Here is a 72089-nt window from a genome sequence, read left to right as displayed (position 1 = left end):
CCATAGAGGCATTTAAAGAGAAACTAAATACTCGGGGGCAGCATGGTGGCACAGTGGTTAGCACTACTACCTCACAGTGCTAGGGACCCGGGTTCAATTCCGGCATCGGGTCACTGTCTGTGGTGGAGTTTGCACATTCTCCCCATGTCTGCGTGGGTTTCTTCCGGGTGCTCGGTTTCCTCTCACACTCCAAAGATGTGCAGGTTAGGTTGATTGGCCATGTTAAATTAACCATTAATATATTAACGGGATTAACAGGGTAAATACGCAGTGTTACGGGAATAGGCCCTGGGTGGGATTGTGGTTGGTGCAGCCTCGATGGGCTGAATGGCCTCCTTATGTATGTAGGGATTCGATGATACTATGATTCCATGTGCCTTATGGGGAAAGGAATAGGTGGCCATGTCGATAGGGTGAGGTGAAACAGGTGGGAGAAGGCTCGTATGAACACACTTTTCCGAGACAGCAGGAAGTGTAGACAGAGTCAGTGGATGGGAGGCTGGTTTGTGTGATGGACTGGGCTTCATTCATGACCCTTTGTAGTTCCTTGTGGTCTTGGGCAGAGCAGGAGCCATACCAAGCTGTGATACAACCAGAAAGAATGCTTTCTATGGTGCATCTGTAAAAGTTGGTGAGAGTTGTGAACATGCCAAATTTACTTAGTCTTCTGAGAAAGTAGAGGCGTTGGTGGGCTTTCTTAACTATAGTGTTGGCATGGGGGACCAGGACAGGTTGTTGGTGATCTGGACACCTAAAACCTTGAAGCTCCTGAGGGCAGGATCTTTTGGTTGGGAACATAAGTTCTGAAAATATGAGACCTGCCACTGTGACCATTTCTAGATCCTGTTTCTTGGCCACTGTTGCTGAGGTAGGTTCAGGGCCTGACTGCCTCCATGAGGCTGATCGGCTCATTAAGAGCCTTTTAAAGGTAGGAAATTGTCTGACTGGAATTTGTCTGGGATCAAGGCTGGAATTTAACCAGCACGCCTGCCCCGGAATGGGGGGTGGATGAGGCTCACAGAACGGCATTCTCCGATGGCCTTGGGCAGTATCTTACGAGCCTCAGGCGGGCGAGGTGTTAAAATTCCAGTACAAGTGTAGGGTCAAGCCCAAGATCAGGTGGAACGCATACCCTTGTCTGCTTGGATCTAGAATGTCTCTCTTGTGGGACCATGAATCCGATTCAATCCAAATTTGAATTGTTCTTTTTGGAGCAGGTAACGAGATGAATTAAGGGTTTGCCCTGCCCACTCTGCCCTTGGCTTTGTATATCTAAGAAAGGAATTTTTCAATCAGTCTCCAGTTTCACAATGCGAAGGGCAAGAAGGTCAACTTCCTAGAGGCAGACCCCGCTGCAGCAGGCCCACAGGCCCCGCCTGTCCTCCTGAGTGGGGATGCAGCTGAGGGCTGCCCCCTAGAGATCAGGAGCAGTGGCCTGACTACTTTATCTGAAGAGGTTGCTGAGAGTAGGGGGTGCACACAATGCCAATCAACAGGGCCCAGAGGCTTGGGGGTTCCTGAGCTTCATATTTTAGTAAGTTTGCAGATGGCAAGATTGGTGGCATAGTGGACAGTGAAGAAAGTTATCTCAGATTGCAACAGGATCTTGATCAATTGGGCTGTGAGCTGATGAATGGCAGACGGAGTTTAATTAAGATAAATTAATTAAGATTTAATTAAGCGGTTATTGGATAGGCACATGGAGCACACCAGGATGGTAGGGAGTGGGATAGCTTGATCTTGGTTTCAGATGAAGGTCGGCACAACATCGTGGGCCGAAGGGCCTGTTCTGTGCTGTACTGTTCTATGTTCTATGTTCTAAATGCGAGGTGATGCATTTTGATAGATCGAACCAAGGCAGGACTAACTCAGTTAATGGTCGAATGTTGGGGAGAGTTATAGAACAAAGAGATCTAGGGGTACAGGTTTATTGCTCCTTGAAAGTGGAGTCACAGGTGGACAGAATGGTGAAGAAGGCATTTGACATGCTTGGTTTCATTAGTCAAAACATTGACTACAGGAGTTGGGATGTCTTGTTGAAGTTGTACAAGGCATTGGTAAGGCCACACTTGGAATACTGTGTACAGTTCTGGCCACCCTATTATAGAAAGGATATTATTAAACTAGAAATAGTGCAGAAAATATTTACTAGGATGCTACCGGGACTTGATGGTTTGAGTTATAAAGAGAGGCTGGATAGACTGGGACTTTTTTCTCTGGAGTGTAGGAGGCTGAAGGATGATCTTATAGAGGTCTATAAAATAATGAGGGGCATAGATCAGCTAGATGGTCAACATCTTTTCCCAAAGATAGAGGAATCTGACTAGAGGGCATGGGTTTAAGGTGAGAGGGGAGAGATACAAAACTGTCCAGAGGGACAATTTTTTCATACAGAGGGTGGTGAGTGTCTGGAACAAGCTGCCAGAGGTAGTAGGAGAGGCGGGTACAATTTTGTCATTCAGGAAGCATTCGGTGGAGGGCTGTTGTAGGCTGCAAAGAGACATAGATAGGATGCAAAGCTGGGCTGAAAAATGGCAAATGGAGTTTAACCCTGATAAATGTGAGGTGATTCATTTTGGTAGGACTAATTTAAATGTGGATTACAGGGTCAAAGGTAGGGTTCTGAAGACTGTGGAGGAACAGAGAGATCTTGGGGTCCATATCCACAGATCTCTAAAGGTTGCCACTCAAGTGGATAGAGCTGTGAAGAAGGCCTATAGTGTGTTAGCTTTTATTAACAGGGGGTTGGAGTTTAAGAGCCGTGGGGTTATGCTGCAACTGTACAGGACCTTGGTGAGACCACATTTGGAATATTGTGTGTAGTTCTGGTCACCTCACTATAAGAAGGATGTGGAAGTGCTGGAAAGAGTGCAGAGGAGGTTTACCAGGATGCTGCCTGGTTTGGAGGGTAGGTCTTATGAGGAAAGGTTGAGGGAGCTAGGGCTGTTCTCTCTGGAGTGTAGGAGGCTGAGGGGAGACTTAATAGAGGTTTATAAAATGATGAAGGGGATAGATAGAGTGAACGTACAAAGACTATTTCCTCTGGTGGATGGAGCTATTACAAGGGGGCATAACTATAGGGTTCATGGTGGGAGATACAGGAAGGATATCAGAGGTAGGTTCTTTACGCAGAGAGTGGTTGGGGTGTGGAATGGACTACCTGCAGTGATAGTGGAGTCAGACACTTTAGGAACATTTAAGCGGTTATTGGATAGGCACATGGAGCACACCAGGATGATAGGGAGTGTGATAGCTTGATCTTGGTTTCAGATAAAGCTCGGCACAACATCGTGGGCCGAAGGGCCTGTTCTGTGCTGTACTGTTCTATGTTCTATGTTCTAGGAAGCATTTAGGCAGTTACATGGATAAGATGGGTATAAAGGGATATGGGCCAAACGTGGGCAATTGGGACGAGCCTCGTGGTTAAAAAAAAAGAGCAGCATGGACAAGTTGGGCCGAAGGGCCTGTTTCCATGCCCTATTTTACCATTTTGATTCTAAGTGCTGGGTGGACTTGACACTGGGAGTGTTTCAGATCTGAATTTTAGACCCATTCTCATGGGGCCCCCAAGCGCACTCTGCCTGAAAAAATATCAGCGATTCCAAATCGCGGTGCAGAAGCCTGTGGGCGGGGCTTAACGCACCTGAAATCCTGCAGCTCCGATCGGCACCTCCAACTGCGCATGCACAGAAAATAAAATGATAGAATGCGGCTCCCCCACCACATCGCTCCTGGGCTGGATAATGCCTCCCCTGGTCCCCACAGACATTGCCCCACCCCCACAACAATACTGACCCCCTTATTCCCCCCCACATCCCATCCGCCACCCAGGCTGATTGCGGGCACCTCCCCACACTTCCCGCCCACCGATCTCAGGCGTAGTGGCAGCGGACCGCCCCTTACCTCCCCCCACCGATCTCAAGCAGGGAGCCGTCGGATTCTCAGCACTTATCTCCTCAGTAACTGGGGCGCCCGGATCGGACTTTTGTGGAGCATGTCTGTTTCATGCCGATTCTGGATGGGCGAATGCGATGGTAAAGGGGGAAAGTGCCGGTAAGGTTGGACATGCAGCCCATTAAGTCAATTTAAATGCATGCAAATGCATTTAAATGGCCGTCGCACCCGTTTCGGGCACGGTCCCGATCACAATCATTTTCGGGCTTTGGTAAAGAGGGAACCGGCACGGAGGTGGGCGCGGATCGCGCTACTCACCTCACGCCCGACTTTAACAAATTTTTGCGCCTGAAAACAGGCGCAACGCGATGGTGAAATCGGGCCCAATGACTCTATGATTCTATGAACTGGAAGTCTTGTTGTCCTTCAGACGAGCTTCACACCTGACAGACGAGTTTTAAAATAAAATTGAAACATCAGCCTGAAGGATTCAGTAAGAGGATTTACTGAAAATATCAGAGGGCGAAGATGTATCTTACGGCGTTATACAATGGTGCTTGGGCAGTCAGTAATACACACTGCCTTATTTTGTTTGAAGGGCATTTGAAGACATCTGCCCTCGTCCTGAGAGTGAATGAATAATAAATGGTTGAAGAAAAATTACATGAGACATCTTAAAAAGAAAAATTCATACGCGTTTCTTGGGTTTAGACTTCTGAAGTTGGGCCGTGAAGTGAGATAAAGTGAAGAAATTCACTCGACTTTGCAGAAAGCACTCAGAGCTGCGTGTTGGCCAGATCAGTTCCCAGTTAATTGGCCCCAGTGCAGAGGAGCTGTGTACCCTGGCATTGATCTCTGAAGAATATCTTCCTTTCAGTAATGGATGAGATTCCAGTTCTTTGTCACTCTGTCTTTAAGTCTGTCAGATTTCCAAAATTAGCCTCACAGATCCTGGAAGATTGAACAGTGGACTATCACGAGGAGGTGGACTTGGGTTGGCGGCGGGAGGGAGTGCGATGGGTGGGGGGGGGTGTGGTGGGGGAGCAAGTCTAAAAAGAAACAAGGTGCAGGGATACGGGGAAAAGGCAGGGAAATGCCATTAAGCCACAGTGCTCGTTTGGAGGTCCAGTGCGGACACGATGGGCCAAATGGCCTCCTTCTGCACCGTAACAATTCTGTAATTCTGTGAATTTCCTGATGTGCTCTCCTGGCAATAGGGATAGGGCAAAAATTCAAGCCAGGACTGCACATTGGTTCCCAACACCGTGCATTAATCTAGATTCCTTAATCCCAAGATGCTTCACGGGAGCACAATAAGACAAAATTTGATGCAGAACTGAAAAAGATTGGTGAGGATCAAAAACACAGTGGCCCTGTAGTTAGCACTGCTGCCTCACAGCGCCAGGGACCCGGTTTCGATTCCCGGCTTGGGTGACTGTGCGGAGTCTGCACGTTCTCCTCGTGTCTGCGTGGGTTTCCTCCAGGTGCTCCGGTTTCCTCCCACAGTCTGAAAGACGTGCTGGTTGGGTGCATTGGCCATGCTAAATTCTTCCTCAGTGTATCCAAACAGATGCTGGAGTGTGGCGACGCGAGGATTTTCACATTAACTTCATTGCAGTGTTAATGTAAGCCTGCTTGTGACACTAATAAATAAATAATAAGAATGTGCTAAAGTCTGCACATTCTCCCCCATGTCTGCGTGTGTTTCCTCCAGATGCTCCGGTTTTCTCCCACAGTCCAAAGATGTGCGGGTTAGGTGGATTGGCCATGCTAAATTGCCCCTTAGTGCAGGAGCATGGTAAATGCACGGGGTTATGGGCTTATGGTAAATTAGAAGTAAAGCTAAAGTTTATTTATTAGTCACAAGGAGGCTTACATTAACACGGCAATTGAATTACTGTGAAAATCCCCTAGTCTCCACACTCTGGCGCCTGTTCGGGTACACTGAGGGAGAATTTAGCATGGCCAATGCACCTAACCTGCGCATCTTTGGACTGTGGGAGGAAACCGGAGCACCCGGAGGAAACCCACGAAGACACGGGGAGAACGTGCAGACTCTGCACAGACAGTCACCCAAGCCAGAAATCGAACCCAGGTCCCTGGCACAGTGCCATCGTGGCGCACATGGGGATAGGGTCTGGGTGGGATTGTGATCGGTACAGACTCGATGGGCCAAATGGATTCATTCTGTATTTTAGGATTCTATGAGAAATGTTGCAAACAGCTTCTTAAATGAAGGACAGATAGGTGGAGACACAGCTTTAGGGAGGGAATTGAGGTGGGTTGTGGAGGAGGGGGAATGTTTGAAGGAGATGGTAAAGTGGGGGGAGTGTGGTGATCATGTGGTTGGTACATTTGTTTTGTTTGATGAAGTTGGAGGAAGCACCCGCTGACACACAAACAATGCTGGAAAGGTGAGCCAGGTTCCACTCACATGCTTTAAGTTGCTAGGTGCCCTGAGACCTGTGCACTAGGCCTGCCAGGAGTAAAAATCACGTTCATATTAAAATGGAGGCAAGCAGCCTCTTTTTTCTGACAGACGCACTTTCTGATACCCACAACCACCGCCCCCCCCCCCCCCCCCCCACTCCACCCAATCTCACCGCCTCCCAGCCAACCCACCTCTGTTCAAAAATTGGCCAATTGTAGATTGAAGGTGGCCTTTGACATTTAAAAATTATTACTTCCTGTCTGGCCAAAATCCACCACGTCTTGCGAGTTAATTTAGCCACTGAGCTCCTCCTTGGAGAAGGAGAAGGCTGGGAGGATCTAGAACTAGTGGTCACTGTTCACAAATAAGGGGTTGTCCATTTAAAATGGAGAGGAGGTGAAATTCTTCCTCTGAGGGTCGTGCATCTTTGGAACTCTCTTCCCGAGAAGGTGGCGGAATCTTTGGATATTTTTAAGGCAGAGACGGATAGATTCTTGCTAAGCAAGGAGGTGATATTGGAGGGGAAGGCAGGAATACAGATTTGAGGTGACTATCCGATCGGCCACAATCTTAGTAAATGGAGGAGCATTCTCGAGGGGCTGAAAGGCCTATTCCAGCTCTTTCACACAATCCTACAATGCAGAAAGAGGACATTCGGCCCATCGAGTCTGCACCGAAAACAATCCTACCAGGCCCCATGCCCGTAACCCCACACATTTATCCCACTAGTCCCTCTAACCTATGAATCCCAGGACACTAAGGGACAATTTATCATGGCCAATGCACCTAACCTGCACATCTTTGGAGTGTGGGAGGAAACTGGAGCACCCGGAGGAAGAACATGCAAACTCCACACAGAGAGTGACCCAAGCCGGGTATCGAACCTGGGTCCCTGGCTCTGTGAGGCAACAGTGCGAGCCACTGTGCCACCGTGCTGTCCTTGTTTGTATGTTCATATGTGCAGAGTCAGACCTAGATATTCTCCAGTTCCCTTTGGTGGCTGGCTACAGGGAGCTTTATTGACTGACAGGAACCAGAAATGGCACCTGCCATATATAGTGTCATAGAGTCACAGAGTCATCAAGGTTTACAGCATGGAAACAGGCCCTTCAGCCCAACTTGTCCAGGTTTTACCACTAAGCTAGTCCCAATTGCCTGCATTTGGCCCATATCCCTCTGTACCCATCTTACCCATGTAACTGTCCAAATAATTCTTTGATTCTAGATCTATAAAATAATGAGGAGCATAGATCAGCTAGACAGTCAACTTCTTTTCCCAAAGGTAGGGGAGTCTAAAACTAGAGGGCATAGGTTTAAGGTGAGAGAGGAGAGATACAAAAGGGTCCAGAGGGGTAATTTTTTCACACAGTGGGTGGTGAGTGTCTGGAACGAGCTACCAGAGGTAGTAGTAGAGGCGGGTACAATTTTGTCTTTTAAAAAGCATTTAGACAGTTACATGGGTACGATGGGTTTAGAGGGATATGGGCTAAATGCAGGCAACTGGGACTAGCTTAGTGGTAAAAAAAAAGGGTGGCACAGACAAGTTGGGCCGAAGGGCCTGTTTCCATGCTGGAAACCTCTATGACTCTATCCAGCCCAGATATAGAAGGACACAGGAAGAGGAGATTAGCTGAATGGCTCTTGTTAACATTTGCCTTGAAATCACTCTGAGTTGTGCTTTTTGTTTTAAGTTTTAAATCTGTAACAGTCTGCAAATGATCCCAAAGCAAACGCACTGAAAGTGTGAAGACTCACTAACATTGCCGAAAGCATGCCGTCCCCAGTCGTGAGAGAGCACACTTTGCTGCATATGGGTGTACAGTGTGTGCCAATACATCCGTATTTAACTGGAGATATAGTGAAGGTATACCTCATCAAAGTGACACCATAACCAGGTCAAATGATTAGCGACTAACAGTTAACACGAGAGTGAGTTGTATTTATTGTTCTGATGTAATTCATTATAAAATGAAGTTGTGATACAGATGATTGTGGGGACAGTGTTGGTGGTAGATAAGACTGCAGCCAGCGTTCTTGTTCCATATCTTGGTTGCTTGGCCTATCTTATCTCAAGTAACTCTGATATTACTCAAGTCATTGGGCCCGATTTTACCAAAATTTCGCGCCCGAAAAAAAAAAGTTGGGCGTCGGACCTAAAACGCGGTCCAGACCCGACCCAAGGCCAGCGGGCCGATTTAAATACATTTGCATGCATTTAAATCGGCATAATGAAGCCCGCGCCCAACATACCCAAGGATTCCCACTTTACGAGGCTCCGATCGGATCACCCTGGGACGCAGGCCCGCCAGCAGCTCCCCCCCCCCCCCCACCCCAGGATCGGACCCCCCGGGTCCCCAATCTACCTTGATCACTGGTGTCCATCGAAAGCATCTTGCGATCCTGGATCCTGGATTCTGGCCTTGCTCCGGGGGTCCTGATGGGTAGGATGACATCTTTCTTCACTGGGGGCGGGGGGGGGGGGGGGGGGGGAGGGGTGCTGGTAGTAGGGGGGCATGTGACATCTCTTCCCTAAGGGGGGGTGTAGGGGGGGGGATGTGATATCTCTTCCCTGAGGGGGGGGTAACGGGGGATGTGACGTCTCTTCCCTGAGGGGGGGTGAGGGGGGGATGTGACATCTCGTAACTGAGTGGGGGGTAAGGGGGGATGTGACATCTCTTCCCTGAGGGGGGGGGGCGATGTGACGTCTCTTCCCGGAGGGGGGGAGTAGGGGGGCAATGTGACGTCTCTGCCCCTGGGAGGGGTCGGAGACGTCACATTCCCCGCCACCCCTCCCCCTCAGGGAAGAGATATCAGATTCCCCATCCCCCCCCCCCCCCCCCCCAGGGAACAGACGTCTCACCGCCCCCCCCCCCCCCCCACCCCAACCAGAGAGAGTCAAAGGCAGCACAGATAGCAGTGCTGTCAGCGCTGCCTGTGATTTTCACGCTCGGGCGCGCTGAGTGCTGTCGGCCCTGAACTGAGCATGCGCAGTTCGGTGCTACGACAGATGCAAATGCGCTAGGCCCCGCCCACTGGACCCGCGCCGAAAAAAGGCGTATGGGGGCGCCGGAGCGCGGCTGCCGGGCGCGGGGCTGATTTACGACCGGCACTTAGAGCCGATTTGGTGAAATCGGCCCCATTATGTCTAATTGCTTTATTTAACACTATGTCCAAGACAGGCCACAGAGTCGGTATGTCTCCCATGAGCACACACTGTTTCATCTGCTTTACTGAGTTTCCAGTACACGACTGCTGCTCTCACCATTCCAACATGATATATGTAAAAATAACTCATTGCCAGAACTATTCACCTATTACACACTACACCCCCATCCCCAAGTATAATGTCAACTTCTTTATTAACAATGTTAAACCAATAAGAACAAAAAGAAAGAACAATATAGCCCAGGAACAGGCCATTCGGTCCACCTAGTCCATGCCGATACGTGGTTTCTATCCCTTCTTTCGTCTCCCCTTCATGTGTCTATCAAGATACGCCTTGAACATTGCCAATCCAGCTCCTACTCCTACTTTTGCCCACCCCTCCCCCCCACCCCCATCCCCGATCCCACCAAGTCACTGTTATAAGGGATTCAATCTCTCACAGTGTTCTCTGGGGTGATGGATTGGATACATGCGGGCGCTCCTCAGGCCTGTGGAGGGGGCAAAATGGATTCTGTTCTGTCACCTCTCTATGACTGCTGGTACTTGGAGTGTGATCTTCGGGATGGCTGAAGTGTGACGACCATGGAATATTTTCAGAAAGACCGATCCGAGAGGGAAGACTGAGGGACATCAATGCTTGAACTTCCTTTAACTGGGAGAGAATGGATTAGGAGTCAGTCAGGAAGCACTTGCTCCCTCGTGACAGACTAGAGAATGACCTGAAAAATAAAGGATTTTTTTTTTATTTGTGGAGTGTGGACATCTCTGATCAGGTCAGCATTCATTGCCCAGACCTAATTGCCTTTGAGAAGGTGGGGGTGAACTGCCTCCTTGAAGCACTGCAGACCCTGAGGTGTAGGTGCACCCACAGTGCTGTTAGGGAGGGAGTTCCAGGATTTTAACTGAACAACAGTGAAGGAATGACGGAGCGTGGTGACATAGTGGTTAGCACTGCTGCCTCACAGCACCAGGGACATGGGTTCAATTCCCGCTTGGGTCACTGCCTGTGTGGAGTCTGCACATTCTCCCCGTGTCTGCGTGGGTTTCCTCCGGGTGCTCTGCTCTCCTCCCACAGTCTGAAAGATGTGCTGTTTAGGTGCATTGTCCATGCTAAATTCTCGCTCAGCGTACCCGAACAGGCGACTAGGGGATTTTCACAATAATTTCATTGCAGTGTTAATGTAAGCCTACTTGTGATACCAATAAATAAACTTTAAAACTTTAGTCTGGGTGGTGTGTGGCTTGGAGGGCCAGTTCCAGGTGGTAAATGCCAACAAAGATTTTCACAGCTGTGCTATTCACTGCTTCACTGAGGACGAAAAAGATACTGAAGATCTGCAATTTGAACCAATATGAAGATTTTTTAAAAATCCAGTGCACATGACTGGAAATAAAGGAGGAATGGGCCAGAGAGTCAGTGTGAACACATCACTGCCAACTTCAACAGGCCAGCTGCGACTTTATGCTCAATTGAGCATTGATTGGCAGCGGGGTGGCACGGTGGCACAGTGGTTGGCATTGTTGCCTCACAATGCCAGGGATCCAGATTCAATTCCCGGCTTGGGTCACTAGACAGTGACCCAAGCCGGGAGTCTGGGTGTGGAGTCTGCACGTTCTCCCCGTGTCTACGTGAGCTTCCTCCACAGCTCTGGTTTCCTCTCACAGTCCGAAAGATGTGCGGGTTAGGTGCATTGGCCATGCTAAATTCCCCCTCTCGTGTCCCAGGATGCGTAGGTTAGAGGGATTAGCAGGGTAACTATGTTGGGTTACAGGGATAGGACCTGGGTAGGATTGTTGTCGGTGCAGACTCAATGGGCCGAATGGCCTCTTTCTGCACTGCAGGGATTCCATGATTCTGCCTGCATTTGGAAGGAATTTTCACTTTGGAGAACTGCCAGCCAATCAGATTGCACGAGAGGGGGTACAGAGGAGATTTACTAATATGTTGCCTGCGATGGAGCATTCGAGCTATAAGGAGAGACTGGATAGGTTTGGATTGTTTTCTCTGGAGCAAAGAAGGCTGAGGGGGGACATGATTGAGTTGTCTAAGATTTTGAGGGGTTTGGACAGGGTGGACAGGAGATAACTGTTCCCCTTAGTTGAGAGGTCAATCACGAGGGGGCATAGTTTTAGCGTGAGGGGCAGCAGATTCAGAGGGGATTTGAGAAAAATAATTTTTCACTCAGAGGATGGTGAGAATTTGGAATGCGCTGCCTGGGAAGGTAGTGCAGGCTGCAACCGCACAACCTTTAAAAAGTATTTGGACGAATACTTGAAACATCATAACATTCAAAGGATACGGGACAAGTGCTGGAAAACGGGATTAGTGCGACTTTAGTGGTAGTTATTGTCAGTGCGGATTCGATGGGCTGATGGACCTCTTCTGTGCTGAACGCCTCTATGGGCAGAATTTTCCCATCCCGCTCACCACGGGAATTGTAGCGGGCGGGACTCAGACCGTGCAAAGGTCCATCGGGCGGGATTTTCCGGGACGAGCACGGCTGGAAAATCCTGCCTTCTGACTCTGAGATGCACCGACACATTTGGGAGAATGTAAAAGATCCCACGTCACTAATTGAAGGAAAACAGCTGGTTTTATCTTGGCCAACATTCAACCCTTCAACCAACATCCCCAAGGTATTGACTCAGCCTTTTATCTCAAGTGTTGTTTGCGAGCCTGGCCTGCTGCCTTTGCACCGTTTCTGTACTTTATTGGCAGTAATTAGTTGACATCCTGCGGCTATCGCAACAAGTCAAAGCCCTTCTTTAACGAGTTAAATCTCAGCTGATGGCTTCACAATGCTCATTGAGGCTGCTTCACGGAACGAGGGAAAGCAGCTTAAGTTAAAATAACTTCGCCATTCTAAAACCTTAATGTGAACTGCGCAGCCGAAGATAAATAATTCAGTCTTCAGACCTCGACTGAGAATAATTAGCAGTGAGCTCGCCTTCCTGGACCAGAGCTTTTAATTGAGCTTGCTGCCAGGGAAAGAGAGCTTGAATTGAAGGGAAAAACCTAAGAGAACGTGAGGTGAATATCACAACGCATTCCTCCTTTCTTCAAGGAACTGAAAGGAGGTGTGCGTGAAGCCCTGCCTCTGAAGGAAGGCCACAGGTTTGGGTCCTTTGTGCCTGCGTTTGTTGCTGATTGTAGGTCGGTTGGCAGGGCAGCGCCAACAGCTGCCTGCCTGCTTTCTACTGGCTGAAGGAAGCTTGACTCAACTTCAAGCTACTGGCAGACACAAGTAAGGTTCCTGCTCCTGCTGTCTGGTCAGCAAGACCTCACGATCCTGCTGACCTTTTTGGGTTTTAAGCAGAAGGTGCTTAAGTGCCCGTGTGTGCGTGCGTGTGTGTGTGTGTGCGCATGTGCACGTGTGTGCGTGTGTGTGTGTGAGTGTGTGCGCATGTGCACGTGTGTGTGTGTGTGTGTGCGCGCATGTGCGTGTGTGTGTGTGCGCGCATGTGCGTGTGTGTGTGTGTGTGTGTGTGTGTGTGAGTGTGTGGCAGACCAGGCAAGTCTCCAATGCTCTCTCAGCCCTCGCTCCCCACCATCCCATCCCCCACCCATCAGAGTGCCAGTACGTACTCACATGTAAACGTATCCCGAGGTGGTGAGGGGGGTGAGGAAGGTGGGGCGGGGGGGGGGGGGGGGGAGGCGGGGAGGGGGGGAAATGGAGTGGGGGGGGTGGGGGTAGTGCGGATGGTTTGCAGGCTGCCGAACACAGAGAGAATCTAATTCAGCTGTGTACTCATTTGGCATCAGCAGAAGTGAACTGGAGTCAACAAAGGCACAGTAAGTTGCCAGTGGCTCATTGACTGCCTTTGCAAAGTGGTGTTGTGGATGGCCAGGCTCCAGAATGTTATTTACATTTGGCTGTAAGATGGCAGGATGGAATCCAAGCGCTGCCAGCCAAATTAAAGTTAAGCGCAAGTCTGTGGTTATGACATTCGACAAAACCTTTCAATTCTTTCTTAGAGGGAGAAAAGGAATAATTTGGGCTTAGGAGTTTAAGTTCGAGTTCCCTGCCAGCCTCCCCATGGTGTATTGTTGCTGAATGTATCCAAAGATGTGTGGGTTAGGTTGATTGACCATGTTAAATTGCCCCTCAGTGTCAAGGGGATTAACATGTTAAATATGTGGGGTTACGACGTTAGAGCCTGGGGTGGGATTGTTGTCAGTGCTGCCTCGATGGGCCGAATGGCCTCCTTCTGCACTGAAGGATTCTATGATTCTATATCTATCTGTCTAATAGAGGCTGAAACATTGTCTGAAATGTGACTACTCTTTGCCTTGGAGCTGCTATTTTTTTCACGATAATAGGATCAGGAAGAACCATTAGTCCCAAAGTCTGTGGCTGGAATCCTCCGGCCATTCACACAGCTGGGATCCTCCAGTCCCGCCGACAGTGCATCTCAGCATGGGTTTCCCGCCGGCATGGGGTGACGTCAATGGGAATTCCCATTGACAGCCGCAGGACCAGAGAATCCTGCCGCTAATCAATAACTCCGGCCGGCAGGAAACGCATGGCTGGGAGGCTGAAGAATTTCGCCCATCTCGTTCAACCTCACCTGCCCATCTTCACACCATGTCCCTCAACATATTGTTACACACACAAACACACGCAAATGCAAACACATACACACACACACACACACAAACACATACACGCGCACAGGCATACACAGACACACACACATAGAATCCTTACAGCACAGAAGGAGGCCATTCCATAAGACTATAAGACATAGGAGCAGAATTAGGCCACTCGGCCCATCGAGTCTGCTCCGCCATTCAATCATGGCTGATATTTTGCTCATCCCCATTCTCCTGCCTTTTCCCCATAACCCCTGATCCCCTTATTAATCAAGAACCCATCTATCTCTGTCTTAAAGATACTCAATGACCTGACCTCCACAGCCTTCTGCGGCAAAGAGTTCCACAGATTCACCACTTTCTGGCTGAAGAAATTCCTCCTCATCTCTGTTTTGAAGGATCGTCCCTTTAGCTTGAGGTTGTGCCCTCTGGTTCTAGTTTTTCCTACTAGTGGAAATATCCTCTACACGTCCACTCTATCCAGGCCTCGCAGTATCCTGTGAGTTTCAATAAGATCCACCCCATCATCCTTCTAAACTCCAACGAGTACAGACCCAGAGTCCTCAACTGTTCCTCATACGACAAGCTCTTCATTTCAGGGATCATTCCTGTGAACCTCCTCTGGACCCTTTCCAAGGCCAGCACATCCTTCCTTAGATATGGGGCCCAAAACTGCTCACAATTGGGTCTGACCAGAGCCTTATACAGCCTCAGAAATACATCCTAGCTCTTGTATTCTTGCCCTCTTGACATGAATGCTAGCCCATCGAGCCTGCAGCGACAACAATCCCATCCAGGCCCTATCGCCGTAACCTGACATATTTACCTCTAATACCCCTGACACTAAGGGTCAATTTAGCTTGGCCAATCAACCTAACCTGCACATCTTTGGACTGAGGGAGGAAATTGGAGCACCCGGAGGAAACCCACGCAGACACAGGGCGAACGTGCAAACTCCACACAGACAGTGACCCGAGGCCGGAATCAAACCCGCGTCCCTGGCGCTGTGAGGCCGATGGTAGTCATGATGTGGAGATGCCGGCGTTGGACTGGGGTAAACACAGTAAGAAGTTTAACAACACCAGGTTAAAGTCCAACAGGTTTATTTGGTAGCAAAAGCCACACAAGCTTTCGAAGCTCTAAGCCCCTTCTTCACCTGAAGAAGGGGCTTAGAGCTTCGAAAGCTTGTGTGGCTTTTGCTACCAAATAAACCTGTTGGACTTTAACCTGGTGTTGTTAAACTTCTTGCTGTGAGGCAGCAGTGCTAACCATTGCGCCACCGTGCCGTCCATAAACATTTTAAACACAGAGGCCGATTTAACTCAGTTGGGTTGCCAACTGTAGAAGATTTTGCAGTTATGACAAGATCGCGGTTCGCTGAGAGGTTGCTGGTAGAGTTGTCTTCTCGAAACGGGTGAAACTCTGATTTCAAAAGTGACAGAGAGGGAGAGAGAGAGAGAGAGAGAGAGCACCCCTAAGCCTTTCTTGAGACTACTGATGTCACTTGCAATCTCTCTCAAGTGGCTGGGCAGACTTGCCTTGAAATACTTCACCCAATGGGCAGGGTTTCCCACACAAACTGCCAAGGATTTCGCGACATCAGAAGAAGGTTTGCCATTGGCCGGTGGTGGGATCATCTTGTCCCACTGTCGTCAATGGAGTTTCCTCTGGAACACATCCCTTGTCGTTGGGAAACCCACGGAGGGGGTGTACCAGCGGTGAGACCAGAAGGTCCTGCCGGTCAGGTAGAGCTGGAAAATCCAGCCCAATGTGTATTCCCCAGGCCAGGAGTCATTGCATGTCTGCGAGCACAGGACTGATGAGGGAATGGGATTTGTAGGATACGGACTGTAATTATCTTTCTCACTCGATGTAAATACATCTGAAGCTTCTTGATTATGTCTCCTTCAATCATCTTTTTTGACACATTGGGACACAACTTTATTAACCTGTAGATGATCGAAGACAGAGGGTGGTGGTGGATGGAAAATTTTCGGACTGGAGGCAGGTTGCTAGTGGAGTGCCACAGGAATCAGTACTTGGTCCTCTGCTCTTTGTGATTTTTATTAATGACTTAGAGGAGGGGGCTGAAGGGTGGATCAGTAAATTTGCTGATGACACCAAGATTGGTGGAGTAGTGGATGAGGTGGAGGGCTGTTGTAGACTGCAAAGAGACATAGATAGGATGCAAAGCTGGGCTGAAAAATGGCAAATGGAGTTTAACCCTGATAAATGTGAGGTGATTCATTTTGGTAGGACTAATTTAAATGTGGATTACAGGGTCAAAGGAAGGGTTCTGAAGACTGTGGAGGAACAGAGAGATCTTGGGGTCCATATCCACAGATCTCTGAACGTTGCCACTCAAGTGGATAGAGCTGTGAAGAAGGCATATAGTGTGTTAGCTTTTATTAACAGGGGGTTGGAGTTTAAGAGCCGTGGGGTTATGCTGCAACTGTACAGGACCTTGGTGAGACCACATTTAGAATATTGTGTGCAGTTCTGGTCACCTCACTATAGGAAGGATGTGGAAGCACTGGAAAGAGTGCAGAGGAGATTTACCAGGATGCTGCCTGGTTTGGAGGGTAGGTCTTATGAGGAAAGATTGAGGGAGCTAGGGCTGTTCTCTCTGGAGCGGAGGAGGTTGAGGGGAGACTTAATAGAGGTTTATAAAATGATGAAGGGGATAGATAGAGTGAACGTTCAAAGACTATTTCCTCGGGTGGATGGAGCTATTACAAGGGGGCATAACTATAGGTTCATGGGGGGAGATATAGGAAGGATGTCCGAGGTAGGTTCTGTACTCAGAGAGTGGTTGGGGTGTGGAATGGACTGCCTGCAGTGATAGTGGAGTCAGAAACTTTAGGAACATTTAAGCGGTTATTGGATAGGCACATGGAGCACACCAGGATGATAGGGAGTGGGATAGCTTGATCTTGGTTTCAGATAAAGCTCGGCATAACATCGTGGGCCGAAGGGCCTGTTCTGTGCTGTACTGTTCTATGTTCTATGATATAGTTCCACCAGGACAGCCCTCTAAACATCCTGGATCTTGACATTCGAATTATACTTGATTCTAAAAACATAGTGCATTAAATATGAAATTCCTTCCTGTGCCATTTTGATGGTAATTCTATCCTGATCGAGGCTGAGCATTTGACTGTCTTTCATTCTTTCATGGGATGTGAACAAAGAACAAAGAACAGTTCAGCACAGGAACAGGTCCTTCGGCCCTCCAAGCCTGCGCCAATCATGATGTGTGCCTAAACTAAAACCGTGTGCATTACAAAGTCCATATCCTTCCATTCCCATCCTATTCATGTATTCATCTAGATGCCCCTTAAATGCCGCTATTGTACCTGCTTCCACCACCTCCCCAGGCAGAACGTTCCAGACATTCACTGCCCTCTGTCTAAAAAACTTGCTTTGCAAATCTCCTCCAAACTTTTCCCCACGCACCTTAAACCCATGTCCCCTACTACTTGACTTATCCACCCTAGGAAAGAGCATCTGACTATCCACCCTGTCCATATCACTCATAATCTTGTAAACCTCTATCCGGTCACCCCTCAACCTCTGTCGTTCCAGTGAGAACAAACCAAGTTCATCCAACCTCTCCTCATAGCTAATACCCTCCAGACCAGCAATATCCTGGTAAACCTTTTCTGTAGCCTCTCTGAAGCATGCACATCCTTTTGGTAGTGTGGAGACCAGAATTGTACACAATATTCTAAATGGTATCGATATGACCCAGAACATCGCTCATTCACTATTCCGGCATTTGTTGTCCATTCCTAATTTCCCTGGTGAAGGTACATAGAACATAGAACATTACAGCGCAGAACAGGCCCTTCGGCCCACGATGTTGCACCGACCAGTTAAAAAAAAAAAAAACTGTGACCCTCCAACCTAAACCAATTTCTTTTCGTCCATGAACCTATCTACGGATCTCTTAAACGCCCCCAAACTAGGCGCATTTACTACTGATGCTGGCAGGGCATTCCAATCCCTCACCACCCTCTGGGTAAAGAACCTACCCCTGACATCGGTTCTATAACTACCCCCCCTCAATTTAAAGCCATGCCCCCTCGTGCTGGATTTCTCCATCAGAGGAAAAAGGCTATCACTATCCACCCTATCTAAACCTCTAATCATCTTATATGTTTCAATAAGATCCCCTCTTAGCCGCCGCCTTTCCAGCGAAAACAATCCCAAATCCCTCAGCCTCTCCTCATAGGATCTCCCCTCCATACCAGGCAACATCCTGGTAAACCTCCTCTGCACCCTCTCCAAAGCCTCCACATCCTTCCTGTAATGTGGGGACCAGAACTGCACACAGTACTCCAAGTGCGGCCGCACCAGAGTTGTGTACAGTTGCAACATAACGCTACGACTCCTAAATTCAATCCCCCTACCAATAAACGCCAAGACACCATATGCCTTCTTAACAACCTTATCTACTTGATTCCCAACTTTCAGGGATCTATGCACACATACACCTAGATCCCTCTGCTCCTCCACACTATTCAAAGTCCTCCCGTTAGCCCTATACTCAACACATCTGTTATTCCTACCAAAGTGAATTACCTCACACTTCTCCGCATTAAACTCCATCCGCCACCTCTCGGCCCAACTTTGCAACCTGTCTAAGTCTTCCTGCAAACTACGACACCCTTCCTCACTGTCTACCACACCACCGACTTTGGTGTCATCAGCAAATTTGCTAATCCACCCAACTATACCCTCATCCAGATCATTAATAAATATTACAAACAGCAGTGGCCCCAAAACAGATCCCTGAGGTACACCACTTGTAACCGCACTCCATGATGAATATTTACTATCAACCACCACCCTCTGTTTCCTATCCGCTAGCCAATTCCTGATCCAATTTCCTAGATCACCCCCAATCCCATACATCTGCATTTTCTGCAGAAGCCTACCATGGTGAACCTTATCAAACGCCTTACTAAAATCCATATATACCAGTGGTGAGTTGCCTTCTTGAACCTCTTCAGCCCACATGGTGTAGGTACACCCATGGTGCTGTTCGGAGAGAGTTCCGGGTTTTTCACTCAATGAGAGTAAAGGACCAGCGATATATTTCCAAGTCAGGACGGTGAGTGGCTTGGCGGGGGACTTGCAGGTGGTGGTGTTCCCAGTGTGTCTTGACCAGTGAGAGTTGAATGCTGTTCAGTTGAGAATGGGTCGACAGGAGGGATATTGAAACCCATGCCATCATCCATAACAATAAAGGGCTTTGCTTGGGGTGATCCAGCTTTGACTTTGAAGCTCTCACCCTCCCCCACATTGCTACTTGCTCTTGCCTGGCACTCCTTCAAAGGATGTCATTCTCAGGGGCTCCTCAAATTCTAGCACATCATTTTTTTCAAAAACAAAGGCTAATTTGTTTAAATGTGAAGCAAAAACTCAGACGTTCACTGAGATTGCATTTTCATTTTCTAAGGAGAGGTGATGGCCTAGTGGTATTATTGCTGGATCATTAATCCAGAAACTCAGCTCATGTTCTGGGGACCCGGATTCGAATTCCACCATGGCAGCTGATAGAATTTGAATTCAATAAAAAAAGTCTGGAATTAAGAATCCACTGATGACCATGAAACCATTGTCGATTGTCGGAAAAACCCATCTGGTCTTCAACATTCACCTGAGAGGGCAAACAGGCTGGACACTGCATCCAAAAACCATCATCTTTGATGATCACTAATGTCCATTTGGGAAGGAAATCTGCCATCCTCACCTGGTCTGGCCTATATGTGACTTCCAAGCCACAGCAATGTGGTTGACTCCAATGCCCTCCAAGGGCAACCAGGGATGAGCAATAAATGCTGGGCCCAGCCAGTGACTCCCATGTTCCATGAATGAATTTAAAAAAACAGGGTGTCAGCCTTGGCTCAGTTGGCAGATACAAATGCCTCTGCATTAGAGTCTCGTGTGTTCAAATCCCATTACTGAGGCATGAGCAGAAAAATCTAGGCTATTCTTCCAGCACAGCCAGGAAGGTCCAGGATTTTCCAGGACCTTCCTGCGTGTGGGATCTTTTGGTCCTGCCGTACGCAACCCCCTCCCCGCAGTGGGTTCCCCAGCAGCGGGACAAACGAACCATGCCAAAAGCCCTAGACATTGGCTGGTCTGGAAAATTCCATTGGCAGCCAATGGCAGACTGACTCCTCTGCTGGAAAGCACCTCACAGGGGAGGGGGTTAGAAAATCCCACCCAGTGTGTTCCCTCTGGTGCTCTGAGCAATGTTTGTTTCTCAACCAATATTAAAAACAGATTAGGGCGGCACGGTGGCACAATGGTTAGCACTGCTGCCTCAAAGCTCCAGGGACCTGGGTTCGATTCCAGGCTTGGGTCACTGTCTGTGTGGAGTTTGCACATTTTCCCCGTGTCTGTGTGGGTTTCCTCCGGGTGCTCCGGTTTCCTCCCACAGTCCAAAGATGTGCGGGTTAGGTTGGTTGGCCATGCTAAATTGCCCCTTAGTGTCCTGGGTAGTGTAGGTCAGAGGGATTAGCAGGGGTCAGCCTGTGACTTTTCACCTCACAGCAAGCATACTAACTTCTTCTGGATCCTAATTTATCCTTGTCTCCTTACATTTTCTTTTCCACATCCTTCTTAGGGTTGCTAACAGTCATAGCTAAAGAAAGATCAACTTAATCAAAAGTCTGATGGCAGCAGGGGAAAAAAAACCCTCTTGAGTCAGTTGGTATGTCATCTCAAACTTCTGTATCTTTTTCCCGACGGAAGAAGGTGGAAGAGAGAATGTCTGAAGTACGTGGGGTCCTTGATTATGTTGGCTGCTTTTCCGAGGCAGCGGGATGTGTAGATGGAGTCAATTGATGGGAGGCTGGTTTAAGTGATGGACTGGACTACAATCCTTTGTAGTCTCTTGCGGTCTTGGTCGGAGCCATACCAAGCTGTGATACATCTGGAAAGGACGCTTCCTATGGCGCATCTGTAAAAATTGGTGAGAGTCGTAGCGGACATACTAAATTTCCTCTTGGGAAAGTAGACTCTCTGGTAGGCTTTCTTAATTATAACGTCGGCATGGAGGGACCAAGACAAGTTGTTGGTGATCTGGACACCTAGAAACCTGAAGCTCTCGACCATTTCTATTTCATCACCATTGATATAGAAAGGGGAATGTCCTCCACTACGCTTTCTGAAGTCGGTGACTATCTCCTTCATTTTACTGACATTGTGGGAGAGATTATTGTTGTCGCACCAGTTCACCAGATTCTCTATTCCTTTCCTGTCCTCCATTTCATCATTGTTTGCGAACCGACTCACTACAGTGGTGACATCAGCAAATTTGAAAATGAGTTAATAATGGTGTGATTATCAGCAAGTGTGCAAACCCAGCTCGGATTCACACAGATAGTCTTTATGCGTAATTTATGAATAATTAAAGAAAGCATACACCCTTAGCCCGCACTTTAAATACCTCACTTTTGAAAATTGTCATGTGAAAATCCGTAGACACAAAACTATAAGGACAGAGGAACATAGGAGGGGTGATGGGTGAATGTGTCATTGGAACATAGGAAATAGGAGTAAGAGTAGGCAATTCAGCCCTTTGAGCCCGCTCCGCCATTCTATATGAACATGGCTGATCTCCATCTCATCCTAACTCCACTTCCCTGCCTTTTCCCCATCACCCTTTATCTCACCTTTGATCAAATATTTATCTATCTCTTTCTTGAATCCATTGATTGACTCTGCATCCACTGCACTCTGGGGCAGTGAGTTCCATAGATTCACAACCCTCTATGAGAAGTAGCTCCTCCTTATCTCTGTCCTGAACCTCCCCCCTCTTACTCTACAACTATGACTTCTTGTCCTAGACTGTTCTAGAAGCGGGAAATCATAGAAACCATAGAAACCCGACAGTGCAGAAGGAGGCCATTCGGCCCATCGAGTCTGCACCGACCACAAACCCACCCAGGCCCTACCCTCACATATTTACCTGCTAATCCCTCTAACCTACACATCCCAGGACTCTAAGGGGCAATTTTAACCTGGCCAATCAACCTAACCCGCACATCCTTGGACTGTGGGAGGAAACCGGAGCACCCGGAGGAAACCCACGCAGACACGAGGAGAATGTGCAAACTCCACACAGACAGTGACCCGAGCCGGGAATCGAACCCGGGACCCTGGAGCTGTGAAGCAGCAGTGCTAACCACTGTGCTACCGTGCCGGAACAAAAAGTAAAAGTAAAGTTAATTTATTCATCACAAGTAAGGCTTACATTGACACTGCAATGAAGTTACTGTGAAATTCCCCAAGTCGCCACACTCTGGCGCAGACACGGGGAGAATGTGAAACTCCACACAGACAATGACCCAAGCCGGGAATCGAACCCGGGTCCCTGGCGCTGTGAGGCAGCAGTGCTAACCACATTTGGTTAACATTTACTTTATCAATCTCGTTGAGTATTTTATATACCTCAATCAAACCCCCCTCATTCTTCCGTACTCCAGCGAGGACAAGCCCAAGCTCCTCAACTGCTCCTCATGCGAACAAAACTGTATTGCTGCTGATGCATTAGAAACGGTGAGTTGGCGACACCCGATAATACGGTTGAACATCCAGTGAACATTGCATTCAGGTCTGCCTGACCTCCATAACCTACGAACTTCAGTCACCTTTGAGCTTGGATCCTTTAATCAGTCAGAGCAGTGCTCAGACCAAGCTCATCATCATCAATGCAGGTGGAGGGCCACGTGATTTACAGACAATGTTTCCGATTCGCCTGCTGGCATTTGAGGGCAAAAGTCAGAAAGTAGAATGTTCGAGGAGTTGAGAGGGTTGGCTTATGAGGACAGGCTGAGTAGACTGGGACAATACTCATTGGGATTCAGAAGAATGAGGGGAAATCTTATAAAAACATGTACGATTATGAAGGGAATAGATAAGATAGCAACAGGGAAATTGTCTCCACTGGCAGGTGGAACTAGAACGAGGGGGCATAGCCTCAAAATAAGGGGGAGCAGATTTAGGACTGAGTTGAGGAGGAATTTCTTCACACAAAGAGTTTGAATCTGTGGAATTCACTGCCCAGTGAAGCAGTTCAGGCTACCTCATTGAATGTTTTTAAGGCAAGGATTGATAAATTTTTGAACAGTAAAGGAATTAAGGATTATGGTGAGGGGGTGGGTAAGTGGAGCTGAGTCCACGAAAAGATCAGCCATGATCTTATTGAATGGCGGAAAAGGCTCGAGGGGCCAGATGGCCTACTCCTGCTCCTAGTTCTTATGTTCTTGTGAGGAGATTCTAGTGTGGTGAACCATAGATGGTTACCACTATGGGTACTTGTACATAGGTTACTCTTGTTACTGTTTGGGGTTAGGGTTGGGGTGTTCCACCTGTTAACATTGTTCTGTGGTACACTTCGTTTGGCTCTGCCTTGTTATAGGAGTATAAAGGTCACTGCTACTTCCTAGTGGCCCTTAGTCTGGGATAATATTGTTAAGCAGTATGCTCTATTCTTGTTGCGAATAAAAGCCTTTATTCCCGGGTACGACCTAGCCTCCCGAGTGAATTAATCGCGCATCAATTTTATTCACAACAAAATACCGAAATTTTGTTCGGAGAAATAAAAATGGAGCAGATGCTGAAACCCGATCGGCTAACCTTGGATCCGCGTACCGTGGGAGCGTCGAACACTTTCGACCATTGGTTGAAGTGTTTCCAGGATTACATCGACGCCTCGACAGCAGTTCAGACTGACGCCGACAGTTTGCGAGTCCTCCACGCAAGGGTGAGCGACACTGTGTATGCAACAATCCGTGATTCCCAAGATTACAAAGAGGCCATCGAATTACTCAAGAAGCTGTACCATAAACCGCCGAACGAAATTCATGCTTGTCACCGATTAGCCACTCGACGGCGGCAGCCCGGCGAAAGGACGGGACAGTACCTGCGCGAACTTCAACAGCTAGCCAGAGCCTGCAATTGCAAGGAGGTGTCGGCTACTCAGTACACCAATGATCTAATCCGAGATGCGTTTGTGGCGGGAATCGGCTCATCCTATATTCACCTGCGGCTGCTAGAGCAAGGTAACTTGGACCTGGCTAAGACGGTAGAATTGGCCGATGCGATGGAAACGGCCTCCAGAAGTCTTGAAACCTACCCCACCGACCACGTGGGAACATCGTTGCAAGTCCAGCCACCGCCTCAACTGTACCCGGCGGCTCCTCGGAACTGCGCGATAATGCTCTCAACTTCAGACCTGACGGCTGCGGCAGCTCCTGGAGGCCCACGGTGCTATTTCTGCGGATTGGCGAAGCACCCTCGTCAGAAATGTCTGGCCAGGACGGTGTTTTGCTCCGCCTGTGGGAAGAAAGGGCACTATGCAAAAGTGTGCTGAGCAAAGACCCCTTCCAAGCCTCGCAGTGCTGCGTGTGACTCCCCAGGATCCATCTCCTCGTCTCCGGCCTCGTCGATGTCTTCAACCACGTGCGATTCACGGGCACCGCCATTTCTGATGACGACGACGCAAGCCACGTGCGACCTGCGGGTGCCGCCGCTTTCAACACCATCGACCACGTGCGATTCGTGGGCGCAGCCATTTTGGTCGACACTGGCCGCAGAAGACCAGCAGGGGTCCTCGTCGTCGACTATCTCAGCTGCCTGCAGTTACACTCGGGATCCAACAGTGGCGTTAATCATCCTGGACCAGGCCAAGTCTCACAGACTCGACAAGTCCATGATGGACATAGAGGTAAACGGGCGCCTGACACATTGCTTGTTTGACAGCGGGAGCACGGAAAGTTTCATCCATCTGGATACAGTGAAACGGTGCGCTCTTCGTGTGCAAACTGTCAGGCAGACAATCTCCATGGCGTCGAGGTCCCGATCTGTTATTGTTCTTGGAAGCTGTGTGGTAACCTTAACGGTGCGGGGCACAGTTTACGAGAACTTCAGGCTCCTCGTGTTACCGCACCTTTGCGCTTCGGTACTCCTGGGGCTAGACTTTATGGTCCACCTGAAGAGAGTGACCCTGCAGTACGATGGGCCACTCCCTCCACTTTCAGTGGGAGAACAGCAGCCTCCAAATTGTCCAGCGCGCTCCACATGCGGTCTCTCAACACTCAAAATTACCCCGCCTTCCTTATTTGAAAATCTCGTGCCAGGCTGCAAGCCCATCGTGACTAAGAGCAGGCGTTACAGCGCTGAGGATCGGATCTTTATTCGATCAGAGGTTCAGCGGCTCCTCAGGGAAGGGGTCATTCAACCTAGCACTAGCCCATGGAGAGCACAAGTCGTGGTGGTCAAGACTGGAGACAAGCCCCGGATGGTCATAGACTATAGTCAGACCATTAATAGGTACACGCAGCTGGACACGTACCCTCTCCCGCGCATATCTGACATGGTCAACCAGATTGCGCAGTACCGGGTGTTCTCCACCATCGACTTGAAGTCAGCCTACCACCAGCTCCCCATTCGCCCAGAGGACCGAAAATACACGGCCTTTGAGGCGGATGGCTGTCTCTACCACTTCTTAAGAGTCCCTTTCGGCGTCACTAATGGGGTCTCGGTCTTCCAGCATGAGATGGACCGAATGGTGGACCAAAACGGGCTACGGGCTACCTTCCCGTACCTGGACAACGTCACTATCTGCGGCCATGACCAGCAGGACCACGACGCCAACCTCCAGAAGTTTTTACGCACTGCGTCTCTCCTGAACCTGACCTATAACAGGGAGAAGTGCGTATTCAGCAAGCACCGCCTAGCAATCCTCGGATACGTGGTGGAAAACGGGGTCATTGGCCCCGATCCAGACCATATGCGTCCCCTCCTTGAACTTCCCCTACCCACTAGCATCAAAGCACTGAGAAGATGCTTAGGCTTCTTCTCATATTATGCACAGTGGGTTCCCAATTACGCGGACAAAGCCCATCCGCTCATAAAGTCTACCTCTTTTCCCCTGACAGCAGAGGCTCGCCTAGCCTTTGAAGGGATAAAAGCCGACATCGCGAAAGCCACGATGCACGCTGTCGATGAGTCCATCCCCTTTCAGGTGGAGAGCGATGCATCTGATTTCACCCTGGCCGCCACACTTAACCAGGCGGGCAGGCCCGTCGCCTTTTTCTCTCGCACCCTCCAAGGCCCTGAAATTCGGCACTCCTCTGTGGAAAAAGAGGCTCAGGGCATTGTGGAGGCCGTACGGCATTGGCGCCATTATTTGGCTGGCAAACGATTTACCCTGCTCACGGACCAGCGGTCCGTGGCCTTCATGTTCAACAACACGTTAAGGGGAAAAATTAAGAATGATAAAATCTTGAGGTGGAGAATCGAACTCTCCACCTACAACTATGATATCATGTACCGTCCGGGGAAGCTCAGTGAGCCCTCAGATTCCCCATTCGCCCAGAGGACCGAAAATACACGGCCTTTGAGGCGGATGGCCATCTCTACCACTTCTTAAGAGTCCTTTTCGGCGTCACTAATGGGGTCTCGGTCTTCCAGCGTGAGATGGACCGAATGGTGGACCAAAACGAGCTACGGGTTACCTTCCCGTACCTGGACAACGTCACTATCTGCGGCCATGACCAGCAGGACCACGACGCCAACCTCCAGAAGTTTTTACGCACTGCGTCTCTCCTGAACCTGACCTATAACAGGGAGAAGTGCGTATTCAGCAAGCACCGCCTAGCAATCCTCGCATACGTGGTGGAAAACGGGGTCATTGGCCCCGATCCAGACCGTATGCGTCCCCTCCTTGAACTTCCCCTACCCACGAGCATCAAAGCACTGAGAAGATGCTTAGGCTTCTTCTCGTGTTATGCACAGTGGGTTCCCAATTACGCGGACAAAGCCCATCCGCTCATAAAGTCTACCTCTTTTCCCCTGACAGCAGAGGCTCGCCTAGCCTTTGAAGGGATAAAAGCCGACATCGCGAAAGCCACGATGCACGCTGTCGATGAGTCCATCCCCTTTCAGGTGGAGAGTGATGCATCTGATTTCGCCCTGGCCACCACACTTAACCAGGCGGAACATGGAACATGTGCCAGTGTGCAGGAGGACCGGCTACAGGCCCTCCACAATGATCTCTGCCATCCGGGGATCACTTGGCTCTTCCATTTTGTAAAGGCCCAGAATCTGCCCTACTCCATAGAAGATGTCAGGTCGATAACTCGAAGTTGCCAGGTATGTGCAGAGTGCAAGCCGCACTTCTACCGGCCTGACAGGGCACACCTCATTAAGGCCACTCGCCCTTTTGAACGACTGAGTGTCGATTTCATGCCCCCTTCCTTCGACAGATTGGAATGTGTATTTCCTCAACGTGGTTGACGAGTACTCCCGATTCCCTTTTGCCATCCCCTGTTCTGACATGTCCTCTGCCACGGTCATCAAAGCCCTGCGGAGTCTTTTTACCCTGTTCGGCTACCCCAGTTATATCCACAGTGATAGGGGTTCGTCGTTTATGAGCGACGACTTGAGGCAATACCTGCTCTCTAAAGGAATTGCCTCAAGTAGGATGACGAGTTACAACCCCAGTGGTAACGGGCAGGTCGAGAGAGAAAACGCTACAGTCTGGAAGGCTGTCTTACTGGCATTAAGGTCTAGGGGTCTTCCAGTCTCCCGTTGGCAAGAGGTACTTTCTGATGCGCTCCATTCAATCCGGTCCCTCCTGTGTACGGCAAGCAACGCTACCCCACATGAACGGATGTTTACCTTCCCTAGGAAGTCTTCCTCTGGGACCTCACTGCCGTCTTGGTTGACGTACTCAGGACCTGTCCTCCTGCGGCGGCATGTTAGGGCTCGCAAGTCCGACCCTTTGGTTGAACAGGTCCATCTCCTCCACGCCAACCCTCAATATGCCTATGTGGCATATCCTGACGGGCGAGAGGACATGGTCTCTATCAGAGATCTGGCGCCTGCAGGGGACCTGGAAACATCCGTCACTCCCGCACCCCTGGTTAGGATACAGTTCGTATTGTCTTTTTACCCCACCGGCCTTTGTTTTAAAGGAGGGGTGAATGTGGTGAACCATAGATGGTTACCACTATGGGTACTTGTACATATGTTACTCTTGTTACTGTTGGGGTTAGGGTTGGGGTGTTCCACCTGTTAGCATTGTTCTGTGGTACACTCCATTTGGCTCCGCCTTCTTATAGCAGTATAAAGGTCACTGCCACTTCCTAGTGACCCTTAGTCTGGGATAGTATTGTTAAGCAGTATGCTCTATTCTTGTTGCGAATAAAAGCCTTTATTCCCGGGTACGACCTAGCCTCCCGAGTGGATTAATCGCGCATCATCTAGATTATGCCCATGTTAAGAAATATCTCCTTGAAAGGGCCATGTGTGTGTGGCCAGGAAAAACAGCCAGTCAACCAACTCATGGCACTAAGCCCCGGATATGAAGAATGAGAGGGCACAAGGATGTAATTTATGACTTGGCATCATTAACATTAGAGTTCTACAGTTGGTCACAACAGGAGTTTAAGTTAGCGTCAGGACAGGGCCTATTACTCCAGGATATCTCTCATAATAGTTTCTCGTTTCAGTGCGTCTTTCGATCGTCCACGCAGAAATAGTATTTGACCTCACCTCAGCAGTGTGAATGCACAAGCTGAATTGAAAGTGCAGAAATGTATTAACATAACCGCAGCTCAGTTTGGACAGAAGTCTATAAAGGATCGTGCAGAGATTGTGAACTTAAGCCCTGTGTGCTGGGCAGATGCCGATGGGGATCATACCAGAGTTTGGGATGGTGTTACTGTTGCCCGGCAACGGTGAGGTCTTTTGGAATTTGTACCAAGTGTTGTGTCAGGACACTGTTTACATAGCCCTTAGTCTGATTCCAAGTTGGCACCGATTGCATGGTAGGAGCGTGTGAGGCTGGTTATCTGGTAAGTGCAACTTTTAACCACTTTAATGCCAGACTCGTATTGCTGGAAAGTGATCCTCTGAATCTATAGGATTGGCAAAAGGTTTGCCAGGTACGTTTTAGTGTATTTATTAGTTTATTCATTCGTGTCACAAGTAGGCTTGTATTAACGCAGTAATGAAGTTACTATGAAAATCCCCCAGTTGCCACACTCCGGGACCTGTTCGGGTACACTGAGGGAGAATTTAGCATGACCAATGCACCTAACCAACACGTCTTTCGGACTGTGGGAGGAAACCGGAGCATCCGGAGGAAACGAATGCAGACAAGGGGAGAACGTGCAGACTCTGCACGGACAGTGACCCAAGCGGGGAATCGAACCCAGATCCCTGGCACTGTGAGGCAGCAGTGCTAACCACTGTGCCATTGTGCCACCCCATGTCAGTGATGAAGACTGGGATAATGAACTGTATTGCAGAATAGGGAAACAAGCTTGTATTTAGCTGTGGTTTGCTATACAGCTTTATCCTGCAAACGTTGCATTTGGAGTACTCACTGGTGTGCTGTCAAGCCATTCCCACCGATACATTTTGTTAAGCTTCTGACAAAAGTAAGACATTTCATGGGAGCCACAGAATGTTTACAGTGCCAGAGGCCATTTGGCCCATCGTGTCTGCACCAGCTCTCCCAAAGAGAGAGGGTGGCACGGTAGCACAATGGTTAGCACTGCTGCTTCACAGTGCCAGGGACCGGGGTTTGATTCCCGGCTTGGGTCATTGTCTGTGCGGAGTCTGCACATTCTCCCCATGTCTGCGTGGGTTTCCTCCAGGTGCTCCGGTTTCCTTTCACATTCTGACAGACGTGCTGGTTAGATGCATTGACCCGAACAGGTGCTGGAGTGTGGCGACTAGGGGAATTTCACAATAACTTAATTGCAGTATTATTGTAAGCCTTAATTGTGACTAATAAATAAACTTTAAAGAGCAACTTTCTTAGTGCCATTCTCTCACCTTCTCCCAATAAGCCTGCACATTCTTCCTTTTCAGATAACAATCTGATTCCCTCTTGAATGCCCCCTTTGAACCTGCCTCCACCGCACACTCAGGGAGTGCATGCCAGACCTTAATCACTCGCTGCGTTGGATGAAGTGTTTTTTCTCATATTGCTTTTGCTTCTTCTACCAGTTACTTTAAATCTGTGCCCTCTCGCTCTTGAGACTTTCACGAGTGGGGAATAATTTCTCCCTATCCACTCTGTCCAGGCCCCTGATAATTGTGTGATGCAGAATGTCTCCTCCACAGGCTGTTCCAACACCCAGTGCACCTCCTCAACTGGGCCTTGGGGGGCTAGCTTGAGTTTTGTGGAGCCAAGGGCCCCTCTTGGGAGGGGCTGTCTCCAATGCACCATTGGAGAATCTGGGCTGGAGGTCGTTGCACTCATCAGTTCCATTAGAACCAGCTTGTAAACCGTTTCGCAGATTCTTAGGCTGACTGTATCTTTTGCAGCTTGGATGCAATTCCTATCTATACAGAGTGCGAGGGATCACAACCTCTGAAGAGGCTTCTCCGCATCCATTTTGGTCGGAATAACAGCAAAATGGACTATTGTTTAAATGGTAAAACAAATTGCAGCATGCTGCTGTGCAGAGGGACCTGGGTGTCCTTGTGCATGAGTCACGCAAAGTTGGTTTGCAGGTGCAGCAGGTAATTAAGAAGGCAAATGGTATTTTGTCCTTCATTGCGAGAGGGATGGAGTTTAAAAACAGCGAGGTTATGTTGCAGCTGTATAAGGTGCTGGTGAGGCTGCACCTGGAGTACTGTGTACAGTTTTGGTCTCCTTACTTGAGAAAAGATGTACTGGTATTGGAGGGGGTGTAGAGGGAGATTCACTAGGTTGATTCTGGAGTTGAGAGGGTTGGCTTATGAAGAGAGACTGAGTAAACTGGGACTATACTCATTGGAATTCAGAAGAATGAGGGGAGATCTTATAGAAACATATAAGATTATGAAGGGAATATATAAGATAGAAGCAGGGAAGTTGTTTCCACCGGCGGGTGAAACTAGACCTAGGGGACATGGTCTCAAAATAAGGGGAAGCAGATTTAGGACTGAGTTGAGGAGGAACTTCTTCACACAAAGGATTGTTAATCTGTGGAATTCCCTGCCCAGTGAAGCAGTTGAGGCTACCTCACTGAATGTTTTTAAGGCAAAGATAGATACATTTTTGAACAGTAAAGGAATTAAGGGTTATGGTGAGCGGGCGGGTAAGTGGAGCTGAGTCCACAAAAAGATCAGCCATGATCTTATTGAATGGCGGCGCAGGCTCGAGGGGCCAGATGGCCCACTCCTGCTCCTAGTTCTGATGTTCTTATGTTCTAATTGCTGGCTCCACCTCAGTCCCGGTACTCCTGATCATTGGCCACATGTGCCGTGAGTGCAAGTGGCGACTCGGGCACAAAATTTCACAAGAATAGAAAAATGGGATTCCCGCCAGCAAGATCTCATTTTTTGCTCCTCACTGATGATGTAACGACATTCCAACCGAGAAAGGGCAGGAATCTCATTTAACGACATTGTAATAATGTGAGAATGTCGAATAGGAATATAGGAACTGGAGGAGAAACATTCAGAACCTTGAAGCTGTTCAATAACATGATGTCTGACCTTTAACCTAACTTCATCCACCCTCAGTTTCAAATCCTTTAATACCCTTGTATAACCAATTGATCTTAAAGTTAAAGTTATTAGTTGAATGAGTCATGACTTTTTACATTCTTTACATGAGGAAGTCTTTCTCTCCTGAATAGTCTGGTTCTGATCTTATGGCTATGTTTCCCTAGCCCAGATTCCCATCACATCGCTGTCTGAAAACACCTGATCTCATCTGATCTCCGAAGCTAAGCAGACACAGGCCTGGTTAGTACTCAGATGGGAGATCAGTTGGGAATACCAGGTGCAGTGAGCTTTTGCTGGGATGGCACAGTGGCACAGTGGTTAGCACTGCTGCCTCACAGTGCCAGGAATCTGGGTTCGATTCCCAGCTTGGGTCACTGTCTGTGTGGAGTTTGCACATTCTCCTCATGTCTGCGTGGGTTTCCTCCGGGTGCTCTGGTTTCCTCCCACAGTCCAAAGATGTGCACGTTCGGTTGATTGGCTATGCTAAAATTGCCCCTTAGTGTCCTGAGATGTGTAGGTTCGAGGGATTAGTGGGTAAATATGTAGGGATATGGGGGTAGAGCCTGGGTGGGATTGTGGTCGGTACAGACTCAATGGGCCAGATGGCCTCTTTCTGTGCTGTAGGGTTTCTATGATTCTATGATGATTCACTGTCTGTGTGGAGCTTGCATGTTCTCCCCGAGTCTGCGTGGGTTTCCTCCCACAGTCAAAAGATGTGCGGGTCAGGTGGGTTGGCCATGCTAAATTGCCACTTCATGTCAGGGAGACTAGCAGGGTAAATATGTGGGGCTAAGTGGTGGGGGTGGCTGGGATTGTGGTTGGTACAGACTCTATGGGCCAAATGGCTTCTTTCTGCACTGTAGGGATTCTCGATCATCATCATCCTTCTTCTTTGTTTTATCTTCTCCCCGTCCTTCTCGGGTTTCTTCTTCTTCCTTCTCCTATTTCACACGGGGCCACAAAGCTTATCCCAAACTTTCCCAAAAGTGCGAAAAGATTCCCTCGATCTAACCGAAAAATTCTTTTAAAACCCAAGAAGCCTCAATCAAATTAATCTTTATTCCATCCAAAACAATAATAGTTCATGGAATCTCTCCTTGTAATCTAAACCTTGGAGCTGTGGTAATATTCTGAGTAAAACTTTAAAGTTTATTTATTGGTGTCACAAGTAGACTTACATTAACACTGCAATGAATTTACTGTGAAAATGCCCTAGTCGCCACACTCCGGCGCCTGTTCGGGTACACTGAGGGAGAATTTAGCATGGCCAATGCATCTAACCAGCACCTCTTTCAGACTGTGGGAGGAAACTGGAGCACCCGGAGGAAACCCACGCAGACACGAGGAGAATATGCAAACTCCATACAGACAGTGACCCAAGCCGGGAATTGAACCCAAGTCCCTGGCACTGTGAGACAGCAGTGCTAACCAATGTGCCACCATGCCACCCTGTGCCACCGTGCCACCCTATGCTACCACGATGCCCTATCCTGGTCAATCTGCGACGCACTCCTTCCAATGCCAATATAGACTTTCTAAAGTGTAGTTCACAGAACTGCTTGCAGTACTCCAGATATAGTATAAACCAGACTTTATATAGCTATATCGATCAGCTATGATATGGTAGAATGGCGGAACTAATTTGAGGAGCATTATGACCTACATTATGACACCGATGTTCCAATCAGTGTCCATAATACCATAAGGGGTAGGAACAGAAGTAGGCCATTCAGCCCATTGAGTCTGCTCCACTATTCAATGAGAGCGTGACTGATTTGATATGATAATCCTCAACTCCACTTTTCCGCCTTACTGCCAAAGCCCTCGATTCCTTTACTGTGTCCAAAATGAGGAGAGACTTTCGAACAATGTGAAGCGGGTGATGGAAATGAAGCCAGATAGGAATAAATTGGGATTTTCTTACAGCATTGCAATAAGGAAAGCTGTTGCACTATCGATATCCTTTTGACTTTGATCCTGATGCCTAAATCCAAACGAATTATATTGTATGTCAGTTTTTAGGCAGGTTAATAGATGGAGTGCCTCCTGAAAGCTTTCAAAATGGGGAAGAACATGATTTTAAAGACAATGTTTGCTCTCGTCCAATTGACACTATGAAGAAGACATTGTCCTTGAATGTAAAGGTGCACGGCGTTATGGGTAATGTATTAGCATGGAGAGAGAATTGGTTAACGAACAGTAAGCAAAGAGTGGGGGTAAATAGGCGCTTTTCTGGTTGGCGATCAGTGACTGGTGGTGTGCCTCAGGGATCAGTGTTGGGACCGCAACTGTTTATAATTTACATAGATGATTTGGAGTTGGGGACCAAGTGTAGTGTGTCAAAGTTTGTAGCTGACACTACGATGAGTGGCAGAGCAAAGTGTGCAGAGGACACTGAAAGTCTGCAAAGGGATATAGATAGTTTAAGTGAGTGGGCAAGGATCTGGCAGATGGAGTACAATGTTGGTAAATGTGAGGTCATCCATTTTGTTAGGAATAACAGCAAAATGGACTATTATTTAAATGATAAAAAAATTGCAGCATGCTGCTGTGCAGAGGGACCTGGGTGTCCTTGTGTAGGAATCTCAAGGAGTTGGTTTGCAGGTGGAGCAGGTAATTAAGAAGGCATATGGAATTTTGTCCTTCATTGCTAGAGGGATGGAGCTTAAAAACAGCGAGGTTATGTTGCAGCTGTATAAGGTGCTGGTGAGGCCACACCTGGAGTACTGTGTACAGTTTTGGTCTCCTCACTTGAGAAAGGGTATACTGGCACTGGAAGGGGTGCAGAGGAGATTCACGAGGTTGATTCCCAAGTTGAGAGGATTGGCTTATGAGGAAAGATTAAGTAGACTGGGACTATACTCATTGGAATTTAGAAGAATGAGGGGGGACCTTATAGAAAGATATAAGATTATGAACGGAATAGATAAGATAGAAACAGGGAGGTAGTTTCCACTGGCGGGGAAACTAGAACTAGGGGGCATAGCCTCAAAATAAGGGGGAGCAGATTTGGGACTGATTTGAGGAGGAACTTCTTCACCCAAAGGGTTGTGAATCTGTGGAATTCCCTGCCCAGTGAAGCAGTTTTTAAGGCAAAGATGGATAGATTCTTGAACAGTAGAGGAATTAAGGGTTATGGTGAGTGGGCGGGTCAGTGGAGCTGAGTCCATGGAAAGATCAGCCATGATCTTATTGAATGGCGGAGCAGGCTCGAGGGGCCAAATGGCCTACTCCTGCTCCTAGTTCTTATGAACTTATGTCCCACTTCAAACCCCTGTGGCTGATCTGTCGGAGGCTGAGTCATGGCAGCACAGCAGGGACAGGAACAATAAATGGGCAGTGATTTTCTTTTGAACTGAAATGGAAACCAAACAATTTATCTTTCATGTGCGTTTGCATCTGAAACAGTTTATTCAAGTTATTTTAAAAATGTGTTCTGAATGTTGCAAATTAATTAGTTCCATACCCTGACAACCTCAGGAAGGGGGATACACCATGTACTCTCCTTCACCTTGCAATCAAATATATTTAATTAAAATAAACTTCTGAAGTTTACAAATTTTGTATGCTTTCACACTTGGGATTTGGGCCCAATCCACTCCAGAGAGAATGACTGAATGCATAAACAACAACAATAACTTGCATTTATATAGTGCCTTTAAAATAGTAACACATCCCAAGGTGATTCACAGGAGTGTTATCAAATTGAATTCAACACAACGCCCCATAAGGTGCTAATCAAGATAGATGTCCAAAAGCATCAGCTGTTTTTCAATGAGTGTCTTAAAGGAGAGAGGTAGAGGTATGACAAGGTTTGGAGAGCAAATTTCAAAGCTTAGAGTCATAGAATTATAGAATCCCTACAGTACAGAAGGAGGCCATTTGGCCCATCAAGTCTGCACTGACTCTCCGAAAGAGCATCTTAGCCAGGCCCTATCTCCATAACCCAAAGTAATTACCCCACTAGTCCGGCGAGCTCAGTTGGTAGAGCATGAGACTCTTAATCACAGTGTCGTGGGTTCATGCCCCGTGTTGGGCACCGTTATTGGGCAGCACATTGGCACAGTGGTTAGCACTGCTGCCTCACAGCATCAGGGGCCTGGGTTCGATTCCCGGCTTGGGTCACTGTCTGTGTGGAGTCTGCACGTTCTCCCCGTGTTTGCGTGCGTTTCCTCCAGGTGCTCCGGTTTCCTCCCACAGTCCAAAGATGTGAGGGCTAGGTGTATTGGCCATGCTAATTGTCCCTTAATATCAGGGGGACTAGCTAGAGTAAATGAATGAGGTTATGGGGATAGGACCTGGGTGGGATTGTGATCGGTACAGATTCGATGGGCTGAATAGCCTCCTTCTGCACTGTCGGATTCTATGATTCTATGATAGTCCCCCTAACCATCTTGAGACACCAAGAGGCAATTTAGCATGGCCAATCCACCTAGCCTGCACACCTGTGAGAGACTGTGAGAGAAAACCGGAGCACCCGGAGCAACCCACGTAGACATGGGGAGAATGTACAGACTCCACACAGTCACTCGCGGCTGAAATTGAACCCGGTCCCTGGCGCCATGAGACAGCAGTGCTAACCATTGTGCCACCGTGCCAGCTTGGCAGCTGAAAGCATGTTGGCAAACGATGGGATGATAAAAATTAGGACACATCGCAGAGTGAAATTGTCTGCATTTCCTCCAGTGCTCTGGTATCCTCCCACGGTCCAAAGGATGTGCTGGTTAGGTGCATTGGCCATGCTAAATTCTCCCTCAGTGTACCCAAACAGGTGCCGGAGTGTGGCGCCCAGGGGATTTTGACAATAACTTAATTGCAGTGTTAACGTAAGCCTACTTGTGACACTGATAAATTTGTGGTTTGTGGTTTGTGGTTTTAAACCAACAGCAATTAAGACTGATCCACTCACTGTCACAGTCAGGAGAACAGCTTGAAAAGGGTTTGCAATCCATTGTTGCAAAACAGGCCTGTTGCATATACTTTCAGAGAGGGTGGTGACAATCTGTTAACTAAGATTTTCTGTTTCTGCCAGTCAGCTCCAGTTCATTCAAAAAAAAATTCTTCATGAGTACACTGCATCTATTTTACTGAATTTATATGTTGGGAATCTTGGGAATGGAAAAGAATGATCTAATCACTTTGCATTGGTTCCGGCACTCCGACTCTTCTTTTACATACACTCTGTAACCTGCCACTCCTGAGCACAGCGTTCACAGATTTAACGGACTGTGGCTGATGGAAAACCTCCTGTAATCCCTCTTTTTATACCAATCATGCCCTGTTGCTTTTAATCTCTCAATACAACAGATGTATCAAAATGAAGGCTAAACACACCACAGCTTGCGAAACTTACACATTTCAACCCTCATTGGCTGCCATGCAGGGGAGGCAGTGGTATAGTGATACTGTCACTGGACTAGTAATCTAGAGACCCAGATGTAACCTCGAGACCCAGGGTACTCTGGGGACCCGGGTTCGAATCCAATCACGGCAGATGGTAAAATTTGAATTCGTTACAAATCTGGAATTAAAAGTCTAACGATGACCACGGCATCATTGTCGATTGTTGTAAAAACCCACATAGTTCACTAATGTCCTGTGGGGAAGGAAATCTGCTAGTCCGGCCTACACGTGACTCCAGACCCACAGCAATGTGGTTGACTCTGAAATGCCCTTTGGCAAGCCACTCAGTTCAAGGGCAATTAGGGATGGGCAATAAATGCTGGCCAGCCAGCAACGTCCATGTCCCATGAATTAATGAAAAAAAAGCTGCCTCGTACAGGCCAGGGAATGATCCCGTGCAGCTCCCATGCTCGAGGTCCACAATGGGCAGCACACTAACAAAGCTATTTTCTAATTAATGAAGTTGAGCATCAGTATCTGACTTTTATTTTTGAGAATTATTTTGCACCAATAACTATAGTTTCCATTTTCTTCCCTCCAAGACTTATTACTCAAAGGAAAGGAATGGAGGGGGAGCAACTGGTCTTGGACAGGAGCACAAATTGGCAAAGAGCAAATCAGCAGTGGACTTGCATCATGCCCAAAATACAAAATAAATGTATGAAACAGGCTGCCCATTCGGCACGAATATCCCTCAACCAATTCCATGCCCACAATCTTCAAATAAAAAGATTTTAAAAAGACCAGGGAGGAAGCATATCAACAAATCCAGAACTTGACCCAGAAGGTGGAGAATTCAGACCTTGGCTGGAATTCTCTGACCTTGGTCTGCGGCGGGGATTCTCCAGTACCGCTGCAGTGAGTGTTTGGCTGAGCGCCAAATGCTTCGTTCTCATTGGCAGTAGCAGTGGAGTATCCGACATCACAAATTCCGCCCCTTGTATTTCCGCAGCCAGGGATATTGGCGCTGTTCTCGAGAGATCAAAAGGTCACGAGGGATGTTAACTTTGGCAGTTTTGAATTTGTCCTCAGTGACTGACAATCCAACAAGAAAATCAATCATTGGGAGCTGGAGCTGAAATTAAATGTGAAAACCAAATGAAGCTCCAACCCGGATTGATAAAATTCCCACAGGTTGGGGCATTGTCATGTCCCTGTTCGCATGAGATGGGTGATGCTGGAATATGAAACAACCTCTCTGTCATACGTCTTATAAAACAAGTTGGGAAATCCATTTCACACAAATAGACCTGTCACATCGAGCAGTTCGTTGTAACACAAGCAGTTTTAACTTTAGATTTATGTAGGTTGTGCAGTGCGACTCTGTCGAATGTTGTATGAAATCCAGGACTTCATCTGTCCTTTCTGGGTGAATTGGCCGTGCTAAACTCTCCCTCAGTGTACCCGAACAGGCGCCGGAGCGTGGCGACTAGGGGATTTTCACAGCAACTTCATTGCAGTGTTAATGTAAGCCTACTTGTGACACTAATAAATAAAGTTTAAAAACTTTAAGAGATAACACCAAAGAGAAGAGGACATTCTTCCCCATGTCCTGGCCAATATTTTTCCGCAACCGACATCACAAAAACAGAATATCTGGCGATTATCTCAACAGAGACTACACTGCAAGTGAATTTCATTGTCTGTAAAGAACTTTGCAACATCTTGAGGTTGTGAAGTTTATAAAGTTTGTTTATTAGTGTCACAAGTGGACTTACATTAACACTGCAATGAAGTTACTGTGAAAATCCCCTCGTCGCCACACTCTGGCGCCTGTTCGGGTACACTGAGGGAGAATTTAGCACGGCCAATGCACCCTAACCAGCACGCCTTTCAGGCTGTGGGAGGAAACTGGAGCACCCAGAGGAAACCCACATAGATACGGGGAGAACACGCAAACTCCATACAGACAGTGACCCAAGCCGGGAATCAAACCTGGATTCCTGGCACTGTGAGGCAGCAGTGCTGACCACTGTGCCAGCGTGCCACCCATGCAACGTTGCTACATAAACCCAAATCCTTTTCTTTCTTTAAGTCGGGTGCAGAGGCGCATTTCCTGCCGGTGACTCCCTCACTATGTGCAACTTTAAACATTAGTTTTGGCTCCAATGTGTATTAGCTTGATTTATATCTGCATTAAAATCCATCTGCTTGTCCTTAGCCATCTGTTTAGTTGGTTCAGATCTTTTGAATATTACTCATCCCCCCTTTGTCATTTGGCCACAAAGCCTGGTGCCATCTGCAAATGCAATATTACTGGCTTATCACAAGGAGAGAATTTTTCAGCTGAAGCAGTATTACAGTGAGAGGCAGGCATGTCGATATTGGTGCTGACCCTGTTCCCTGACCGTTTATTTCTTGGGCCTGCTATTCGCCTGCAGCCTATTGCGAGCTGAAAACCTACAACAAATGTTCATTCCAATTGCTTGTCTTGATTGCAGCCTGGCCAACACACACAGCTCCTGTGGTTTGCTGAAGGTTTCTCTCATGCTGGGGACTCGCATGGGAAATTCCACTGGACGAGATGCAATAACTTCTCCACTGCTTGCGTTGACTCTGCTGCAATTGTAGGTGCTTGATTTCAATCACCCTTAGCCTTGTTACCCACCATTGAAAGAAGCCTTGTCAAAAAAGAAATATAATTGGCCTTCACTCTGATGTCCAACTGTCTTTTTTACAAATTAATGCAAGTCGGAGCCTCAGATCACAACTCTGAGTTCACATGACATTGACCTTTGCTCTTGTTGAAGGAGTTATTTGTATGTGTGCTACTGGGCGCTGTAGTGGTTATGTTATTGGCATACTGCCTACAAGAGGAGTAATCCATCGGAAAGCGAGTTTAAATCCCACCATGACAATCTGAAAATCCAATTTTAAAATCTGCTTTCGGTGAATTTGATCTTAAAACAGAAACAGAAAATGTTGGAAAATCTCAGCAGGTCTGACAGCATCTGTGGAGAGAGAATGGAGCCAATGTTTCGAGTCTGGATGACCATTCGTCACAGCTGAGAACAAAGAAAATCAACAGGGATTTATACAATGAGGATGGGGGGGTTGTAATTGGACATAGGGAATGTAAATGAGGATGAAGTCGGCTGAGAAAGGTACTGAAAGTGTCCATGAAGTGGTCAGAATGTGTGAATGGCAGAACAAAGGGACAGATGGTTAAGGGACTGCCTGAGGAATGTGGCAGTTGCCCTGAAATGGGAGGATTGGGGTTTGGGGGAGGACAAGAAGGAGAGCTGGAATGGAGAAGTGGAAAAATGGTAGTGAGAAAGAAGGATGAAAAAATGGATGAATGAGATGAAAAGAACAAAAGAAATGAAATAAATAAATGTAAATGGGGTGAAGGTAGAGGACAGGGTTGATGCTCTGAAGTTGTTGAACTCAATGTTCAGTCCAGAAATCTGTAAAGTGCCCAATCGGAAGATGAGGTGTTGTTCCTCCAGTTTGTGTTGGGTTCACTGGAACATTGCAACAGGCCAAGGATGGACATGTGGACAGGAGAGCAGGGTGGTGTGTTGAAGTGGCAAGAGACAGGAAGGCCTGGGTCCTGCTTGTGGATGGACTGAAGGGGTTCAGCCATGCAGTCACCCAGTCTGCGTTTGGTCTCTCCGCTGTAGAGTAAGTCACGTTGACTAATGGACATTGATGGATGGACACTCTGTTTCAGATCCCCGCCAATTTCTTTTTGTATTTTGGGCATGGTACAAATCACACAGCTAATTTGCTGTTTGCCATTTTGTGCTCCTGCCCAAGACCATTCCTTTCTTTTGAGTAACAAGTCTTGGGGAGGGGGAGGAATTTGAAAACTGTATTTATTGATGCAAAAACATTCTCAAAAATAAAGGTTATTGACTATCAGACAAGAACAAACCAGGCTTCCACTTCCTGCCAAATGGAATCACATACGAAGCAAGCCAGGTAAGGATGGCAGGGTTGTTTTCTGAAAGGAGCTGAGAGTAACTACTTGAGTTTTAATAACAATCAGTTTCACAATGGCAAAAGCAAAATAGTTCCATGAAAAGAAAGTTCTCAATGATTCCATTGTGACTGATGTGCATGAGACAAACATTGAAAAATAATTTCAATGTTCCTGCAAAGAGAGGTAAAACTTAGCACTCATCAGGACAAAGGGGCAGCATGGTGGCACAGTGGTTAGCACTGCTGCCTCACGACGCCAGGGACCTGGGTTCAGTTCCCGGCTTGGTCACTGTCAGTGCGGAGTCTGCACGTTCTCTCCATGTCTGCGTGGGTTTACACCGGGTGCTCCGGTTTCCTCCCACAGTCCAAAAGACTGTGCTGGTTAGGGTGCATTGGCCATGCTAAATTCTCCCTCGATGTACCCAATCAGGCGCTGGAGTGTGGCAACTAGGGGATTTTCACAATCACTTTGTTGCAGTGTTAATGTAAGCCTACTGGTGACACTAATACATACTTTACTTTAAATGCAAGAATTCCAAATTTCAAACACTCACGACAATTCATATTAGAGCAGAAAAGGGTGCTGATTGGTTGGCAAGTCGACTCTGATTGGGCAAGATGTTGCCCTGAAAGAAGCAATGGGGAGGGTTTAAACTAACATGGCGGAGGGGATGGGAACTGATGCAGGAAGTCAGAGGGAAATAAAGTGGGGACAGAAACAAAAGGCAGTAAGGGGAAAAGTGGAAGGCGGAGAAACCAATGACAAAATCAAAAAGGGCCACATTACAACACAATTCTTAGAGGGCAATAAATGCCAAAAAAACAAGCCTGAATGCTCTGTGTCTCAATGTGAGGAGCATTTGTATTAAGGTGGATGAATTAACTGCACAGACAGTCATTAATAGATATGATGTAATTGCGATCATGGAGACCTGGTTCCAGGGTGACCAGGGATGGGAACTCAACATCCAGGGATATTCAATATTGAGGAAAGATAGACAGAAACGAAAGGGGGCGGGGATGGGGTAGTGTTGCTGGTTAAAGAAGAGATTAGTGCAATAGTAAGGAAGGACATTAGCCTGGACGATGTGGAATATATATGGGTGGACCTGCGGAACACCAAAGGACAAAAACTGCTAGTGGGAGTTGTGGACAGATCACTAAACAGTCGTAGTGAGATTGGGAATGGCATCAAGCAGGAAATTAGAGGTGCGTGAAGTAAGCGTACAGCAGTTATCATGGGTGACTTCAATCTGCATATTGATTGGGCTCACAAAACTTGTAGTAATGCGATGGAGGAGGATTTCTTGGAATGTATAAGAGATGGTTTTCTTGACCAATATTTCAAGAAGCCAACTAAAGAGCAGGTAATCCTAAACCGGGTATTATGTAATGAGAGAGGATTAATTAGCAACCTTGTGGTGCAAGATCTTTTGGGGAAGAGTGACCATAATATGGTAAAATTCTTCATTAAGATGAAGAGTGACACAGTTAAGTCTGAGACAATGGCCCTCAACTTGAGGAAAGCTAACTTTGACATGCATTGGCTAGGATAAACTGTCAAAGGATACGTAAGGGGTTGACAGTCGATAGGCAATGGCAGACATCTACAGAATATATGGAAGAACTTCAACAACTGTACTTCGCTGCCCGGCGTAAGAATAAAATGGGGAAGGTGGCTCATCCATGGCTAATAAGGGAAATCAGGGTAGTGTTAAAGCCAAAGAGGAGGCATAGAAATTGGCCAGAAAAACAGCAAACCTGAGGACTGGGAGAGATTTAAAATCCAGCAGAGGAGGACAAACGGTTTAATTCGGAAGGTGAAAATAGAATACGAGAGTAGGCTTGCAGAAAACATAAAAACTGACTGCAAAAGCTTCTATAGATATGTGAAGACAATTGTAGGTCCCTTACAGTTAGAATCAGGCAAACCATAATGGGCAACAAAGAGATGGCAGACCAGCTGAACAAATACTTTTGGATCTGTCTTCACTATGGAGGACACAAATAACCTTCCAGAAATACTATGGGACAGAGGGTCTAGCATGAAGGAGGAACTAAAGGAAATCCTTATTAGTCAGGAAGTTGTATTGGGGAAATTGCTGGAATTAAAACCCGATACGTCCCCAGGGCTTGATGCTCTGCATCCCAGAGTACTTAAGGAAGTGACCCGAGAAATAGTGGATGCATTGGTGATAACGTTTTAGCATTCTATAGACTCTGGAAGAGTTCCAGTGAATTGGAGGGTAGGCAATGTAACCCCACTTTTTAAAAAAGGAGGGAGAGAGAAAACAAGGAATTATAATTTGGTTAGCCTGATATCGATGGTGGGGAAAATGCTGGAGTCAATTGTTAAGGATGTAATAACTGAGCATTTGGAAAGCAGTGACAGGATTGGTCCAAGTCAGCATGGATTCACTAATGGGAAATCATGCTTGACAAATCTTCTGGAATTTTTTGAGGATGTGACCAGTAGAATGGACAAGGGTGAACCAGTTGATGTTATATATGTGGACTTTCAAAAGGCTTTTGATAAGGTCCCACCCAAAAGATTAGTGAGCAAAATTAAAACTCATGGTATTGGGGGTAATGTATTGACGTGGATAGAAAACTGGTCGGCAGACAGGAAGCAGAGAGTGGGAATTAACAGGTCTTTCCCACAGTGGCAGGCAATGACGAGTGGGGTTCACAGGGTTCATTTCTGGGACCCCAGCTATTCACAATATACATTAATGTTTTGGACGAAGGAATTGATTGCAAAATCTCCGAATTTGCAGATGACACTAAGCTGGGTGGCAGTGTGTGCTGTGAGGAGGATGCTAAGAGGCTGCAGGGTGACTTGGACAGGCTGGCTGAGTTGGCAAATACTTGGCAAATGCAATATAGTGTGGATAAATGTGAGGTTATCCACTTTGGTGGCAAAAACAGGAAGGAAAATTATTATCTGAATGGTGACTGTTTAGGAAAAGGGGAAGAGCAACGTGACCTTGGATTCATAACTGGCTTAGCGGTAGGATGATGTGGAGATGCCGGCGTTGGACTGGGGTAAACGCAGTAAGAGTTTTAACAACACCAGGTTAAAGTCCAACAGGTTTATTTGGTAGCAAATGCCATTAGCTTACCGCAAACTGCCGGCTCCAAGTGGAGAGGATCTCCAAGAAGATCGCGCATATCGACATAGAACATCCAGACACACGGAACAGCCATGGGGATCAAATTCGCCCCTCAATATGCCAACGTCTTCATGCACAGGTTCGAACAAGACTTCTTCACCGCACAGGACCTTCAACCGATGCTATACACTAGATACATTGATGACATTTTCTTCCTTTGGAGTCATGGTGAACAATCACTGCAACAACTATATGATGACATCAACAAGTTCCATCCCACCATCAGACTCACCATGGACTACTCTCTGGAATCGGTTGCATTCTTGGACACACGCATCTCCATTAAGGACGGTCACCTCAACACCTCACTGTACCGCAAGCCCACGGATAACCTCACGATGCTCCACTTCTCCAGCTTCCACCCTAAACACGTTAAAGAAGCCATCCCCTACGTACAAGCCCTCCATATACACAGGATCTGCTCGGATGAGGAGGATCGCAACAGACACCTCCAGACGCTGAAAGATGCCCTCATAAGAACAGGATATGGCGCTCGACCCATCGATCAACAGTTCCAACGCGCCACAGCGAAAAACCGCACCGACCTCCTCAGAAGACAAACACGGGACACGGTGGACAGAGTACCCTTCGTCGTCCAGTAATTCCCCGGAGCGGAGAAGCTGCGGCCTCTCCTCCGGAGCCTTCAACGTGTCATTGATGAAGACGAACATCTCGCCAAGGCCATCCCCACACCCCGACTTCTTGCCTTCAAACAACCGCACAACCTCAAACAGACCATTGTCTGCGGCAAACTGCCCAGCCTTCAGGAGAACAGTGACCACGACATCACACAACCCTGCCACAGCAACCTCTGCAAGACGGATCATCGACACGGATACCATCATCTCATGTGAGAACACCATCTACCAGGTACACGGTACCTACTCTTGCAACTCAGCCAATGTTGTCTACCTGATACGCTGCAGGAAAGGATGTCCTGAGGCATGGTACATTGGGGAAACCATGCAGAGGCTACGACAACAGATGAATGAACACCGCTCGACAATCACCAGGCAAGACTGTTCTCTTCCTGTGGGGGAGCACTTCAGCGGCCACGGGCATTCAGCCTCTGATCTTCGGGTAAGCGTTCTCCAAGGCGGCCTTCACGACACACGACAGCGCAGAGTCGCTGAGCAGAAACTGATAGCCAAGATCCGCACACATGAGGACGGCCTAAACCTGGATGTTGGGTTTATGTCACATTATCAGTAACCCCCACAGCTTGCCTCCTGGACTTGCAGAATCTCACTGGCTGTCCTGTCTGGAGACAATACACATCTCTTTAACCTGTGCTTAATGCTCCCTCCACTCACATTGTCTGTATCTTTAAGACCTGGTTGGCTGTAGAGATTCGCATTCTAATCAGTATTCTGTAACTTGATTTTGTGTCTCTGTGCACTGTTTGAGAGCAGATTTCCACTCCATCTGACAAAGGAGCCGCGCTCCGAAAGCTAATGGCATTTGCTACCAAATAAACCTGTTGGACTTTAACCTGGTGTTGTTAAAACTCTTACTGTGTTCACCCCAGTCCAACGCCGGCATCTCCACATCCTGTCTTTTTCACTCAGAGAGTTTGAGGATCTGGAGCACTCTATGTGAAAAGTTACTGATTTCTGCAGAGATATATTAAAGGGGACAGATACGTGAGGATGAGTAAATTACAGAGCACAGTGAAAGAAAAGGGCTTTTAGAGTGAGGCTAAAGATGCCTCCTCAAAGTCAGCACAGATACACAACATATAACCAATTGTCTTGTAACGTTCTATGATTTTCAGATACCTTGAGAGTTTTAAAATTTGTCTGAATCCTTTGTGGTGCTTCTGAAACAAATAAAGTTGCTATTTAGATGAATGCCGTCTTCTTGTTGAATAACTTACCTCAGATTTATTTCATGGGCTGTTTACGAATTATATTTATATAGCTAATTTTTACCTGGGCAATTTGAATTTTTTAAAAGTCTATTGATTTATTAGTCACAGGTGGGCTTACATTAACACTATAATGAAGTTACAGTAAATGTGAAAATCCCCTAGTTGCTACACTCCGGTGCCTGTTCGGGTACACGGAGGGAGAATTTAGCACGGCCAGTGTATCTAACCAGCACGCCTTTCAGACTGTGGGAAGAAACCGGAGGAAACCCACACAGACACGGGGAGAATGTGCAGACTTCACGCAGATGGTGACCCAAGCCGGGAATTGAACCCGGGTTCCTGGCGCTGTGAGGCAGCAATGCTAACCACTGTGCCACCATGCCGCCCGTGCCAATTCACCGTGCGACATGAAAACAGTCATGGCAAAGACTAATGTTATGAACAGGTGAGGAGGGATCAATCTGGTCCCATTTATTCATCTCTCCTCGTTTGACCACAGCAGGGTTGGTTTTTAAAGGATGCTTGCTAATTCGGCGAGTTTTTAACTGCTTATGTGCTGCGACTATAAATGACACACTCAGACAGGTTTTCTTGGAAGTTGTTTAAAAGAAAAGAGAACAGTATTCAATATGGTTTTAATAAAAAGGAAATCATGTTTGGCAAATGTATTAGTGTTTTTGAGCAGATAAATAGCAGCTAGATAAAGGGGAACCAATAGATGTGGTGTATTAGGATTTTCTAAAGGTATTTATATACTTAAGGAAGGACATACTTGCTCTATAGGGGGTGCAACAAAAGCTCAATAGACTGCTTCCTGAACTGCTGGGATGAGGGGATTATCCCAAGAGAAGAGATTGAGTATATTCCCTCAAACCCGGACCTATTCTCTTCCACCTTCTTCCGTCAGGAAAAAGATATAAAAGTCTGAGGTCACGTATCAACTGACTCAAGAACAGCTTCTTCCCTGCTGCCATCAGACTTTTGAACAGTCGTCATATATTAAGCTGATCTTTCTCTTCACCCTACCTGGAGGGGGGAATTTTCTGCTCCTGCTTTTGACAGCGGGATCAACAATGGGAGATCCCACAAGAGGCACAAATCACAGTTCTCGCTGAAGTAAATGCATGACGCAATTGTCCATGTCGCCCCATTAGTGAACTATAAAGAAACTCCAAAGGGTTATAAATGAAGCCCAGTTCATCACTCAAACCAGCCTCCCATCCATTGACTCTGTCTATACTTCCCGCTGCCTCGGAAAAGCAGCCAGCATAATTAAGGACCCCACGGACCCCAGACATTCTCTCTTCCATCTTTTTCTGTTGGGAAAAAGATACAAAAGTCTGAGATCACATACCAACCGACTCAAGAACAGCTTCTTCCCTGCTGAAGTCAGACTTTTGAATGGACCTACGTTGCACTAAGTTGATCTTTCTCTACACCCTAGCTATGACTGTAACACAACATTCTGCACTCTCTCCTTTCCTTCTCTATGAATGGTATGCTTTGTCTGTATAGCACGCAAGAAGCAATATTTTTCACTGTTTACTAATACATGTGACAATAATAAATCAATTCAAATCAAATCAGTGATGTAATAGGAATCCCGGCGTTTAACGTAAAATAAATTAGCATCTTATTACCAGACCTCTACGTCAGATATGCCCTTTCCCATTACATAACCCATTGCGACAGATCTCCGACAGTGTGCACCTGGTGAGCAGAACCCGCCAGAGGACTCAGTTGAGTGCATCGCTCAGGAGGGAGAGGGTCTTACTCGGGCACTGCCCCCGGCACTACCTGACAAATGTCAGGGGTAGAGCCTGAAGGGGGGTGGTGGGTGGGTTAGTCCCGGGGGAGATGTGCTACCTTTTTTTCGTAAGGGCGGCCTTGAAAAGTGGCGGCCCGATATTTAAAAATGAAATTGTTGATGGGGAGAGCTCAGTCAGCGTGGGACCCGACCCTTCACTTTTCTCCGACTATCAGCCAAACAACACAGTGGAGAGAACCATTTTCCCCGTCCGCTGCGACACTCAGCTGGAAAATGGGAAAATTCCACCCACCGTCTCAGAGTAAGCGGTCAGCATTTTGGACTGAGATTTGGAGAAGCTTTTTCACTCAAAGAGATGTAAATATTCAGAGTTCTGTATCCCAGAAAGCTATAGATGCTCAGCAACTAGCATACTAAAGGCATTTTGCGTTCTAAGGGAATTAAGGGATCATAGAATCCTACAGTGCAGAAGGAGGTCATTCGGCCCAACGAGTCTGCACCGACCACAATTTAACCCAGGCCCTATCCCCATAGCCCCATGCACTTACTCTAGCTAGTCCCCCTGACACTAAGGGGCAATTTAACATGGCCAATCCACCTAACCAGCACATCTTTGGACTGTGGGCGGAAACCGGAGCACCCGGAGGAAACCCACCCATGCACAGGGAGAATCTGTAAACTCCACACAGACACTGACGCAAGCCGGGAATCGAACCCAGGTCCCTGGCGCTGCGAGGCAGCAGTGCTAACCACTGTGCCACTATGCTGCACAGATAGAGGGATAGTTAGTGCAGATAGGTAGAGTGGAGGCTGAAGATCGCCCATGACCTTGTTGAAGGGCAGGGCAGGTTTGAAAGGACAACTGTCCAATCCTGCTCCTCTTCCTTTTGTTCTTCTGAATTTAAGTTGTCACATCGAAGTTTATTGGACAGGATAGAGACTGGGAACTGGGGTTAATAAGTAGGATGGGTAGAGGATTAATTAAAGACAGGAAACAGAGATTTGGAATAAATGGGTCATTTTCAGGTTGGCAGATGCTGAGTGGTCAGGCCTCAGCTATTTACAATTTATATTAATGGTTGTGATAAAGTGTAATGTACCTAGATTTACTGATGATATAAAGCTAGCTGGGACTGTCAGCTGTGAAGAGGATGTAATAGGACAGAGACAAGTTAGTAAGCGTGCAAGAAGGTAAAAGATGGAATATGATGTGAGGAAAGGACTCAGCCTTGAAGGGCCGAAGGGCCAGTTCTAGTGCTGTACTTTCTTTGTTCTTTGTTTTGTTTGAAATGTCAGGTTCCACTTTAATAGGAATGATAGAAAAAACAGAACATTATTTAAATGGTGACAAAATATTAAATGCAGTTGTTCAGAGGGATCTGCGTGTCCGTGCACACACAGCTACAGTAAGTAATTAGAAAGGCAAATGGTGTGCTGCCCTTTATTAGTAGCAGCAAGGTAGCACAGTGGTTAGCACTGCTACCTCACAGCGCTAGGGACGTGGGTTCGATTCCCGGCTGGGTCACTATCTGTGCGGAATCTGCACGTTCTCCCCGTGTCTGTGTGGGTTTCCTCTGGGTGCTCCGGTTTCCTCCCACAGTCTGAAAGATGTTGCTGGTTAGGTGCATTGACCTGAACAGGCACCGGACTGTGGCGACTAGGGGAATTTCACAGTAACTTCACTGCAATTTTAATGTAAGCCTCACTTGTGCCTAATAAATAAACTTTACGTTTCCATGAGCAAGGAAGCCTTTCTGCAATTCTCCAAGGTATTAGTGGTGGCAAGGTGATGCAGTGGCTAGCACTGCTGCCTCACGGGACCTGGGTTCAATTCCCGGCTCGCATCACTGTCTGTGTGGAGTCTGCACATTCTCCCCGTGTCTGCGTGGGTTTCCTCTGAGTGCTCCAGTTTCCTCCCACAGTCCAAAAATGTGCAGGATTGGTGGATTGGCCAGAGTAAAAGTTGCTCCTTAGTGTCAGGGGAATTAGTAGGATAAATACATTGGGGGGGGGGGGGGGGGGGTGGGGGGGATCTTACCAAAAAAATTCTAAGTGCTGAATGAGCGTGAAAATGGGAGAGTTTCAGATCCATTTTTTCAGTGAGGCCACAATTGAAATCTTATGTCACTTAATGATGCACAATCTGATTCCTGCCAGTAGAGGGAGTGGACAATTCTCACTGGAAAACTGGCTGCCCACACTAGAGGGCGCTACCATGTGTGCGCAGATCTCTCCGTTCTGTGCAAAAGAAGAGAGATCTGTCAGTCACAACCCTGGTGCCCCCACCAGATATTGCACCCACCCCCCCGCACCCTTCTGATTGCTGTCCTCCCCGATCAATCAATCCCCCACCCCCATGGAATTCACCCCAATACTCTCCCCACCCCCGGCCTATCACACCCCCACCGCCCACCTGATCAATCCCCACCCTGGGCCAGTCAATCTCTGCCCCGATGATCGCCGATTGCAGAGTGCTGAACTCCCCAAGGGGCAAAGGCCCTCCTTCCCCTGACCACCTGGGGTGCCTCAATGGCCCCTGGTCCTCCAGCGAGCCCAGCACGTCAAGTCCCCGTTGATGGGGACCACACATGATCCTGGCCAGTGAGGACCGTCAACGACAAGGCTGTTTAGGTAAGTCAGTGGAGACGATTCCATCCTGGGCTCATTAATCACATGGAAATTTAAATATTAAAATCAGCCTCACATCCTTTTCGAGTGCGAGGCTGATCAGACTGGGGTAAGATCACGAGAGGCGAGAAACCGGGCGTGAACCCAATTTGTCACCTCTCACATGATCTTACTGGCTCGCCCTGCTGATCAGCCAGCATGACGAACTGGTAAGATCGCCCGCAAGGGGTTACAGGGATCGGGCTTGCGTGGGATTGTTGTCAGTGCACACTCGATGGACTGAATGGCCTCCTTCTGCACTGTAGGGATTATATGATTATAATGTCACACTGATACTCCCGGATTGGCTCTTATGAAGGTGGGTTAGGAAATGTTGCTTTGGGAGCTTTTGGACGGCACCTGAGAACAGGGTTCTTGAATCTGACACTGACAGTGGAATGCTTCCATAACCTGCCATATGGTGCAAAGACAGGTAGGGTGGGGTCGAATTTGGCAAGAGTCCAAAAATTGGTTTCACTTTGGCGCAAATTTCCCATGGGACCTTGTGCTTGTGACCATCATCGCAGATGTGGAAACTCACTCGAGGCCAGTGTAAAACCGAATTGCATCCCAAGAAGTCCCAGCTGGAATCTCCCCACCCCCCTCCACACGCCTGCAACACGGGCAGCAAAACACGGTGGTCCAGAACACGTCAGCAATAACATGACATACAGAAGTCGACGCTCACCTGCACAGTGCCTGGGGTTGCCTCGGGAGTTTGGGATGGAGGCTGCCAGTGAACCTGGAACCCGGGACAGCACAACAGTGGGTGGGGGGGAGCATCTTTCAGGTGGATCTCCCAGTCGCAGCATCATCGAGGAAGTCCACTGTCTGGCCTCAACGTGTTCCTGGAGATCCATCCTTGTTTTCAGGAGGTCCATCTTCATTCTTCAACGATGGGTCAGTGATGGTGGGTGCCTTTTAAATATGGCAGCCAGATAGGATGGCGGGACATGTGCCATCATGCCTGCTCCACCACGGAATACAGCGCTGAACCCCAAGTACTTATTTAATTAGATCGAGGCCGGGAGATTTGGCATGGTTTCCCACCAGCCTCCAGAGTGGGAAACTCTCCTCCTTACCATGGAGATTAGTCCCAGACAGGAGAGTTCCTTCCTGAGTGCCTGAAATGGGAACATATTCATTTTCCCAGCACGTACATCTTTTACCCAGCTGAATACAAACTCATTCTTTCAAACTGCTGAACATGAAATGCAAATCACGTGGTGTTTAAACAATTCAAGATTTCAAAAAGTTGGCATGGCCATGTTTAGGTACGGTCTTGCTGAGCTGAGGGATTTTAAATTTAAGTTTATTTATCAGTCACAAATTGGCTTACATTAACACTGCAATGAAGTTACTGTGAAAATCCTCTAGTCGCCACACTCCGGCACCTGTTTGGGTAAACTGAGGGAGAATTTAGCATGGCCAATGCACCTAACTAGGATGTCTTTCGAACTATGGGAGAAAACCAGAGCACCCGGAGGAAACCCACGCAAACATGGGGAGAACGTGAAGACTCCACACTGACAGTGACCCAAGCCAGGAGTTGAACCCGTGTCCCTCACGCTGTGAGACAGCAGTGCTAACTATTGTGCCACCATGCTGCATAAGCCTCCCTTTATTGGCTGGTGATCAGTCTGAAGTGCTTTCATCCTTTACATAATGTCATAAGAACTGGGAGCAGGAGTAGACCATCTGGCCCCTTGAGCCTGCAGACTTTGTGTCCTCTGCACACTTTGCTCTGCCACTCATCTCAAGTGTCATCTGCGAATTTTGACACACTACACTCGGTCCCCAACTCCAAATCATCTATGTAAATTGTAAACAATTGCTGTCCTAACACTGATTCCTGAGGTACACCACTCGTCACTGATCGCCAACCAGAAAAACACCCATTTACCCGCACCTTTTGCTTTCTGTTAGTTAACCAATCCTCTTTCCATGCAGTACATTACCCGTAACACCGTGAACCTTTATCTTATGCAGCAACCTTTGATGCGGCACCTTGTCAAATGCCTTCTGGAAATCCAGATACACCACATCCATCGATTCCCCATTGTCCATCATGCACATAATGTCCTCAAAGAATTCCACCAAATTAGTCAAACATGACCTGCCCTTCATGGACCCATGCTGCGCCTTCCCAGTGGGTCAATTTATATCCAGATCTAACGGAATATGAAACCATTTACTTTAAGCCCTTTACATCATGACTAAAATTGTAGTCAATTTTCATGTGAATGAGTTAAATGTCCATAATCTAAAATTTTGCAGTGTAATTTTAAAGGTTGTAATGTGAGGCTAATTCTACAGAAAAACATTAAAGATCCCCAATTTGAGCAAATTAAATTTGTTAATAATCTATCTCATGCTGAAAGTACCTAATTAATATTTTGTATATTGAAATCTTACAGGCTGGTGGAGTTTGATGATTCTAAGTGGTTCCCATGTGACCTCAGTTCTCTGAAATCTGGTAAGTCTTTCTATGCCTCAATTATTGAGACGGCATTTTTCCACTGTTTACTGTTCCTTCTGTGAGGAAGTAATGAATATGAGGTGTGCCCCCCTCTGGTCTTCTTACAGGTTAATGCTTCTGCTCACAAAACATGCAGATATGTTTTGCCTTGGCAGCATAACAGGCCGTCAATAACCATTTCCGATGGGCGCAATCTTAGTGGCTGGTCACGCCACGCTCTGGCTGCAGTGAGGTTGGAGAATTTGGCAGGCAGCCGAATCTCCCTTCACTGCAGCGGTGTGAATGGTGATGAGATTCCGGCAGATATGTTTCTTGCTTTAGTATATTGCCATAAAATTGTATGTGCAATGTTGCATATGTATGCTGCTGACATGTGTACGCAGGGGTTGATATTGTGTAATGAATGGCAGTTGTTGTTCTCTGGGTGTGTTACTCCATAGGGCAACACTTTCCTCTGTAATGCCTAAAGAACAATGTTATGCCTCAGTAAAAGTGTATCGTAAAGGCAAAAACATTTTCATTGTATAAAGGTGTGTGCTGCATGAGATGGCAGTTGCATAGTGATGGTGTCACTGGGCTAGCAATCCAGGGACTCTGGGTCATGCTCTCGAAACCGGAGTATCAATCCCACCATGGCTGATGGTGAAATTTGAGCAGAACCTTGGTGAAAAGAATTCTGGAGTTCAAAGTTAAATGATGAGGTAATGTTGGAACTGTACAGAGTGTTGGTTAGGCCACAGCTGGAGTTCTGAGTACAGTTCTGGACACCTCACCATAGGACTAGAGGGGCTACAGAGGAGATTCACTGGGATGTTGCCTGGGATGGAGCATTTGAGCAATAAAGAGAGAATGGATAGGTTTGGACTGTTTTCTTTAGAGCAGAGAAGGCTGAGGGGGGACATGATTGAGGTATATAAGATCATGAGGGATATGGACAGGGTGAGTAGGGAGCAGCTGTTCCCCTTGGTTGAGGGGTCAGCCATGAGGGGGCATAATTTTAGGGTGCGGGGCAGCAGATTCAGAGGGGGCTTGAGAAAAAAAATTCACTCAGAGGTGGTGGGAATCTGGAATAGACTACCTGAGGAGGCCGGAGACATTACAACCTTTAAAAAGTATTTGGATGAGCACTTGAAATATTATAACGTTGAAGGATATGGAACAAGTGCTGGAAAATGTGATTAGCGTGCTTTTAGTGGGAGTTATTGCCAATGCAGACTCGACAGGCCAAAGGACATTTACTGCACTGTACGACTCTATGGGAGGGGTTTTCCAACTGCGCTCGCCCCAAAACTGGAAAATCCAGTCCAAGGTCAATGGATCTATGCAAGGTCCACCCCGCCCTCCAAGCCCGCTACGATTCCTATGGCGGTCAGGACAGGAAAATTCCATCCTATGACTCTATGGGGATGATTCTCCCAAAAAAACTGATGATTCTCCCAAAAAAAGTGCCAAATTCACGTGAAAACTGTCCTAACTGCCGCTGATTTTTTAAGTGGGATTTTTAGAATGGATCTCCCACACTCTGAACACTGCAGAGTGCCCTCGCATGAATCACTCTGAAAATCAGTGGGCGGGGCCTATTCCGTCTGGAGAGGCCGGCAGCATAGCGTTGAGTGGGCCATGCACTGATCCGTCAGCGCCGAGATCGACGCACATGCAATAGCCACGCACTGGCAACCTTCTGATCGTTGGCCAGCCCTGCGACCCTGCATTGCTGCCCCTCTAACCACCCCCCATCCCCGATCGCTAGCCTCCTGGACCTCTCAGGGGAAGCTCCAATGTCCCCCACCCCTCCCCTGCCCCGGCCAGCCCCAATCTCCCTTACCCGCCCCCCCTGGCAGTTCTGTCTGCCTAATGATCGGTGGACAGTGCCAGGGGGCCAGGCTGGCACTGCCAAGCTGGCATTGCCCAGGGAGCACCCCATTTTACCCCTGACCTCCTGGGGGAGCCTCCATGGCCCCCATTCACTCCAGCAGGGTCGGGCTGAGAGCTCCCCATTAGTGGGGAGCTGTTGTAAACCCCACTAGAGTGAACCACTCCTGTTGGAGGCAGAGACATGAGCGGGCCCAGAGACGTGAGTGGGCCCAGAGACTTCAGTCCCGGGCCCGCTAATGATAGGCAAATATTTATTTAAATATTTAAATCAGCACCACGTCAATTTCCAGCACAGAGCTGATTACTCCAAAGATTTTGGAGGTAGGGATGTGTGGAGGCAGTGGGAAGCCTGCTAAACGGCCTCCGCTGATATCCCCTGGCCCGTTGCGCTGCTAGAACAATGCACAGGCTGGGAGAATTGCCCCCGATGATCATAGTCGATTGTCATTGAAAAAAAGCATTGGGTTCACTAATGTACTTTAGGGAAGGAAATCTGCTGTCCTTACCTGGTCTGGCCTACATGTGACTCCAGAGCCACAGCAGACTCTTAATTGCCCTCCAAAATGGTCTAAAAATCCACTCAGTTCAAGGGGCAATTAGGGATGGGCAATAAATGCTGGGACACCCCCATGAATAAAATGAAAAATACAGGTTTTTAACTGGTGTTCAGGGTTATGGGGAGAAGGCAGGAAAATAGGGATGAGTATAGCAGCCATGATCGAATGGCGGAGCAGACTCGATGGGCCGAATGGTCTAATTCTGCTCCTATATCTTGTGAACTTATGAACGTATGGCGTAAAGAGCAGCATGAAGCAGCAATAATGAAGGCTTTATGAAAACACGAAGGAAAAGATTCACATTTCAGCTCATCGATGAACCTGATTTCTCTCCTCACAACAGCTGTGGACCCACTGAGTATTTTCAGAATGTGAATTTTTAAAAATGTTTCTCCAGTCACCGGGGAATTTTGCTTTTATGTGATATAGTATAGTCAGTCGATCTCATGATGTCTCTGGTGTAATTCGTTGCATGTGCTATAGGCTCGTGAAAAAAAATGCCCTTCAGTAAAATTCAAAGATAGGACAGAGTTGGGGACTTGCTTGCAAAATGCAAACCTCAGCTGTTGTTTATTTCTTCCCTTTCACGGCCACAATTTCTGCCAAAAAAAAGTGTGTAGTATCAACAGAATCTGCACCCTGCAATTACTTCTGTAATTGGTGTAGTCCTCTGAGTAGTGTTGATTAAAATAGAATAAGAGGAGAATTGTTTATTGGAGCGGATTGACACACTGGCCGAGATTTTTAGCCGGAGTTTGCCCCGCGCTAGAATGGCGATGTTGGCGGGAGGTCTCGCTGAAATGAGAATCATGGCAGCAACATCATGATTCTCCCTGCCCCCCTCCCTCTCGCCGGTGGTGTAATGCGGTTCCTGTCCCCAAAGGGTGGAGACCTTATTAAAATACATTTTCATCTCAGAGGGAGTCTTTGTTTGCTTTCAAACTGCTCAAAAACTTTCAGAAACAAAGATTAGATCAGGTGGAGCCATTCTACCAGCCCAGCAAAGCAATTGTCCATTTTGAAAAACAAAAAAATAATAATTCTACAGTCACCAGGAGATGGATGTATATTTTTTAAGTATATTTATTAGTCGCAAGTAAGGCTTACATTAACACTGCAATGATGTTACTGTGAACTTCCCCTAGTCCCACACTCTGGCGCCGATTCGGATCAATGCACCCTAACCAGCACGTCTTTCAGAATGTGGGAGGAAACCGGAGCACCCAGAGGAAACCCACGCAGACATGGGAGAATGTCCAAACTCCACACAGACAGTGACCCAAGCCAGGAATCGAACCCGGTCCCCTGGCACTGTGAAGCAGCAGTGCTAACCACTGTGCCACCGTGCCGCCCTTTTCTTCTTGTCTCCTGGACTGGCCATACAGTCATTCTAAGTCATTTTTGGGTGCAAGTCCACTTTAAAGTTTATTCATTAGTTTCACAGTAGGCTTACATTAACACTGCAATGCTTTCTTCATATAGCCTCTCATACTTTGTAATGGTATAAAAGACACAAGTGCAATATGTGACTGCCTTTTACCATGAAAGATTTAATATGGGATATGCTGAGAAGGATTTTGATTATTGAAGGGTCATTGCATCCATGTTGCTCTTTATTGTTCAGCGTTCCAACATCACGGCCTAATTATTGGTGCAATATTAGCTCTTGGCAACACTCACTGGGCAGAATTTTCCCATGCCACTGCTGATGGTTAAATGGCAAACGGTTGAGGGGAATGGGGGGAGAATTCAATGGGAAGCCCCAAAATCGTCTTTATGACAGCATGAATTTCTCACAGGGTCTTCTGTTGGCGACCGCAGTGGCGGATTGGGAACCCACCGGAGGCCGCGTGAAACTGATTCGCATCCCATGGGTGAAGGCATGAATGAATCTTGCAGCCCCCTCCCCACCCCGCACCCCATTCATTGCAACGGCAACGGGACAACACGCTTGTCCGAAACATCTCTGGAATGATGTGGCAGGCCAAATTTGAAATTCGCCTGAAGAGTGCCTGAGGCTGCGTCCAGAGCTCGGGATGGATTCCACCAGTGATCCTGGAACACCACAGCAGTGGGTGGGGGGGGGGGGGGGGGGGGGGGGGGGGGCGCGGGGGTGTGTATATAAATTAGCTAGGCTGACGGCATTGGAGGTACGTTTTTATTCCCGGCTCCTGGATTGGTCATGTGACTCTATATAAATCCTTTCTGGGTGCGAGTCGAAGGTGGAGAATGGTGTCTGATGTGAACCCATCGTGAATGCCAGCTTCAGCGTCCTTGGGGAGGCCCGTCTTCCAGCCTCAGCGTGTTCCTGGAGGCCCATCTTCTTTATCAAGAGGTCCATCATCTTTCTTTCACAGTGGGTCAGTGATGTTCGGCACTTTTATTGCACCCAGCGATGCATGGGTTCAAGCCCGCCACAGCACGGAATATAGCATAAGACCCCCGGGTGCATCATTAATGAGGTTGGTGGTGGAAGATATGATGTTACTTTCCATTGGCCTCTGAAGTGAGAACCACTCCCCACGCCTGACCATCCCCCCCCCACCTTCCACACCGCCCCCCACCCCCCCACCCCCTCACCTCCCCCCGCCCCCCCCCCCCCCCCCCCCCCCCCCCCCGCGGACCCCAGTGCGGTTTAGTGCCAGATGGGAGAATGCCGCCTGCCCACTGTTATCACCCTGAACTTTGAGGCAGAAGGGCTCAAGTGCCATTCCTGAAACCCCGACGCACAAAATAAAGATTCATGTTCCCTCTGCAGCGCTGAGGGTGGAGCCAACCTTTTGATGAGACGTGAAACTGACTATTTTGCACATGGATGTGAACGAAATCTTGGCGTCTTCATGCATCACTCTCTGAAAGTAAGCGTGCTGGTACAGCAGGCAGTAAAGAAGGCAAATGGTATGTTGGCCTTCATAGCGAGAGGATTTGAGTACAGGAATAGAGAGGTTTTGCTGCAATTGTATAGGGCGTTGGTGAGGCCACACCTGGAGTATTGTGTGCAGTTTTGGTGTCCTTATCTGAGGAAGGATGTCCTTGGTATAGAGGGAGTACAGCAAATGTTCACCAGGCTGATTCCCTGGGATGGTCTGTCAAATGAGGAGAGACTAAGTCAGTCAGGATTATATTCACTGGAGTTTAGAAGCATGAAAGGGGATCTGATAGAAACGTATAAAATTCTAACAGTGTTAGACAGGATAGATTCAGAAAGAATGTTCCCAATGGTGGGTGAGTCCAAAACTAGGGATCATAGTTTGAGGATAAGGGGTAAACCTTTTAGGGACTGAGGTGAGGAAAAATTTCTTCACCCAGAGGGTGGTGAATGTACGGAATTCACTACCACAGAATGTAGCTGAGGGCAAAACGTTGTGTGATTTCAAGAAGAAATTAGATATAGCTCTTGGGGCTAAAGGGATCAAGGGATATGGGGGGAAGGGGGGGATTAGGATATTGAATTTGATAATCAGCCATGATCAAAATCATAGAATCCTACAGTGCAGAAAGAGGCCATTTGGCTCATCGAGTCTGCACCGACCACAATCCCACCCAGGCCCCATCCCCATAACCCCACGCATTTACCCTAGCTAGTCCCCATGACACTAAGAGGCAATTTAGCATGGCCAATCCACCAAACCTGCACATCTTTGGACTGTGGGAGGAAACCGGAGCACCCGGAGGAAGCCCACGCACACAGTGACCCAAGCCGGGAATCGAACCTGGGTCCCTGGCTCTGTGGGGCAGCAGTGCTAACCACCGTGCCGCCCCATAATGGTGGAGCAGGCTCGAAGGGCTGAATGGCCTACTCTTACTTCCAGTTTCTATGTTTCCGTGTTTCTATGACACAGTGCAGGAATCGGACTTGGTCCCAAGCCAGCTCTGAAGCCTCAGCAACTCCCAGTCTCATTGGCTGTTCCTATATATAATTACTGACTTGAGTCCTTATATCAGTCTGCAGCTTTTACGTTGCATACGAGGTAATATTTCTATTAGCTCCTAAAACTGTCACATTTTAGTCGCTGTTTAGCTGTGAAAATTGCGAGTGAAGTAAGTGGGACAATAATATTTATATGTGCTGTGCGAGACCTGAATTTTCACATGCAGTCATAGAAAACAGGAAACTACAGACAGCAGTAAATATTGGAAACATTTTAATGTTGAAACGTTTTTGCAAGCCAAGGATGTGGCTTGTAACTTTTATGGTGGTTATTGCCAGATCAACTCCCATAAATCTCCAAACACCAGGAATGGTTTTCCCATCCACCACAGCCAGTTCACCGCAGGAAGTAGGATGTTCCAATAAATGTTGGTGATGGTGAGGTCACTGGCACTTACTCAGAGTACTGTGACACAAACATTGGATAGACATGAAGGAGATATTTCTACTGGTGAGGGAACCAAAACGTGAACTTCAAGTAAAATGAATAAGTTAATGACCGAATTCACAGTTGTTAGCATTGCTGCCTCACAGCACCAGGGACCTGGGTTCAATTTCCGGTTTGGGTGACTGTGCGGAGTCTGCATGTTTTCCCCATGTCTGCGTGAGTTTCCTCCGGGTGCTCCGGTTTCCTCCAAAAGATGTGCAGGTTAAATGCATTAGCCATGCTAAATTCTCCCTCAGTGTACCCAAATAGGCGCCGGAGTGTGGTGACTAGGGGATTTTCACAACAACCTCATTGCAGTGTTAATGCAAACCTACTTGTGACACTACTAAATTAACTTAAAACTTTGATTTTGTGCTTAAGTCTCTGGACTGAAACTTGACTCCACAGCCTCTGACTCAGAGCTAATGCATGGATGATACATATGCGGTATGGCAGCCTCCTAGCCAAGTGGTTGTGGCAGTGAGCTATCAACCTTGAGGTTGTGCATCTGTAACTCCGACATGACAAGACTCAATAATTCTAGTTGTTTGTCAGCAGGCATCAATAAACAAAATGACCACAGAAGCTGTTTGATTGTCATCCCTATTCAGTCAGGACTACATGCAACTCCAGTCCAGGTAATGTGGGTGAATCTTAATGGCCTTTGACCTATCCTATTCAGAAGCAGAATTGTACCATTAATGGTCAATCCTTACTTCCATCCTTCTTTCCTTCCTTATCAAGGGTAAGCAGAATGTGGGGTTGAGGCCAGAATCAGCCATGATTTTATTGAATGGTGGAGCTGGCTCAAGAGATCAACTGGCATACTCTTAATCCTAATTCCTATGTTCATATGAATTGATGGTATATAGAGATGATGTGCTCAATTGTTCTGTGTTTGATCATGTGAATCTGTTTACTGTTGATGCTCACTGTGTTTGATTAGTTATGTGATGACACTGTGCACAACTTTAAGATTCAGTGTTTTTCCACAAGGCAGTCGCTTTTGTCAGAATGAATGCAGCAGATGCTGAGAAAGCAGGATAATAACTCATTTTAACTCGTAATGTGTTACTCTGCAGCGTTAATGCACCTTTGTTTACTGAAATTCCCCTGGGGTTTCTGACTGGGTTGACCAAGTCATGTGATATTCGGTTAATGGTAGGTGCTAGGTAGGCTTTTATTGGAAAAATAGTTTCACTTTCATTTTAAAAAGCGTGCAGTTGCTGAAGAGGGCTGTTCAAAGATAACAGCCTACAAGCAGCTCTCACACTCTCCCTGTCTCTCTCTCTCTCTACAATATATCTCTGGAAGCTCCAAAGCTGTTAACAAAGGTTAAAGCAAGCATGCCTGGATTTGCTAACTATTTTAAAAATGGGGTTTAAGCCTACAAGAGAAATATTGCTCAATTGGAACTGAATAGTAATGAGTTAGAAGTTAACAGCTTGTTTCTTTTCATGTTTAAAGATTGTTCAATGGTTGAGAGTTAAACTGCTTCATTTTGTTAAATTGTGTGATGAATAAAGCTTGTTTTGTTAAAGAATCCCTACTTTGTCAGTGAAATCACTCCTGGAGTAAAAGCATCCTTTCCTCACAGTTAAGCCAAAATGGAAAAATCATGGGGTCCAGTCTGGCTTCATATTATACCTTGGGATTTCTGCCTGGCACCCGAACAGTTAAGCCTGGGTGTGGACTCAGAGAGAAGGAACCAAAGCCTTCGAAAGACTTGGATACCGGAGCTCGAAGCATAGAATAGACATTTTAAAACATTGTACATAAAACCCATGAAACAATGTCATCTCTGCACAGCTCTAAGATGTAAAGGACACAACAGATAATACATGACAATCAGTACCCTCAGCCATTTTCCTCCACGAGCTCTGAATACACACTGTGTAATTATCAAATGCTTGCTGCTCTGCAAGTAAGATTGAGTGGAGAAATTTTCAGTGCGTGCAACAGGAAACCCCGCGCACCGCAGCGGTATGTTAGAAATGAGAATGTTTATAATTGGTCCTGCAGTCCATTAGCAATTTCAGTCATGACTCATTTCCCTGAAGCAAAATCAAAGGCCCTTTGTTCGGTTTCCGACTTTTCAGTGTTTACTCAGTGAAGGTGTAAAACAATAATTCAGGGAAGCAGTCAATGTTCCCTGTTATACCCATTCCTCAATCAGAATGGACGTAAGTGATTCCCCTTCAGGCCTGCACCTCGGCTTAAACACCTCCAGGAAGACAAACACACACACACACACAGATACGTACACAAACACACTCATAAATACACGCACACACAAACACACACACACAAGCAGAGACACACACACACACAAACACACATAAACAGACACACACACACAAACACACACATAAACAGACACACACAAACGCAGGCACACACAAATACATACACACGCACACACAGACAAACATACACACACACACACTTACACACACAAACATGCACACGCACATACACAAACACACACACCCGCACACACACAAGCAGAGACACACACACAAACACACACATAAACAGACACACACACAAGACACGCATACACAAACACATACACTTTCACACACTTACAAGCACAAACAGATGCACACACACAAGCAGAGACACACACACATGCACACACATGCACAATGCACACACAAAAAGACACACAAAAAGACACACACAGACACACACACGCACGCAGGCAGACACACACACACAGACACACACATGCACACACACAGACACAAACACATATGCAAACAAACACTCACATACAGACACGCACACGCAAACACACACTGACATTCGCACACACTGACGTTCATGTGCAACTACATATATGCATACACACACAATCACACACTGACATTCACACACACACACATGTACACAAACAATCATAGACTGACATTCACACACATACTCATATATACACACTACATGCACAAACACATATGCATACTGGCATTCACACATACACAGACAGGTATGCACACAGAGCTACACACGCACAAACCCACACTCATACACATACATGAACACACACACATGCAGAGCACTCATTCACTCCCTCATACATACACATGCACACACAGCAAAGACAGATCTCCCCTCTTCTAAAGTTATTTATTAATGATGGGGTCAAATTCCACAGACCCCATTTTCCTTTTCTGATCTTTTGCTCAACTAGCTGTTCTTCAGTCGCGAATACCAATCATTGCCATGGAGTTTTTAAAAATTCATCCATGGGACATGGGCGTCGCTGACTGGCCAGCATTTATTGCCCATCCTTAGTTGCCCTTGCTCAGATGGCAGTTGAGAGTCAACCACATTGCCGTGGCTCTGGAGCCACATGTAGGCCAGACCAGGTAAGGACGGCAGATTTCCTTCCCTAAAAGGCATTAGTGAACCAGATGGGTTTTTCTGACAATCGACAATGGTTTCATGGTCATCAGTAGATTCTTAATTCCAGATTTTTTTTTATTGAATTCAAATTCCAACACCTGCCGTGGCGAGATTCGAACCCGGGTCGCCAGAACATTAGCTGAGTTTCTGGATTATTCGTCTAGCGATAACCATTAGGCCATCGCTTCCTCCTGATCCTTTCCCTCATTTAAATATTCTAGAAAGAAACAGGCGCCATTATGAACCTCACTATGGATGCTAATTGGATAAATTTATATAGTCCTGCAGCTCAATTGTGCAGTGTCCATTCTGAGGCCTGAAACTGAGCCACGTGACTAGGGTTCAGCTGAACGGTTGTCCTTCTGCATCGGCACAGTGGCACAGTGGTTAGCACTGACAGCACCAGGGGCCCGGGCTCGGGCGACTCTCTGTGTGGAGTTTGCACACTCTCCCCGTATCTGCGTGGGTTTCCTCTGGGTGCTCCGGTTTCCTCCCACAGTCCAAAGATGTGCAGGTTAGGTGGATTGGTCATGCTAAATTGACCCATAGTGTCAGGGGGATTAGAAGGGTAAATACGTGTGATTATGGGGATAGGTCCTTGGTGGCATTGTGGTCGGTGCAGACTTGATGTGCCGAACGGCTTCCTTATGCACTGTAAGGATTGCGCTGTGTTGTCTCTGTATTAGCTAATACTGTTCAGTGAGGACACTGGAAATCTAAATGAGACTGTGCTCCAATTCCCTGACCTTATTGAGCATTTCAATTCACTGAAAGGTGACAGAAAGTCAGATTTCAGTAAAGTTTCCTCTCACTAAAATGTCTCCATTTATTTTTGTCTTGGTGTGCAGCCCATAATCTGCTTCGAAGCCTCTGTAACGTAGCGGTCACCCAGATTATTCCCATTTGGCCTTTCCAATGATGCAATGATCCCTCAGCAACCTGCCCTTGCTATAATCCAACAACTAAACCTTCAAGTGAAGACTAAGCTGGGTTATTTGCTCTGGCCGAACCATTTCTTATCACTGACTTATGTGCTGGATTGCCGCGTTAGTTCAGACAATGGTTAACCGCAGACAGTCTTGTATTAGACTCAACGGGTCAACAGGTTTATTCACAGATTCTCAGATCCAGTCAAGTATGGCAGCAAGCTGAAGTCTTCACATGGTGATGGCTTTATGTAATAAGCCTTCAGAGGCAGAAGTCCCTTCACTATTATCCCTTTATTTACAAATCTGACAACAGCATACAGAGTGCTTTCAGTTAACAGCCTACACACGGAGTCCCAGAGGAACTGACACGCCTGATTAAATACAAAGCAAGAGGCTCCCTGATTGGCCCATCAATTTGGCCCTTAAGTAGGGAGTTCATATTCTAACAGGCCCACCTCAATTGGCTGATTAAAGTCATTACACTTTATGAACCCGTTTACAGAAGGATCAGAGACGAAACAGTTCCCGTCGATGACGTTCCCTGTAAATTATTTTAAATGACATGTTGACCAATGCCCCGCAATGTGGGAGTGCGGTACCTGTTTCAATCCCACCAGACACAATCATCCTTGGACATTGCATGTCCATCATTTGACAGCACATCCCTTCCTTGAGCACTCGATGCAGACTCTCCAGTGCAGTACTGATGGAGAGACAGAAACATAGAAATTGGGAGTACGAAGAGGCCTCATGGCCCTTCCAACCTGCTCCACCTCTCATTGTGATTATGGCTGATCATCCAAATCAGCCTGATCCCACCTTCCCTCCCGTATCCTTCGATCCTCTCCTTCCCAAGTGCTGTACCTAACTGCTTCTTGAAAACATACAGGGTGGGATCTTCTGGCCGTGCCCACCCCAACACCAGAAAATCCCGCCCGAGGTCAACGAACCTTTGCATGGTCTGCTCCCCCCTCCCAACACCTGCTACGATTCCCACGGCGGGCAGGACAGGAAAATTCCATCCACAATGTTTTGGCCTCAACTGCTTTCTGTGGTAGTGAATTCCACAGGCTCACCACTCTCTGGGTGAAGAAATTTCTCCTCACCTCAGTTCTAAAGGTTTACCCCTTATCCTCAAACTATGACCCCTAGTTCTGGACTCTCCCACCGTTGGGAGCATTCTTTCGGAATCTGCCCTGCCAAACCCTGTTAGAACTTTATAAGTTTCTATGAGATACCCTCTCACTCCTCTAAACTCCAGTGAATATAATCCTAACCCACTTAGTCTCTCCTCATATGACAGACCTGCCACACCAGGAATCAGCCTGGTAAACTTTCACTGTACTCCCTCTGTAGCAAAGACATTCTTCCCCATCTGGATGGAGAGACAGGACGTTAATTTAACATCTCATCTGAAAGACAGCACCTTCAGCAATGCAGCACTGCTTCAGTACTGGCGCCGGAGTGCCAGCCATGCTTTCATTTCATTCATTTGTGGGACATGGTCATTGCTGGCTGCCCTTGAGAAGGTGGTGGTGAGCTGCCTTCTTGGAACACTGCAGTCCACATGCTGTGGGTTGAGTGTCTTGCTCGGCCATTTCAGAGGGCAGTTGAGAGTCAACCACATTGGCTGTGGCTCTAGAATTACATGTCGACCAGACTGGGTAAGGACGGCAGATTTCCTTCCCTAAAGGACATTAGTGAACAAGATGGGTTTTTCCGACAATCGACAATGGTTTCATGGTCATCAGTAGATTCTTAATTCCAGATATTTTTTACTGAATTCAAATTCCACCATCTTCCATGGGATTCGAACCCTGATCGCCAGAACATTAGCTGAGTTTCTGGATTCATAGTCTAGCGATAATACCACCAGACCACTGCCTCCCCTTTTACCTGCCCAAGGACCTGAATGTGGGACTTGAATCCACAATCCTCTGATCACAGCCACTGAGCTGTGGCTAACAGAGGTACAGAATTGACTTTGAAAGTGACAGCATTCTTAAAATTATCTGTTTTCAAGCGAAGGAGAGAAAACACAAAAGCAATCGACAAAATGGTCCCATTTTTTTCCAACCTTCCCCACTCCACTGCCGAATCTAACATCAAACGCAATAATAAGAACTGTGCACACTCTGGCAAATGGAGGGGATGAGTTAAATTTTCATCTTTTAAAACATACTACATGGCAGACTAAACTACCCAAGAGGCTTATTCATGGACCTGGCAATTTATTCCAGCAAGCAACAACAAATTGAAGTTAGTCGAAAAATCTCAGCAGCTTTCAACTGCTTTGTAAAAGGATTGAAAAGAACAAATCAGTCAGAGTTCTCTTCAATAGCATTCCCTGCAGATTCCTTCAAACAAAGAAGAGGAGGATGCCTCTCAGATAGGGAGTACTGCACCCACCAGTAATAATCATTCTTGACATTGCGCATCCATTTACTGAGATATCTCTGCCTCCACATCAGTCGCTATCACAGCATGTTCTGAACGCATGTGTAAAATGGTATGAAGACAGTCACTCACGGCTGCAGTGGGCAGCATTCATCTACAAAATGCATTGAGTCACTCGTCAAGGTTCCTCCCACAGCACTTTCCAAACCCATGACTGACATCGGCGAGAAGGTCAAGGGCAACAGACACATGGGGAACACCACCACCTGCAAGTTCCCCCACAAGTCACACACCATCCTGACTTGGAAATATATCGCCTTTCCTTCATCTCTTCACGCTACCTGTAGCTACAACACCCTGTCCTTTACCTTTTCCTCTATATAGGGTGGCACAGTGGTGCAGTGGTTAGCACTGCTGCTTCACACCGCCAGGGACCCGGGTTCGATTCCCGGCTTGGATCGCTGTCTGTGTGAAGTTTGCACATTCTCCCCGTGTCTGCGTGGGCTTCCTCCAGGTGCTCCGGTTTCCTCCCACAGTCCGAAAGACATGCTGGTTAGGTGCATTGGCCATGCTAGATTCTCCCTCAGTGTACACAAAAAAGGCACCAGTGTATGGCGACTAGGGGATTTTCACAGTAACTTCATTGCTTAAGCCTATTTGTGACACTAATCATAGGATTACAGAATCCTTACAGTGCAGAAGAAGGCCATTTAGCCCACCGAGCCTGCACCAACAAAAACCCTACCCAGGCCTTATTTCCTTAACCCCACATATTACCCTGCTAATCCCAGTGACTAAGGGGCAATTTAGCATGGCCAATGAACCTGACCCACACATTTTTTGACTGTGGGAGGAAACTGGAGCAACCAGAGGAAACCCACACAGACAGTGACCTGAGGTTGGAATTGAACCCAGGTCCCTAGCACTGTGAGGCAGCAGTGCTAACCGTGTTGCCCCAAATAATGAATAAGTAAAATTTAATGTACTCTATGAAGGGTATGCTTTGTCTGTATAGCGCGCAAGAAAGAATACTTTTCACCATATCCCAATACATGTGACAATAAAATCAAATCAAATCGAATCAAATCATTGCTGGGTCAAAATCCTGGAAGCGCTTTCCTAACAGCCCTGTGAGAATATCTTCACTGCATGGACTGCAAAGAATCAAGAAGGCAGGATCCTGGGCTTCATAAATGTGAGTGTGGAACCTTGTAAATAGGGGCAAAAGTAAGGAAGTTATGTTGAAACATTGATTCGGCCTGAACTGGAATATTGGGTTGGATTCTCCAGCCAAGCTCACTCCAAAACCGGAGAATCCCGCCCAAGGTCAATGAACCTTTCCACACCCACGCCCCCCCACCTCACCCCCACCCCGCCCACTACGATTCCCATGGCAGGCAGGACGGAGAATTCCCCCCCCACTGTGTCCGGTCCTGGCCAACACACGTTAGGAAGGATATGAAAGTTTTACAGACGCCACCTTGAGCCTGTTCTGCTGTTTGATAGGGTCATGGTTGATCTGATTGTAGCCTCGCCTCCACTTTTTAGGGCAACACGGTAGCACAGTGGTTAGCACTGCTGCCTCACAGCGCCAGGGACCCCGGTTCGATTCCGGCCTTGGGTCACTGTCTGTGTGGAGTTTGCATGTTCTCCCCGTGTCTGCGTGAGTTTCCTCCAGGTGCTCCGGTTAACTCCCACAGTCCAAAGATGTGTGGGTTAGGTTGATTGGCCATGCTAAATTGCCCCTTAATGTCAGGGGATTATAGAACATAGAACATAGAACAGTACAGCACAGAACAGGCCCTTCGGCCCACGATGTTGTGCCGAGCTTTATCTGAAACCAAGATCAAGCTATCCCACTCCCTATCATCCTGGTGTGCTCCATGTGCCTATCCAATAACCGCTTAAATGTTCCTAAAGTGTCTGACTCCACTATCACTGCAGGCAGTCCATTCCACACCCCAACCACTCTCTGCGTAAAGAACCTACCTCTGATATCCGTCCTGTATCTCCCACCACGAACCCTATAGTTATGCTCCCTTGTAATAGCTCCATCCACCCGAGGAAATAGTCTTTGAACGTTCACTCTATCTATCCCCTTCATCATTTTATACACCTCTATTAAGTCTCCCCTCAGCCTCCTCCACTCCAGAGAGAACAGCCCTAGCTCCCTCAACCTTTCCTCATATGACCTATCCTCCAAACCAGGCAGCATCCTGGTAAATCTCCTCTGCACTCTTTCCAGCGCTTCCACATCCTTCTTATAGTGAGGTGACCAGAACTGCACACAATATTCCAAATGTGGTCTCACCAAGGTCCTGTACAGTTGCAGCATAACCCCACGGCTCTTAAACTCTAACCCCCTGTTAATAAAAGCTAACACACTATAGGCCTTCTTCACAGCTCTATCCACTTGAGTGGCAACCTTTAGAGATCTGTGGATATGGACCCCAAGATCTCTCTGTTCCTCCACAGTCTTCAGAACCCTACCTTTGACCCTGTAATCCACATTTAAATTTGTCCTACCAAAATGAATCACCTCACATTTATCAGGGTTAAACTCCATTTGCCATTTTTCAGCCCAGCTTTGCATCCTATCTATGTCTCTTTGCAGCCTACAACAGCCCTCCACCTCATCCACTACTCCACCAATCTTGGTGTCATCAGCAAATTTACTGATCCACCCTTCAGCCCCCTCCTCTAAGTCATTAATAAAAATCACAAAGAGCAGAGGACCAAGCACTGATCCCTGCGGCACACCGCTAGCAACCTGCCTCCAATCCGAAAATTTTCCATCGACCACCACCCTCTGTCTTCGGTCAGACAGCCAGTTACCTATCCAATCGGCCAACTTTCCCTCTATCCCACACCTCCTCACTTTCATCATAAGCCGACCATGGGGGACCTTATCAAACGCCTTACTAAAATCCATGTATATGACATCAACTGCCCTACCTTCATCAACACACTTAGTTACCTCCTCAAAAAATTCTATCAAATTTGTGAGGCACGACTTGCCCTTCACGAATCCATTTGTGAGGCACGACTTGCCCTTCACGAATCCATTAGCAGGGTAAATATGAGGGGTTACGGGAATAGGGTCTGGGTGGGATTGTGTTTGGTGCAGACTCGATGGGCCGAATGGACTCCTTCTGTGCTGTAGGAATTCTATGATCTTTGATTCCCAAGAATCAACCTAACTCAATCTTAAAAATATTCAGTGACCTACCTCCACTGCTTTCTGTGAAAGAATATTCACAGATGAACCCTCTGAGAGAAAAAAAAACTCCTTCTCTCTATCTTAAATGGAAGAACCCAATTTTTTATACCATGTACCCTAGTTCTTGCCTCTCCTGCAAGGAGAAATATCCTCTCAGTATCCACCCTGGCAAGTCCCTGCAGGATCTTATCTGTTTCACTAAGATCACCTCTCATTCTTCTAAGCTCCAATGAGTACAGGCCGAAGCTACTCAACCTCTCCTCATAAGATAACCCTCATCCCAGATAGCAGGGGAGTGGACCTTCGCTGCACTGCTTATATTGTAATTATATCCTTTCTTAATTGCATGGTCAGTCATCCAAGGCTTGAATTGAACTCAGGTCCCTGGCGCTGTGAGGTAGCAGTGCTAATCACTGTGCCACCATGGGGGTCATAGAGTCATACAGTCAAAGAGGTTTACAGCCCTTCGGCCCAACTTGTCCATGCCACCCAGCTTTTACCACTAAGCTAGTCCCAATTGTCTGCATTTGACCCATATCCCTCTATACCCATCTTACCCATGCAGCTGTTGAAATGTTTTTTAAAAGACAAATTTGCACCTGCCTCTACTACTATCTCTGGCAGCTCGTTCCAGACAGTCACCACCCTCTGAATGCAATCAAATGCAAAGGTTCATTGACCTTGAACAAATTGCCCCACTGCACCTTTTTGTATCTCTCCCCTCTCACCTTAAACCTATGCCCTCTAGTTTTAGACTCCCCTACCTTTGGGAAAAGATGTTGACTATCTATCTCATCTATGCTCCTCATTATTTTATAGATCTCTATAAGATCACCCCTAAGCCTCCGAGGCTCCAGGGAAAAAAAACCCCCGTGTATCCAACCTCTCCTTATAACTCAAATATGGAGACCAAAACTGTACACAGAGAACACTGAGAGGATTCATGAGAATATTTCCAGGGATGTGGAATGACAATAACATAGCAGAATGGGAGAAACTGGAGCCGTTTCTTTTGGAGAAGAAATTTATTAGAGGTTTTGGAAAGTGCAGAGCATTGTTATTAGGTTCCATAGAATCATAGAATCTTACAGTGCAGGAGCCCAGTCGGCTCATAGAGTCTTCACTGACCACAACCCACCCAGGCCCTATCCCCATACCCCATGCATTTACCCTAGCTAGTCCCCCTGACACTGGCCAATCCACCTAACCCGCACATCTTTGGACTGTGGGAGGAAACCGGAGCACCCGGAGGAAACCCACGCAGAAATGGGGAGAATTTGCTAAATCCGCACAGACAGTGACCCCAGGCACACTGTACAAAAGCAAAGCAGTTGCGAGGCCAGCATTTATTGTCCATCCCTAATTGCAGTTGAGAAGGTGGTGGTGAGCTGCCTTCTTGAATCGCTGCAGTCCCTGTGGTGTAGGTACATCCACAGTGTTGTTAGGGAGAGAGTTCCAGGATTTTGAGTCGGCAACAGTGAAAGAGCTGCAATGTATTTCCAAGTCAGAATGGTGACTGACTTGGAGGGAACCTCCAGCTGGTAGTGTTGCTATGGATGGGATTTTCTGGCCGCGCTCACCCCCAAACCGAAAATCCTGCCTGAGGTCAATGGACCTTTGTATGTTTTGCCCGCCACTCCCCCGCCCCACCCGCTACGATTCCAATGGCCGGGGGGATGGCAAAAACTCTCCCCATGTGTCTATCACCCTTGTCCTTCCAGGTGGTAGTGCTGGTAGGTTAGGAAGATGCTTTCCAAGGAGCTTTGATGAGTTCCGGTCATGCACCTTATGGATTGTCACACACTGCTGCCAAAGTGGTGGAAGGAGTGACCGTTAGTGGAGTGGGTGCCAATCAAATGGACTGCTTTATCCTCTCATCGACAACAGGTGGCACAGTGGTTAGCACTGCTGTCTCACAGTGCCAAGGATCTGGGTTCGATTCCAGCCTCGGGTCACTGTCTATGTGGAGTTTGCATGTTCTCCCCGTGTCTGAATGGGTTTCCTTCGGGTGCTCCGGTTTCCTCACACAGTACAAAGACGTACGGGTTAGTTTGATTGGCCATGATAAATTGACCCTAGTGGCAGCGGGATTAGCAAGGTAAATAGGTGGGGTTATGGAAATAAGGTGGGATTGTAGTCAGTGCAGACTCGATGGGCCAAATGGCCTCCTTCTGCACTGTAGGGATTCTATAATTCATTCCAACACTGCCAGGGTGGGATCTCTACCAAACCCTTGTCTCTGCGGCTAACCCTAATCCGAACTGGTGATCTGATAGCTTGGCTGGGTCCCTGGTGACACCCACCTCGGCAGACGGGGACGCTGCTTTCCCCTGGCCCTTGAAACAGGCCTCGGAATAACCGAAGAGAAGGGGGAGAAGGAGCAAGATCAACAGCTGGGTGAATGAAAATTTGAAATCACTGCCGTCACTTTGCTGACTTGTGACG

Source organism: Mustelus asterias, chromosome 3 (genome assembly GCF_964213995.1).
Source record: "Mustelus asterias chromosome 3, sMusAst1.hap1.1, whole genome shotgun sequence".
NCBI lineage: Eukaryota > Metazoa > Chordata > Chondrichthyes > Carcharhiniformes > Triakidae > Mustelus > Mustelus asterias.
The sequence above is the reverse complement of the archived record's forward strand: the minus strand, read 5'-3'. Positions refer to the sequence as shown.